General features: G+C 42.3%; 6 protein-coding genes across 25 annotated transcripts; 2 read left to right on the forward strand and 4 right to left on the reverse strand.

Annotated features, from left to right (window-relative positions):
• Positions 1 to 1,698: 1,698 nt before the first annotated feature.
• Positions 1,699 to 10,104, forward strand: tmco4 (transmembrane and coiled-coil domains 4). The gene is made up of 14 exons (XM_080470100.1): positions 1,699 to 1,796; positions 2,362 to 2,512; positions 2,612 to 2,786; positions 3,780 to 3,807; positions 3,898 to 4,027; positions 4,866 to 4,963; positions 5,101 to 5,244; positions 5,320 to 5,439; positions 6,371 to 6,535; positions 6,667 to 6,803; positions 7,477 to 7,561; positions 7,718 to 7,835; positions 7,923 to 8,040; positions 9,171 to 10,104. The coding sequence occupies exons 1-14, from the start codon at positions 1,754 to 1,756 to the stop codon at positions 9,597 to 9,599; spliced, it is 1,941 nt and encodes a 646-aa protein (XP_080326226.1). The 5' UTR covers positions 1,699 to 1,753; the 3' UTR covers positions 9,600 to 10,104.
• A 389-nt stretch (positions 10,105 to 10,493) lies between these two features.
• On the reverse strand, positions 10,494 to 18,053 carry htr6 (5-hydroxytryptamine (serotonin) receptor 6; the record flags this gene model as incomplete). Its single annotated transcript, XM_080470106.1, has 3 exons — positions 10,494 to 10,850; positions 14,902 to 15,036; positions 17,151 to 18,053. 3 exons carry the CDS (start codon positions 18,051 to 18,053, stop codon positions 10,494 to 10,496), a joined length of 1,395 nt encoding a protein of 464 aa, XP_080326232.1.
• A 2,577-nt stretch (positions 18,054 to 20,630) lies between these two features.
• micos10 (mitochondrial contact site and cristae organizing system subunit 10) lies at positions 20,631 to 24,359 on the reverse strand. Its single transcript, XM_080470109.1, has 4 exons — positions 23,998 to 24,359; positions 22,100 to 22,147; positions 20,900 to 21,006; positions 20,631 to 20,805 (listed from the first exon to the last, which is right to left on the reverse strand). The coding sequence occupies exons 1-4, from the start codon at positions 24,059 to 24,061 to the stop codon at positions 20,797 to 20,799; spliced, it is 228 nt and encodes a 75-aa protein (XP_080326235.1). The 5' UTR covers positions 24,062 to 24,359; the 3' UTR covers positions 20,631 to 20,796.
• Positions 24,360 to 25,159: 800 nt separating this feature from the next.
• Positions 25,160 to 29,338, reverse strand: sike1 (suppressor of IKBKE 1). The gene is made up of 5 exons (XM_080470107.1): positions 28,868 to 29,338; positions 28,685 to 28,790; positions 28,012 to 28,154; positions 27,817 to 27,930; positions 25,160 to 26,512 (listed from the first exon to the last, which is right to left on the reverse strand). Exons 1-5 carry the CDS (start codon positions 29,024 to 29,026, stop codon positions 26,033 to 26,035), a joined length of 1,002 nt encoding a protein of 333 aa, XP_080326233.1. The 5' UTR covers positions 29,027 to 29,338; the 3' UTR covers positions 25,160 to 26,032.
• A 3,308-nt stretch (positions 29,339 to 32,646) lies between these two features.
• On the forward strand, positions 32,647 to 48,488 carry csde1 (cold shock domain containing E1, RNA-binding). 19 transcript variants are annotated; one of them, XM_080470075.1, is made up of 22 exons: positions 32,647 to 32,714; positions 34,915 to 35,615; positions 36,429 to 36,685; positions 38,940 to 39,131; positions 39,649 to 39,847; positions 39,940 to 40,106; positions 40,736 to 40,822; positions 41,181 to 41,278; positions 41,362 to 41,443; positions 41,943 to 42,071; positions 42,164 to 42,289; positions 42,381 to 42,596; positions 43,800 to 43,970; positions 44,061 to 44,222; positions 45,795 to 45,899; positions 46,025 to 46,203; positions 46,287 to 46,399; positions 46,482 to 46,601; positions 46,689 to 46,867; positions 46,945 to 47,108; positions 48,005 to 48,137; positions 48,253 to 48,488. In XM_080470075.1, exons 3-22 carry the CDS (start codon positions 36,560 to 36,562, stop codon positions 48,298 to 48,300), a joined length of 2,796 nt encoding a protein of 931 aa, XP_080326201.1. In that variant the 5' UTR covers positions 32,647 to 32,714; positions 34,915 to 35,615; positions 36,429 to 36,559; the 3' UTR covers positions 48,301 to 48,488. The 19 variants fall into 19 exon arrangements, with proteins under 19 accessions (XP_080326201.1, XP_080326212.1, XP_080326213.1 ...); XM_080470086.1 differs by having other exon boundaries at positions 46,692 to 46,867; XM_080470087.1 differs by having other exon boundaries at positions 43,800 to 43,940.
• A 1,400-nt stretch (positions 48,489 to 49,888) lies between these two features.
• On the reverse strand, positions 49,889 to 52,234 carry rassf11 (Ras association domain family member 11). Of its 2 annotated transcripts, XM_080470103.1 has the most exons (3): positions 52,103 to 52,234; positions 51,744 to 51,907; positions 49,889 to 51,658 (listed from the first exon to the last, which is right to left on the reverse strand). In XM_080470103.1, the coding sequence occupies exons 2-3, from the start codon at positions 51,844 to 51,846 to the stop codon at positions 50,334 to 50,336; spliced, it is 1,428 nt and encodes a 475-aa protein (XP_080326229.1). In that variant the 5' UTR covers positions 51,847 to 51,907; positions 52,103 to 52,234; the 3' UTR covers positions 49,889 to 50,333. The 2 variants fall into 2 exon arrangements, with proteins under 2 accessions (XP_080326229.1, XP_080326230.1); XM_080470104.1 differs by having other exon boundaries at positions 51,744 to 52,109.
• Between the last annotated feature and the right edge of the window lie 3,907 nt (positions 52,235 to 56,141).

Below are 56,141 nucleotides of genomic sequence, written 5' to 3' on the forward strand. Positions count from 1 at the left end.
GCTCCTTTAAAATATCCCAACTGCTGAATTAAGACATTAAAATGAGACCACTGTGTATATATATATATATATATTTGAATGTATTTCAGTTTCTGGGCAATAAATTAAAAATATATAGAAGTTTTACCATGAAAATACTCTTCTCCATTGCACTGTAATTGTTTGAGATGCACTTACATTTACCAACAGATATAAACCTACATTTAAGAGAATACTACAATGTACTTTACTATGCCACAGACCATACACTACACAATGAAATAATTAGATGCTACTGGCATTTAAATATATATTGCATAGTTTTAAGTGTTTTTCAGTGCGAGGCTGGAATATATTTTTCATGAAGGGTTTGAATAAAGGAGCTGATGATTTTCACAAAATGGCATTGCTACAACTACGTGATCCATCATCTCATACTGTGATTCACTGGCCTTGTTGGTGTCCTGTTCTTCATTCGTCTTGTTTGTGACCATGGCACTATTCAGATCCAATAATTACACATCTTAGTGAATAAAAAGCAAACACCAGCATTTAGCCAGATAACTGTAATGTGCCTCTTAACCATGTCCCTGAATCGGGTTATTTTTCCTTCCAGCGGTTCAAAGACAGGGCCGCACAGTGGCACACTGGTTAGAACTTGTGCCTCAAAAGGTCTGGGTTCAAATACTGGCCAGGTCTTTCTGTGTGGAGTTTGCACGTCATCCCGGTGTGTGCATGGGTTTCCTCCAGGTACTCTGATTTCTGCTCAGAGTCCAAAAACAGACATGTAAGGCTAATTGATGACCCTAAATTGTCTCTCGCATGGTTGTTTGTCTCTGTGTTTGGCCTGTGACAGGCTGGTGACCTGTCCAGGGAATTTCCTGATCTCAGCGCTCTGCAACCTTGAACAGGATTAAGTGGTATAGAAGATGGATGGATGGGTGGATGGATGGAAGACATCCTCTTTTTATTAAATTTTTCTCAAGCATAGAAGACAAAGTATTTTTTCAAATGGGAGGCAGATAATAATAAATGGATCTAAGTGTGTATAAATATGAAAAACGTCAAATTAATGCTTAGAATTACTGGTAAATGTATATTTTTTATTCTATTAAAAGTGTGTAGGGCTGCAGGGGAAATTAATGTTACACTCACACCTGTTGGCTACAGTTGTAAAACACCACTTGGGCTTACTTTTTGCGTTGATTATCACTGGAGCAGTGTTGGTGAAGACAGGTTTTTCAGCTTATTACATTATGTATAATGTGGCAAAGAATTACTATCCAAGGCAGCCATTAAATTTTATCATTAGGAGATGAAAGGTGTCTGTTACCAGAGAGACGCTGAAATCAAAGGAGAGGCAGGCACACAAAATTCCCTCTTGAATTTTCTAGTTTATTAAATAAATGTAATTCGGAAACTTGGTCAATCGCGTAAACATCCGACTCTGGTTGAGGGCACGTGGAAGCTACGTCACTGACAAGTTTCGAATAAACGATGCCTTCATGGGTAGTCGTAAATTCAAATCTTACATTAAGGAATACATCATAAAGCACCCAAGAGACATTAAAAAGCTGAAGTTTGGATGCATATCCAAGAATCGTCTTTTATTCACGTCGTAAAAACGTAATGATATTTCAAATTGCTAATTCATTATTCCGATGTTGTTTCCATTTCGAGACATGCGACCATGCGACTGAGTTTGGTGTGACCGAGCTCAGAATGAGTCCTTGAACGCATCAAAAGTTCCGTCTGAGTCGTAACACACGGAAATATGGAGGAAAAACAAGGCGCCGCGGACACTAACTTCACCCCAGGTACCACTCAAACTGTGTTTAATAGATTCCCCAGTGCGGTGGTACAGATTACTGTTAATAACAAAGGCATTATTATTAGTAGGTGCTGTCACAATGGGCCTGTACCGTTAGCAGACACAGCCAGATGTTTAGCCACGAGCAAGAATCATATGTGACTGAAATTTACTGATTTGAGTTTAATTGATACTTTTAAAGTAAAAAAATAAAGCTGATGTAAAATGTTTAATACGAATATGTGGGACACATCGTGGCTGTATTGGTGCACTAAATCTGGATCAAATCATCTGAGAGTTTGAGAAAAGGGAGTTTGTGGCCCAGTTCTGTGTAGTTTAATAATCCCCGCAAGTCATACAAAACACGCTGTATTTTACATTAAAGTTGACATGATGGAAGAAACTGAAATCACTGTTTGCATCAGAAACCACATATTATGTCCACATAATAGTGTTTATATGCACTCACAGATCCACCCTGATGAGTGTGTTTACTGTATTCACATGTGTTTGGCTTCCTCTGTGATGTAACAGCAGTTAATCATTAATATTTGTCCTGGGTATCTATTCAGATCCAGGGGGTGCAGGATCAACACAAGACGGGGCGTCTGACCCAAGCCCAGAGAATATTATGAGCAGACAGCTGACCGAGCAGAGCCGCTTTGCCTATGCTGCACTGTGTGGTGTCTCCTTGGGCCAGCTGTTTACTGGATCTGAAAACAGGTAGGTGGAGGATAATGCCACTTTAAAGCAGTGTCCTTCACAGCAGTATCACTGCAGCATGCTGTGTTGAATATAGTGTGCGTTTCTGCCTTCTCTTAGTGTGTTTAGGGAGCAGTACCTGCGGGCCCTGGTTCGCTGGCTGGACCTGGATGAGTCGGTGATGCCCGTGATGGGGGCTTTTCTGTCAGGCCTGGGCTTTGAGGGCTCCGACACTTTCCTCTCCATCCTACAGGCTGAGCCGCTGCTTGCTGAAGGGTCGATCCCCATCGTTCAGGTGGTTAAAATGACATTCGAGTCTAAGGCTGCTTGTGTGGAATTTATGATGGCAATTCAAAAGAAAATGGAAATTGACCATACATGGATAAAACTGCAGAAATGTAGAATCAGACATATTGTAAGCACATAAAAAGATTGCTTCATGCTCTTCAGGAACACTCATGATCACATACGCACCTCTAACCACGTCTTGGTATCTCCATTACTGCTAAATATGTTTACTACAGGGGAGTGTAAAATGCATCTCTCTCATCATAACAATTTTGGATTTTTTTTAAATCCAAATCAAGGCTGTGCTTCTAAACCTCCTTCATAGTAAAACTCAGTCAATTAATTCAGATTTTCTACATACAATGCCTCATGTTAGGCCGTCGCTTTTGGATGAATGCTGCTTTTCTGATATTTTAATTGTGAAATATATTCTTAATGGCTGTTGAGAGCAAACCATAGAGAGGCTGAATGAACTGTAAAGAGCCTGCTTAAGGTTTTTCTTCTGAAAAGTTAGACATACATGTACATAAAGCCCTGCAAGTGATTGTAACTGATTGTATTTTACTTTAATTACATGACGTACCAAAAAACGTGGTGTTTTTTTCCCCCAATCTTGAGTTTATCTTATGATTTCTGCTCTAAAACAACATAAAATAAGACATGCTGGGAACCCAAACTCAACTCAACAGGGAGATTTTAGCTTCATCGTAAGTTCACTTTTGAGGTTGAAATTAATATTTTGGCCAACAACATGACCAGAATAATGGAAATGCCTCTTAATAGATTGCACACTGACACTTGTCCCTCTTGTTTCATTATCTCATTTATAATTTGCCCATGACTTGATTACTGTAATACAGAAGCTAAAACATAGTTTTAATGTCTACATTGAATGTACATGCATTATGTCTGTATTAATCAAAACGTACTGAAACTGGACAATCATATCTTCATATCTACTTGCACACTTATTTTAATCATCTCTGTCTTTGTGTTACAGGATCTGGTGTCATTTTCTGTCCAAGACGGTAGGATTCTTACAATAATCAACTAGTTACAAAGCTGGTATTAAACCTTATTCCTTCAAGTCTTTTAATATTTGTCTGTTGTGTATTCAGGTCAGTATGACTCCAGGGCACGAGTTCTCATCCGTCATGTCAGCTGTCTGCTCCGAGTCTCTCCCCATCAGCTGGAGGAGTTTGAGGATACCCTGGGAGAGAGGCTGAGGGACGTAGGAGACGAGAGCGAGTACGGACCTATATCTCACTTAAGTCCTATATCTCACTTAATTCAGAACAGATGAGAATCTGGTAGTTGAGTTGAAATATTGTCTTCAAGTCGTTGCCCTAAATGTATTGAAATACACATGTCATCAGTATTTCATGAGTAATATTTAAACTCAAACGTAGCACAATAAGTAAAAACATTTCTATTTTGTAGATCATTTCTTTGTTTTTGAAGTTCTTTTTTTTTTTTTTGTCCAAGTCAAAGTAAGCTTTATTGTCAATTCTGCTGTACAGACCAGACACACAGTGGAATTGACATATCATCCCGTTTTCCCCATTATCACCCAAAACAATACAGACAAAATAAATCACCCAAAATAAGACAAGAAAAGTACAGAACATAGGCAAGAAAATGAGTGGAACAACAATTTAAATGTAAAAGTTGAAGAAAAAAACAACCTGAAATGTTCAATATACAATACAACATACTACGAAATGTGCAATATTCAATACAGTGTAGCCACAGAATAGCTGTAATTGTCTCTGGATATGAAATGTGCATAAGAGCTCACTGAGGACAGCTGATCAGTGGGACTTGGAGCAGTGTCTACTGCAGTTCTTCATGGTAATACATCTGAAACTTTTGGAAAGCCAATTTCAAATGGTGTCACATCTGTAAGAAACTTGCATTTGTGGCCTGAGAAAACCCACATTTGTGTCTTGGTGGCACACATGGATAATTAATCAAATCCTGTGGTTCTAGGTATGCAGCAATGATAAAACAAAGAAATAACCCACCAAACACATTTCTTGACCATGTAGTTCTCTGTTTCCACGATCTGTATCTCTGCTTTCATTAGAGAGGAGTCTTCTCGGCGGCGCAGGAGAGAAAGAGGCAGGAGGTTACGACGCTACCTGCTCATTGGGCTGGCTACTGTGGGCGGAGGAACTGTGATCGGTGATTATCCCTAACACGGTTCAAAGTTTTCTCCTCCATAGACTCATTTGTTTTTGCACTCGCCCCCCTCCCAGGTATTAGCTCTGGCTTTGTGTTTTTGCGCCGTGCCCTGACTGTGCCCGTCCTGCCTCTGCCAGGTGTGACAGGTGGGCTGGCAGCCCCGCTGGTGGCTGCAGGGGCCGGCGCTGTGCTCGGGGCCGGAGGCGCTGCCGCTCTGGGCTCAGCCACTGGCATTGCAATCATGGCCTCGCTGTTTGGAGCAGCTGGAGCCGGACTGACTGGTGAGCAGAGCATCAGATGACTGGACACTAGAACATTTTCACCAAATCTTTCATTCTAACGCCTCGTTTCTCCAGGTTATAAGATGAATAAATGTGTCGGAGCGATAGAGGAATTTGAATTTCTCCCATTGAACTCTGGAAAGCATCTTCATCTCACCATTGCAGTGACTGGTTGGCTCTGCAGTGGTAAATACAGTGAGTACTCTGATGTGTCATTGATATGACTTTGAAATCAATTATAATCATAATATTATACTTTTCCACAAATCTTGAGAAGGTTTAGCAACCTTGTCACAACAGAGATCACAGCTTTTCTTACAGGAGAGATCACATCTGTAGCTACTGCCATAGTGCACCCTGTACCATCTAAATCCATCAGAAAGCTACTCTCAACTCTTTCTGAATGTCTACTGGTGCTGCTACTCCATGTTTATCAACATTAAATATGGTAGAGATTCATTGCAGGGAATTTTCTATTCTCGTATGTTTAAAAAAAAAAAAAAAAAAAACACCTTCTGGAAATAGTTTTAATTTTATCAACCAGTCGGCAAAACGTACTGTTACCTACACATGAGTCAATATATATTTTTACCTTGGGTGGTGCAGTGTGTATTTGTTGCGTTGCAGAGATCAGTGGGTTTATTATTTCCCTAAGGTGTTATTCATCAGACATAAACAATTATCCTGATCAACATACTGGAGATGTATAAAGTGTGTGCAGAAACCACAGCAAATAGTTTATGTTTTGAACGAATACCTCAGCTATGGTTGTGATTGTATGTGTGGGTGTCTCAAGGTGAATTTGGCTCAGTGCTCAAAGGAAACTAAATTCTTGTTGAATTCATTGTGAGCTTGTCTAGGTCACTTACATTGTGATTTTAATAACATCTCAGGGAAAAGAAAATGTTGCTTGAGAGCCGATCAAGATGCAGCTCACTATGTCAGAAATCCAAACCGATGACATTTCCACCCCCAAAAATATGCAAACCTCTCATGTCCGAGAGTGATGCAGATCTCTTGTACCACTAAAACGTACACTAGTTTTAGTGTTTTACTGTCTCTTCACATACAAGTGCTGTTTTGTGGTCTTGCGTGGACTGAAGCAGCACTGCTGTGTGTGTGGCAGGTTCCTTCCAGGCCCCGTGGGGCAGCCTGGGAGAGTGTGGGGAGCAGTACTGCCTGGTGTGGGAGTCCCGTTTCCTTCGGGATCTGGGCTCGGCCATGGCCTCTCTGTTGGATGGGCTGGTCAGCATGATGGCCCAGGAAGCCCTCAAGTACACAGTGCTCTCAGGTAGGAGAGGAAGGAACCACTTCTATTCAGCAGTGTTTCTATTGATCGCTTACAAAGTCTTGGTTTCTGTTTCTGTTTTGATCTTGGCGTTTCTCTGCATTCATGTATTTGTGCACACTCTCACTGTTCAGGCATTGTGACCGCTCTGACGCTGCCAGCTTCTCTGCTGGCAGCAGCCAGCGTGATTGACAACCCGTGGTGTGTTTGTCTGAACCGCTCGGCCGAGGTGGGAAAACACCTGGCGCAGGTTTTGCGAAGCAGACAGCAGGTACTTGTACTCTCTGTTAACACACTCTTAAACACTTTTAACTTTTATTTGATCGATGTGCGTTCACATCATACTGGGGATGTATTTGTGGCCCTGCATTGGAACAATTCTGTGTGCCTGCCTCTTTAAGAAGCAAGATGTAAAGATTGCTATCCTAGGAGCCCGTTTAGTTTTAATCTTATTAATCTAGTCTTCCGTCTGACTTTTGTCGGGTGATGAGCACATACACAAAAAGCACATCAAAACCTGTGGAAAATTTGGTAATCGTGTGCAATGACCTTTGTTTACGATTCGACAAACCATTTCCCCAAAATATTGGAAGCTGTTTGTAATGGATGAGAGAGTCTGTACGGACTGACTGTGAGGGCTCTGCTCTGACGTCTGATAGGGAGGGAGAGGCAGAAGAGAGAGGACGAAGGGATGGTGACAGGTGGAAAGGACGTACATGACTGTTAACAACCTTATTGAGTTGTTATTGCTTTTTTGGCGCGGCCACTGGACCGGAGTGGAAAAAAAATGCAGAAAGTACATGACAATAGTGACATCTAAGAACATTATTGCAAACATATCGCAATAAAGTGATGTGCCATTTATACTAAATTCAGTGTATGTCAAGTTCGATTATTACTTATACAAAGAAATGACAGAAATTGTAATGTTTTTGTGTTCAAAGGGGAAGCGACCAGTCAGCCTCATCGGTTTCAGTCTTGGAGCTCGAGTTATTTACTACTGTCTGCAGGAGCTCGCCAGTGACAAAGGTATGACGTCTCTTTATGTTCATCTTTAACCTGTCGCCCCCGCCCAGTCCGAAAGAGACAATACATCATTTTTACTGCGTCAGAGGTGAACTTCAGCTGATGCTGGATCATAAGTGTAAAGATATTTTGTAAATCTGTGTTGTTTGGACTCGCCAGGCAGTGAGGGAGTCGTGGAGGACGTGGTCCTCCTGGGTGCCCCCGTGGACGGCTCTGAGAAAGCCTGGGCGAGAATGACGCGAGTAGTGGCTGGAAAAATAGTGAACGGATACTGCAGGTGAAGAGAGCCCATCACTGGGTGTGTTGTGTGCGGTGGATTTGTTGCTTATGGTGAATTGTGTGTCTGAACTGTCCACATATCTAGAGGGGACTGGCTGCTGGGCTTTTTGTACCGCAGCTCGGCCGCACAGCTGTCGGTCGCTGGGCTACAGCCAATCGACATCCAAGATCGACGTATCGTCAATGTCGATCTTTCGTCAGTGGTGAGTCACGGCTCGTATTCAAAGTGTAACTTCATCTCTGGGTCTCAACCTGCCCCCATTCACATCGATTTATTTGCTCGCACACAAAGGCTGCAACTGGAGGAGGAAATCTGAATGCTCACCAGCCACTTAAGTTTAGCCTTAACTCAGTCGATGCAACTAATTCTGGCTTTACAAAGCTCATCAGGGTCAGTTTTGTTTCTAATCACAGAGGTTTTATTTTGCATTTATGTTCTGATACCAGGTTTTCATATGTAATGTTGTTGAGCTGGACGGCCTTATATTACTGAAAGATGTTTCTGATAATCTGTCAATTCCTCCAGATTATTAGTGGGGTAGCTGTGTATAATTCTAACTTATGATTTTGCAAATTAATTGATACCATAGCTTTCACTCACTCACTCACTCACCCATTCACTGGTAAATTCTTTTACTCTTACAGTTACATCCTGTCTCACACTTTCACACACACTATCATACTCATGCGCACTCACTCACTCATTTACTGATTGACTCACTCGTTACATAAATCAATCACATGTCGGCTCATTCACTCTTTCACAGACAGGTTTCATCACGTGTTCACTCACTTTCACTCACTCACACGTTTTCTGAATGTCTTTGATTTACTTGATAAGTTAATAAAAAATTAGTAATTGACTTCATTTATTCATTCATTCATTCATTCATTCATTGGTAGTGCAGGCTTGCTGAGAGGCCGGCGTACCAACCATTACTTCACTCTGCTGTCTGTAAACACATCAGTTACAATGACATGTCGACCCAGTATGTCTGCTTTTTTTTTATTATCACTTTGAAAGAAGACAGTTGTGTCATTTCAGTGACGTTAAGAAAAGAATAAGGCCCCTGCTGGTCTGTTTCAGGTCACAGCACTGCCTTTGTTTTCTGTTGAAGCAGGTGAAGCATCACAGGTTTCACATTTCACTCAACTAAACATTAAAAAAAAAAAACATTTTAGAAGATATGTGACATGTCTGCAGCACCGTGTGATATAAACCCTGGTCATGTAACAGAGGAAAGTAACGTACAAAACAACAGATTTGTATTTTTTTTTTTTAACAAGAAAAGCTGAAAATATACAATGGTAAATCTCTGTTGCTGCTTCCCAGGTGAAAGGCCACTTGGACTACATGCGTCAGATGGACACCATCCTGGTGGCAGTAGGACTTCCCACTAAAGAAGTCCCAGGAGCCGCCATTTCTCTACCTCAGTCTCTAAGTGTTGCTCAGGGAACAGAAAACCAAATGGGCGATAAACCACAGGAAACAGAGACACAAAACGCAGGCGGGGAGGAGACGGAGGAGGTGGCTGATGGTTGGGACATCCCTGATATTTCAGACCTGCTCGACTCGATAAGCATAACGGAATCAGACCAAAGCAGTTTATTAATGATCTCTGGGGAAGGGGCAGCGCGCGGGGCCGCAGCGTTGGATCTGAATGTCCAGCGTGACAGCGAAGAGGAGCCGGACCCGAACGGCGAGCAGGTTTCGTGGAGCTGGGACGATACACAGTGGACTACAGAGCCCTCACACGGGTGAAGAGCCGCTGCGTGGTGAACCCCCATCTCATCACAGCTCCCGCTGGAGGAAATATTCATTCCACTCTTGCCACACTTCAGAAGAAGAGTCGATGCTCACGTTCGGCAGCTCCTTGTGAAAATAAAACCCTGAATGAGCTGCACGGTTTACTCCAGTAGAGACCCCTTGATATGAAGGACACATTTCTTATTATGATGATTCATAAATAACTCAATACAATGTTTGTATTTTCCACTTCCTGTGGAACCGTGTCGTGCTCGTGAATGAGCGGTAAAGAAAATGTTGAATCTGTATCTCTCGAATCTCTCTTCTCAAGTGTTTTTAATGTGTAAATACATGGCACTGAAATTTCACACACAGGGCTTTTACAGTGACAACTTTAAATGTTGTAGATATTTTATTACTCTAAATTTTATAATTTATTTTCCAGACATGCTGTGAAATAAGACTGTGTGTGTGTGTGTGTGTGTGTATTTTTTTATTGTTGTAAATGCTACAAAATCGGTGAGATCTCTGCTCCCTTTTGTGCTTCTCACATTCGTCTGTCTGCGCAGTTGCTATGGATATCAACCCAATAGTTTGATGTGTATAAGGCTGGAGGCAGTTGGGTGAATGTGTGTTCTTCGAGGCCTCTCCGCTCTCCGTCCTGTTGCTGCCAGACGACTGTGGCACACACGCTGCCTCCACGGGACTTACAGTACAGTGTGTATACTGGCACTTAATCGTGGAAATACTCTTGTCAGAGGAAATTCACTTGGAAAACACACAGTCTTCAAAGGTATTTCTCCGTAACCACAGGGACTGATTTGATGTTTCTTTGAGGATTAAGCCTATTAGCTCACAGTGACGATTTTACAAATTGCAATGAGCCTTCGCGACGTTATTCAATACTCCTCAGTCCAGGTTGTCGACCTGATTGGGCAGGAGCAGAGGCAGCTCCATCCCAGCGTGCTCTGCGTCCAGCAGGTTGACGGCATCGGTGGCGGTAGCCGGGGGGTGGGTGGGGTCGGATGCCAGGGGTGAGGGGGGGCTGCTGGCGACGTTGGGCTCCCCCGAGTTGCGTAGGGAGAGGGAGAGTGCCGGTGACGGTCTCCTGGGCGAGCGCGTGGAGCAGCACGGCAGCAGCTTCCCCAGCGCGCGCTTGAAGTCCCTCATGAAGAGCGGGTAGATGATGGGGTTCATGGTGCTGTTGCAGTAGCCCAGCCAGGTGATGGCGTCAAAGAGCGCCAGCGGGACGCACTCGCACACGGCCTGTGTGAAGAGGGGGCATCATTATCATAACCCAACTGTGTGGGCATTTAATAGAGTAGATGAAATACAGCAAATTCTAATCTCCAGTGGGCCAGACTAATGAGATCTCTGTGTTAACCTTTGAATACTCCCAAGGGAGGTCATCTCATCTCTAATAGAAGTATAGATGGTATTCTGAATGCTGTCTATAAATCCACTGAAATTCTATGAGTTTAGTCAAACTTGGCTGAAGAAAAACCTTCCAAGGAATTGACACAAGATGAATTAATGTTGTTTAAAGTGCTACCTGATTGCGGGTAATTATTTACACTTTGCAGGGCTCGAATCCTCACCGGCCGGTTTCGGTTTGACACCCCTGGTTTGTGAATGCATCCAAGTATCCACTCATTCTTATGGTACAATAGTAAGCACAGTTTAGTGTCAATGCTTTACAACAGTTGTTTTCATTCTAACAAAGCGTTTTATTAAGGTAAAATCTCCTCCTGAATATTATTTTCCTTGGATGCAGGACATCCAAATAGCTAAATGTCCTTTTTTTAATGTCCTGAATTTGAATAAAGAAATATTGTGTTTCATCTGATGAATGAAGATGAACTGATGTCAAATGGAATTTGATGCTGTCGTTAGTCCGCAACCAACATTTACCGAACATGAAACTGTTGATTCATATTTGAAAGATGAATATTGCACCTCAAACATTTCTTTTTCAAATATACAAAAAAAAAGCTCTTAAAGTTTAAAGTCTTACATTTCCAAAAATAAAAATATCCTATCTTTCCATCTACTCTCCCTTCTTTTCCAACTAGCAAATGATTGAAGTCGGTGAACACGCTGGACAGGTGAATAGGAATGAATGAATTAAAGCATGCACATGGCATTTTATTCATTCAATTTTGGCTTCCAGCTTCTTTTTAGTGGTGCACCATCCTGCAAACATTTCTTTCTGCTTCACACAGACTTCAAAGACACTTTGTCGAGGGACCACAGGTAATTTTAAAAGCACTGCATGTTTGTCATGAAGGATTTGCATGCATTTGAATCTGTGTAAGGCTAAGACTGAGGGCTTGTTCCTTAACAGAGAGGAGTATTCCTGAAATCATTTGAAATGAATGTGATGTATTTTGAACAGCATCTCCTCGCTCACATCCAGATTGAACTCACTCAATCCAAACCTACACTGTGGATGTACACTACAGATACAAAGAGCAATGCAACGGACACACAAGTACTTGACTTTGTTTGCATTAAATCATTAGATTGATTACATTCATTCTCAAATGTGACGTTGTAAAGTGTCCCCATTGACTCAAAGTTACACCCTGGCTACATCTAACAAACAAAAACTGCCAATATTGTAATAATTTCTGAATGTAATAGAGCCAATATATTTCCAATAATGTATTAAGATAGTGAACGATTTTTTACAACCTTTATTGAGACTGTTGCAGTTTTTTTCCTCAATGAATGAATATTACAACCATTTCAATCACTATACCTGTTTTTTTATGCAAACTGCACAAAAAATCTTTGATATCCAAAAAATGCAGCCTTATTGATCTATTACCACATTATTGGCTGCAATTATAACGTTTTTGAAGGATTTCCTTTTATGATATTTCAATCATGAAAAATCTTATCCTATTATGGGCAAAATATTAGTATGATAATGGATCAAATATCTTATTACACTAAGTTATGTTATGGAATTTATTACATTACTTGTTGTCTTGCTACAACTAATGCAGCCCAAAGTTTACAAGCAAGCAAAGCTTCTTTTTAAGTAAATGGTTGCTGCACAGCTTTGTTGTTTTTTTTGTCAGTGGATGGAGAACTGAAGATTCACCTGCAGCTGCTCTAATCTCTTTCCAATAACTTTGATCAGATAAAACAAGACAATCACGGATTATTTGCTTTAACTGCTGCAGAAATCTGCTGCAGTTGCTGTTCACACATGATTACTGTGAGTTAAGTGTGTGTTTAGTTCTGATCAATTGATGTGAACTTATAGTTCGCTGAAACATTGCAGTCGTTGCACTTTGACTTTTGGCTTCAGCCTCGTTTGACCACGTTCCCACTGATTCGTTTTAATCATTGAGAGACCGTTTTACAAACGTCTTAGTTTTTTAATCACTTCAATTAAGCTGAGCAGTTAATGACATTCATTGTGTGTGCTGTGACAAACCCCAACCACAGTCTTATTATGGCTTCACAACAAATTAGCATTTGAAACATTTTTATATTGAAACAATAAAATCTGAATATGACAATTTTTTGTGTTTTGTTGATGTGTTTATTTGCACAAGGAGCCAAATCAATAAAGTCTGTGATCATAAATGCAGCATTTGTTATTGATATCTAGTATGCTTCCATTCATTCACACTTAATTTTTTTTTTCTCAATCTGTGAATTATTAGGTGATTATTATTGATTGGGGGACTTTAGGTAAGCTGGTAGCTGACCTTAGGAATCACCAAAAAATCTAGTGTATTGAATAGAACTGGTTCTACAAAGATGTACAAAGCAAGTAATCAATGCCGATACATTAAATCTGAATTCTGTGAATACAAACAGAACGCAATGATAGGCACATGTTTTATTCCAATGAGGACATATGGTGTCATGTGACTGTATGTGAGTGTTCCTGAGTCAATGTAGTGGTATCCTGTAGCTCAGGGGGTGTGAAACATAAGACCCGTGGACCAAAAGCCGCCCACCAGAGGCTCCAAACTGGCCCACCAGCCCATCAAACAAATTGTAGAAATTTCAAAGCAAAGTTTAACAGATTTCTGAAGAGTAGCGGACACAACTCAACTGAGATATTGGTGATGCTGCCATGAAAGCCAGAAACCCTGTTGCTCGAAGAAAGGTTGTCAGTGTGAGTTTATAAAAACATGCAGAATGCAACAGCTACGGGAGAAGTTTTTGGGGGGACATTTCGCACCACACAGTATCATTAAAATTGGCTTTATGTTGAGATAATCATAACGTAAAAAAGAATAATGAATTAAAAAACATTGATTTCAGCATCAATCACATTGTTCCCATATTAGTGCGAATAAAATATGTGTTAATGGCTTTCATGATTGCATAATTAATTACACCTCATGAAATCTCTATCGATTTATTAATTTTTTTGAGTGAATTTACTTTGTGAAAGGCCTTTTTCATTTTCTCCTTTCTTAACTAAATGGTATCTGTCCATCTTTTCTTTCATTCCCCGTGTGTTTGATCTTTGATGACACGGATCTTGAACGTTACCGCGAGGTTTAAAGTGCGGCCGTGAAGGAGGAGACAGCTGCTAGAGGAGAGCTTCCAATACTATCAAGATGAGACGGGGAGGCGGTGGGAATAGGGCAGAGGAGGTGGGGGGGGGAGTGTGTTTCACACACCACATTGAGTGTGAAAAGAAAGGAGAGCGCAGACACAGTCAAGTCTCTGTGCTCTGTGCTGTGCAGAGGAGAAGCGAGAGGGCACAGATGGGAAATCAAAATGACTGGATCATCGGGGGAAAAAAATAAATAAAAAAAACCAGGACAAGTGTCATTACCAATTTAGATTAAGCTGTTTTTTGACATTCATTTAGTCTCACTTAAGTTTTTCGCGGCCTCACTTTGTTTGTCAGCGATGACTAACGCGTGTATTCAGCCTAATAGGAATCAACAACTTTAAGAGAATAACAATTATGGATGATACTTTGGAAGGTTGTTTATGTGGCTTTGGGATGAGTCAGCCACACAAAGCTGAAATGCCAATCTATTTCCTCGTTAGATAGCTTGGCAAGTGCTGTGACGCCAAGGCTGGCCAATGCAAAAATAGATCGGTATCCAAGTGTTATTTCTCTCGTTCTTTCTTGCTTTTGCATTTACTTCACACTGTTTTTTTTTTTATTTATGCCCACCACACATATGAATTTGTGAGAAACCTCTGAATCACTGCGATATGAGAGCCGCTGCACTTGAAGGAGGACTGAGGGAGATGGCGAGGACACAGATCTTATTCCTCCACATCTCTGTGTCACTGTGTGTGTTAGCGGCAGGGCGCAGGCACTGACCTGAGCCATGTTGGTGACGAAAAAGGGGAGCCAAGCGCTGAAGAAGAGCCCCAGGAGGACGCCCAGTGTCAGACTGGCCTTCAGGGCCCTCCGGCCCTGCCTGTGAGCCAGGCGACGCTCGCTGGTCACCGACGGCTGGGAACAAAAGCAGGACCTTCACAACCCAGTGGAATAGACACAATGGAAATGCTCTACGACATCTGTTCGGTCGCCTCAACCAGACAACTGCCTCATTTTTCAAAACTAAATCTGACCTTTTCAATTGGACAATATGCTTTTCTCTACCTCTTCACCGCTCCACCTGTGAAGCAACAGGTGCTGGTAGGTGGAATCTTTGGACAAGATGAGCTAATTATCTGCTGGCTGCTTCAAAATATTCATCTTACATGAGACTGTCATCAGCTGTCTATAGCTTTATGTTCTTTGGAGAGATTACCTGCAAATAAACAAATGACAACACTGCCAAATATTAAAGACACAAATCGTCACTACTCGCAGGAGGTTCTCAACCATCTATCCTTCTTCTATGCTGCTTCTGTGAATTTAGGGACCCAATATAGAGTCACCAGTTATCATGCTTTTCTTAACTGTGAAAGGAAACATGAGGGGGGAATAAAACATGCATGCACGGGGATAACGTGCAAACTCTGCACAGAAAGATTGCGAACCTGGACACCAGGGATATTCTCTGTGTGATGAGAAGGAGTGAACCACTACAGTCCAGTGCAGCCAATTTCCGATGATTTTCAATACATGAAGTTTGTGTGAAAGATTTACACATAAATGATTTGGATTTGGTAAACCAGAAGCAATACATTTATAACATGTGACACATACACTTAAAAAAAAAATTCAATAGAATATTGATAATTATTTGTGACTGATGTTCGTAGTTGTTATTTAACGTGGAAATAATCCCCAAATTGTTGCCTATGTTGTCTCCTTTAATAACTATTCCAGAGTATTATTGATATTCCCGTCACTGTAATACTTTTCTCAGTATGTGAGTAAGTTAAATGTTTGAGTTTTACTGTGGATTTTAATCAAATGCTGTCACCTCTCCAACCAGGTCTCTGTTGTAAATAAGACTGTGTGTCTCAATGGGACTACCTGCGTTAATAAAGGCTAATGAGAAAAATAAAAAAATGGAGCTTTCCAGCCCTGACATCTTACATAAGTTATATTGAAGCAGTATCACGCTAAACTAATAGGGACGTCACAAACCAGGCTTGTTAGCCTTTAATGACTTCAAGCAGACGACGCGAAATTGTCCTTCTTGTTATGACGTTAAATATTTAACTCTGAGAACAAGAAGAAGATATCGCTTTAAAGTCAAGATCTGTGGGTTAAAGGGCCACGATGTGGAATATAAGTCATACCTCTGTTGTACACTGGGTGGCGTTGTTGAGTCATTTCAGTCTTTTTGTCAGTTTCGGCCTTGTGAGTAGGTTTGGTAGGTATAATAGGACTATTGTTTTATCTCGGTCTTTTATGGTTTCTTTTATATTCTACACAAACAATTCATAATGCACCTTCAAACTGTATCTGCTCATAAACATAACTCCTCGATTTCTATGAGTACTTGAGTATAACCTCCAGAAAGCTGAGGACGAGAACCTACTGCCATTATACTAGTCTCACTCATTGCACTCTTTTCTTTAACAATTCTACAGCTATACAATGAAAATCAATCCTTGCTACTAGAATATAAAAGGGCTGAATCGTGACGGCTCAGAACTGATCCTTAAAGATGAATCGACGTAGAAGTTACTGTGTTTGTGTTTAGTATGTGACAGACTATGTGACTTGCTTCTGACACTATATTTTCAGGGATTTCCAGGAAGACAATTTTCTTCTTTTTGTGTTTTGTTCAACATGCACTCTTCTTTTGTACGACCCCTTTTCAGTTCGATATTCTATCACATGTTTACAGGTTTTGTTCTGTGTTGTATAAATGCTTCTTCTCCACTTTCTCCTTGATGAAAATGAACAAATGTACTCACATATATGCAGCGTTTTTGTTGTTTGTATACATTCAGCTCTTTCAAGGTCAACATATAATGACATCTATTCTACTGTAAGATCACTTGTGTGATGAAAAATAAATCAATCTCTTCAATTCCAGCTGTCCTGAAGGTCGCTTATTCTTCAGCATTGAACATTTCTGTGGCGTATTCAAGCCTTTGTTTAATCTAGATGCAGTCGTGACACAGAAATCGAACCGGCGTCTGTTGTTTTGTATTTCTTACCGGTACATTCTGTGAGACCGGAGGCTCCTGGTGACTGCAGTCGTCTCCATCCGGCTGAGCCGGCCCCGGTGAAGGGGGCCGGGAGGGCTCTCCGAGAGAGGGGTGCGGGTGTGGTGGGTGGCTCAGTGCTGCCACCCTCTTCGCCTGCCTCCGTGCTGCTAACAGGATCCGGCAGTAGGTGAAGCAAATGGCACTGGAGGGTAAGAAGAAGGTGAGCACGGACGCCACCAGGGCGAAGGGCAGCGTGACCCGCAGCCGGCACTGGAAGGACAGGCCTCCTGACGGGGACAGCTGGAAGTAGGATTCTGGGTAGAGTCTGTCCAAGTACGAGCTGATGTTGCCGACGCCGACCCCAGGAACAGACGAGTGGCCGCTACCGTGGCCTAGGCTGTGCCACTTCATCTCGATGGGCAGGAACGAGGCGAGCGCCGCCAGCCCCCACGCTGCCCCGACGAGGAGCAGCGCCCGAGGAGGGGTCATCCTCTGCTTGTAGCGCAGCGGCGAGATGATGAACAGGTAACGGTCCAGGCTGATCACGCACAGGTTGAGGATGGACGCGCTGCAGCACATGACGTCAAAGCAGAGCCAGACGGGGCAGAAGGCCGGCCACAGCACCCAGGCGCCGCACAACACATTGAGCATGGCCGGTGGCATGACCACCAGGGCCACCATGAGGTCGGAGAAGAACAGAGACACCAGGAAACAGTTTGAGGTGCAGCGCAGAGAGCGATGGGCAAACACTAGGGCGATGAGCAGCATGTTGCCACAGATGGTCATGAGGATGATGGCGGTCAGCATGAACGCCAACAGCCACGGGCCGCTGCCCGTGATGTTCCAACTGCTGGTGGTGGGAGAGCTGCCACTGTTGTTTCCCACAGAGGCAGACAAGTGAGAGTCGGCCATGGCGCCCATCGGTGACTCACGATAAACCGGCTCTTGAAGGTTCTCGTCCACTAAATGCTGCTGACTTTAACTCGATCTCCTTCCCGGCGACAGCTCACAGTTAGGGGACGCTGATGAATAAAAAGATGCCGCTGAGTTCTTGAAAGGAGAATCCATCCAGCACGATGCTCCATGGAGAAATCCCTCCATTATCCTGGTCTCACTTCCACACAGTTTCTCTCATCTCTCCATGCCGGCTGCTTTGTTCCTGCCACATGCACTGCTAAGAGCCAGAATGAGGCATTCGGGTGCTGACTGAGGCTTTCGAAGCAGCATGTCACAATGACAGGCACTGGAGGAGGGCACAAAGTGAGATAAGCCTTGACTTGGCAGACGGGAGATGTGCCGGCGAGAGGACCCACTGTAGACGGAGAGAGCGATGACCAATCCTCAGAAATCCACCTTCCCTCACAGAAGTGGAGTCCTTCGCCGGGCAGGAGCTGTGCAGCCTCGCAGGAGTCCTTTCATTCTGGGAAACAGCACAAAGGAGCAGAAAACCAACACAGAACTCTGCAGCCTTCATTTGCGAGGACGGCTGTGTTCTTAAGTGCTCTACAGGTATCACTTGTCCTTGTAACGCTGCCTTTACATCCCTCGCTCCCCGCTAATCCCTGTGTCGGCCACTCCAGCGTGACTCCCAGTCCGAGCGCACGGCTACTGAGAAGGAGCGTGTCAAAGCATTGAGCTGTTAATGCATAAGCATGCACAAACACAGCCAAGATATGCTAATTCTGCATCATGGGAGCCAGTGTGGGAGGTCTTTTTTCCTTGTTTGGTCGTGGTGTTGTTAACCGCTGAGGTACAACTACTAACACGTTACAAGAAGCTCATAGAAATGAATGTTACATTATTTGATCCAAGGACTGTGTTTGATTTCTCCAGGCTGATTCATTTTTCTTAAACTTTCCTCAACGTTTCACCTCACAAATAATTCAATAAATCTTTCTTTAATACCTGAAGATATCTACTGCAGGTCAGTCTTCCGTCCTACACCATTTCACCATTTGATCCGTTTTGTTAATTTACTGTTGGCACAAGTTAGCTTGCAAATGACTTATATGAAAATCTGAATAATATATTAGATAGACAAATACATTAAAACATTGTTTTTTTAAAGCGATGTAAATATTTGAGGCCACATGTTCAACAGTCGATGTGAGGAGCAACAGTGCCAATTCATTTTCGGTGGTTCAGATATAAACTCAAATTTAACAAGTTAAACTTCAGAATTTTTACTTCAGAAACAATAGTCAGGCGATACAGCAGGCAGCAGCAAACTTTTTCTCACTTTCCACCAAATTTAATTTACTAGAAGCTACAAAATATATTTAAGGTTTAAAATAAGAAGATTGGATTTTTTGTGACAACAATTTACCTCAACTTTTAAATTGGTTTGGTTTTTTCTTTTTGCAGGAATCCATCTTTAGCTATTTTCGCTGTTATCCATGATCGCTATTGTAGCAATTTACAGTTTTGACTTTGAGTTTAAGATTTTATTATTTTTTCACTGTGTTTGTTGATTATCTTTTCAAGTGGTTTACCATGCAACTATCTGAATAATTTTACCCACTTTAGTTGTTTTGGCTCTTTTAGTCTTTTTAACTTATTTCCCCCTATTTTATGTCACTTTTCCCAGTTTAAGATGTTTTAGCATTTTAGCAATTTTTGTTTTTCTGCAATTTCTTTTATTGTAATTTTAATCCTTTTAGCTTTTCTTTGTTATTCTTTGTTGCATTTTTTTTTTTTTTTTTAGCAGTTTTGGCTTTTCAAGCTCTTTTTTGTTGTTGAATTTTTTGCCATTTTAGCTTTTTATTACAATTTTAGCTTTGCAAATTTAGTCATTTTATGTTTTTTATGCTATTTTTGTACTACAATTTCAGCTTTTTAAGTAAATTTTTTATTACAAATTTAGCCATTTTAGATTTTTACAAGCTTGTTGTTTTTTTTAAACAATTTGTCATACTATGTTTGTTGCAATTATACAATTTTACCAGTTTTAGGCTTTTCATACATTTCTTAATTGCATTTTTAACCATTTCTTTCTTGCAAATTCCGGCATTTTAGCTTTTTGGAGCTGTTTTTTCATAACAAGTTTTATCTATTTCATCTTTCAGCCATTTATAGCCGAGTGAGTCCTTTTGAAAATATAGTCTATAAAGATATTTATATACATTTTAGTCCACAGATGTACACAGTTCTTGAAGATGACTAAAGCAGCATGTTCACCTAATATTTGAGACGGTGACAGGGTAGAAAAACAGCAGCAGTCTCTTCTGTGCTGCTGCATTTCAACATGAAACATATGAAGCTGTGGATTCTAATGCCCCCTCAAACTGACTAATCTCCATCATCACTCTGCCAACCCTCTGACCCCAGCTCACCCACACTAAGCCCACCACCTTATGGGACAGCTCATAACCAAAAATAAACTTGAAGACCTCCTTTAAGTGCCTGTGTGGTCCTTCATATCCCCTTTTGTTATGCTATGCTCAATAATTCTCAGCGTTTCGAAGAATTCAAGCCGTCACTCTTCTCTTTGGTTCTTATGAGCATTTTATTAAATAAACACAGACTGTCCTGATCAGGCACATACAAACAGACTCATACATGGGAGGGATCCAAACTGTAGAACAGTGCAAATGGTGACGGGAGCAGACCGCGGCAAATCAATTAAAAATAAAGACAGTCCCTTCATGTCCCGCAGCTATTGCTCCTGTTGAAGAAAAATAAACAAAAAAAACAAGTTAGAAGAATGAATGTGATATTTAATGACATACTGGGTTTGAATTGTTCAAATCTAAGCCAACCTTTTGACTCCTGTGCTGCAGGTAATGGGCCCTCAGGTCGTTCTGACAGTTGGCGTACGCCATGCCGAGTCCCGTGCCCGCGCCCAGCGAGATGGGCCACGTGTGCCCTGCAGACGACACAGACCAGACGTCTCAGAGAAGCATTTTCGCCAATCAGACACAGTGTGTGTGAAATGCTTTTGTCACACTCGGCTTTGTTCTATTGTTTCAGAGGACAGGTGTTGTTGATGCTCCTCTGTCCACTAAAGGTGCACAATTTCTCACTTACAAAAGAAAAAGTCACACTGCATTATCTGTTCAATTAAACCAATACACAGCATCTGAATGTTACATTTCCATAAAAGACGCGTGTTAGTTTTTGTTCAGCATTAGGGATCGTTCACATTCAGGTGGTAAATGAAGTATTTGTTACGGTGGTTAAGTTGATTTTCCAGAGATTTATTCTTCAGTATTTCTTTTCCTGACTTTTCACTCTTACTTCCTACATGTAAAGACAAATATTTGTACTTTCACCTGCTGAAGTCCGATTGAAGTCTACGAATAAAGAATCAGAGCAGCATTTTAGCATTAGCTGAGGGATTAATATGGGCTTTAGGATTAATTGAAGCTGTTGTGAGAGTAAAAGAATAGGTTTTTGGTGGTTCTAGCATTAGCGCTAGCATTATCTTGGTCATTAGTTTAAACAACAGTGAAAACTGTTGCCACCAGTGAAGAGCATTTTTTTATTTTAAACAGTTTTTAACCTTAGCTTAGCGTTAGCAAACATATTTTAATGGAATTTATAACGTTTAGAATCAAGCCAGGCCACTCTCAGTTTTTTTATTTGGGAATAAAAAAATTTTACTTCTGACTTATGGTGATGGTACGAGTTGAATTATGATTGTGTGAATGCTAAAGATTAATGTGAAGTATCCACACCGATGAACAATCATTATAAAGACGAACAGTACATGTGCAGAACCAGAGCCACCAAGACATAGAGGTTCAGGATTCCTTGAAAAGACATCAAAGGTAAAAAAAGTTGAACTTGTACTTTCCCACAAGCATTCATACTTTTATTGAAGTGGAGAGTGGAAGAACTTTTTCCACCTCTATCAAACTGCAGCTCCATGTTTGGTCTACTGCTTGCAGCTCTGCTTCTCCTCTCTAGGATCTCTGAGCAACGAGCAGTACAGCAACAAATCCGATCAAAGTACTCACGTTTGAAGAACAGAACTGAAAACACCACTCCTAATCCCAACCCGGTACCTGGAAATCAAAGGGGGGGGGGGGGGGAATACAGCCACAATGAGACAGAGATGACCACAATTGTGACCTTAAAGCTATTAAAAGCACCGGAAATCTGCAAGCATTTAATACAAATAGGTACATATCGACAGTGTGAAAAAATGAGAAATGATATAATTGTAATAACTATTGTATTTCTAACACAGTAACAATCTGTGGAAATAATTTCAGTTATTTGACAAAAAAAAGAAAAAAAAGTTTTGCCTTGTGTCATAAATTGACAGACTCAAAATCATTCATTCCTCCACTAATACTTATATATTGCTCTTTATTTATAGAGTACAAACATGGTTTCATACTTCAAATCAATAAAAACTGTGGATGAAAGTAATAAAAAAAACAAAAGTAGGTTCAAACTGGGTCAAAGAAGAGGGTGTGCAGTTATTTTTGTACAACTCTCAAAAGACATCAACCTCAGGCCCGTTTACACAACAACGTTTTCTATTAAAACTCCTATTGCATTTTAGGTGTCTGTTTACATGACAACGTTCCCTAAAGCCACTGAAAACACAACTTTTTGAAAGTGGCTTCCAAGATGGAACTTAAAATGCTTTGACTCTTTGTATATGAAGGGAAACTAAACTTGCAGATGAACAATAACAACAATGTTTGCCTCCAGAGTGTCACGACTCACAGTCCATATTCTCCTGGGACTTGGTAGTTTTATAGCAGAGTCACCAGTAATAACAATACAATTCCGTCTGTATGAATGTCTGTGTCCTCATGGTTAAGGTTTATAGGGTATTGTTCCCTCTGCACGTGTGTATAGTTTCATCACAAACACAACCAACAGCGCCAACCCCTGGCCTGGCACGCTAACTACATTCCTGCTGTTTCGGTATAAACATGAAACTTTCCTGAAATGAAAATGCAAAAACACTGTGTTTTCACTTGAAACAATGTCATGTAAATGGGCCCTGTGTCTACTAATATAGTGCAGAGCTACAGCTGATTGTTTTAATGTATTTTCAGTCAGCGTACCACATACATCTTATTTTCTGATGCAGTTTGTAATCTAAGCATCAGAAACTAAGAGAATGCAAGTTTACTGAATGATTTCTTTGTTGTAACAATGCATTTTGAGCATTGGTGGATTCAGAGTCCTACTGTTTGTTACATGAACACAATATTTAAAAATGCCAATATGTCTCCTTTCTTCAGACATTTCAAGCATAAAAGGTTGGTCAGCATGGGTTTAATCCATATACCCCATACCAACTGCCCATCCCACAAATGCTTTCAAATGATTGATCTTTAATCCAAGCACTAGGATATATATTAATTGTTTCATATGACCTGAAAACTACTACGAAATCATGTTATTTCACTGTAGTGGGTATAAAAACATTGGCATCTGCCTGTTATCCAGGTTTCACTGACAGGAGAGTTTATATTCTGTCAGATTATACCAATCAAGTCGAAAATATGGCAGTTTAAGACAATTAATAAGTTTAAAAGTTTGACAGAATAACAACAGAATGTAATTTAATTAAGCCTACTTCATGTCCACCCATCAACATTTACAATGGAAAATATGAGCTTTTACAGGACAGGAGCGCATAACAAGCACATAACAGGCATTATTCATTAAGATTTTTTCTTAACAATAAAATCCGTAATGTTTGATTAATTGTAATTAAAAAGTTATAGTTTTCTTGCTGTTCATTCATGTGTCCTTTGCTAGCGGCTAGCTTGTTAGCCTCCCGTCAAGTCAATGACAGCAGTGGACTTCAGGGCAAACTGCTGCTTATTCCTTCCTCATTAATGTACAGAACCGCGTCCTTACAGGAGGAAGACTGAGGGATATTTACCGAGTTTAATGGCACCGTCTGCCAGGCACCGGTCCCACTTTTTCCCCAGCTCCTTCTCAGACATGCTAAATGTTGGTTTGAGTCCGGTGTTGCGAAATAACTCGTGTCCCTGTTTACTGTTGACCGACTTCCTTTTGCGACCGTCGTTGCTGGTGTTAAAAAGAGGTCCACAAAATGTAGGCCACCTCAAAACTTTATTGGAAATGTTCAACTGTGTCCATCAGGATGAATACGGATTTCTGCTTGGTTTATAAAATGTTCAGTTTGTCGCTGTAACAACGGACGCTAAAAGAATTCGGCCATCAGTTAACAGGGAAACCAAACAATCCAGAACACCGGCTCGAAGTGTCAACCGCAGCTCTGTTGCTGCTTTCAAGTACCCTCGTAAAATAGTAAAGTGATGAGAAAATGAAGACAGTCTGACTAATTTTGTAAGCTTTATCGGGATTATCGTGCTCCTTTCGAAACACAAAAACAGATATGATACATTATAAATTAGGTTTTTGGTTTGTATGGGTGCAATAAATCAAAATAAAGCAAATATGATTGGTACAAGCTCAAATGTGAAATGACTTGTCCCTGAAGTTTGAACTTTGTTTAGTAAACATACTTTTTGTAATCGTACAGTCACTTTTAAAAATCTCTATATGTTGTAATTGTTGTTGGGGTTTGATTGTTTTTGAAACGTACAATAAATGCAGATAGGAATACTATTTTACGGCTTGTGAACGCAACATTATGTCAAACCTCGCGATGAATGGCACAAAACGCTCAAATGCCGCCCCCTTGTGGTTAATAAATTACACTGCCCCAAATACCTTGACGCATACGTGCACATATGAGATGAACACAATATTATTTTAACATATAAGGCACATAACTACCAGACTCTATCACTAAACTAGGTTATTGTTTTGTTGCTTACTGAAGGTTCCTACATTTCCTAAAAGCAAAAATTGGATTCAGAGCTTTTGCTTAGAGGCTCATAGTTTCAGTCATTGAGGTTAACATAATCTCGACTTTGTAGATCAGGCCGAAAACCTTCATAACTCAGTTAAGAGCTGGTTCACTCCACCTTGGAATGTTTTCTAGTTGAGCTACTTTTGCTAAGCAATCTTTATTATTTATACCATCACATGTCAAAAATATTCAATCCCTCTGTGCACAAAATTGAGTCACACATTGTTTTTTTATTGCAAAGATTCTGAATTAAATTTCATTTGACACAAATCAGTACACTGTGAAGTCATTACAGCACGTTCACCTTATTAACACTGATTTCCTGAGATGACACTTTACAGTTTCTGACAACAAACACACGGTGCGATTCACACTAAAACGTTGGCATGTCTTGATATTGTCACAACTGATTGGTGCGGCGTGCCGTCGGCTGGTACACGTCACTGAAAACTAGAAAAATGCACAGAATCAAGGTGCTACATGAGAAAAATCACGTGATCTCTACAGAGTGACGAAACGCATCAAGTCCAGAAAACGAGAAACAGCCACTTACAAAAGGTTTCACTGTCACCCCTCAGCAGGCAAACTGTGTGACACAGCCAGAGTCATCCTCTCAGCAGCGAGCAAGACTTCCAGTGGACTCACAGGAGGAGGAGGAGTGTTAGTGACTGTTTTACTCATCGTGACTGTGCGTGTGTGAACAGCAAAGGGACGCCGAGGAGGTAGAAACGGTGTCCGAGTCGAGTGAACATATCTTTGGACAAAAAAACTAAACCGCTCCCCTTTGCCTTTACTCCGGTGAAATGATAAGCGTGAGAACCAAAGCTCCTGTTCCCTCCAGCACGCGTTAACCAACGTGAACAAGCACATCGTCCAGATGCGATGGTGTGGTCAGGTGGACGTCACTGGCAACAGTGTGCGAGATGTGCTATTTGACTGCATATGTGTTTTTAGAAAAATAAGAATATTCAGAATGTGGCGGTGAACACATGAGGACACCATCGACCCTGTCGCCTGGTCCTCAGAGGACTTCTTTTATTTGCCCCACCCACAGTTCAGTCTGAAGCTGCTCGGATCACTCCTGGGACGATGGCTGAGAGTGTTCTCCTTGGTCTGACGCTGGTTCACTTGTTGCTGCTGCTCCATCTGTGGCTTCTGCTGCTCCATCTGTGGCTTCTGCTGCTCCATCTCTTGCTGCTGCTGCTGCTGCTCCATCTGTGGCTTCTGCTCCACCTGTGGCTTCTGCATCTTTTGCTGCTGCTGCTGCATCTCTTGTGGCTTCTGCTGCTCCATCTGTGGCTTCTGCTCCATCTCTTGCTGCTGCTGCTCCATCTCTTGCTGCTGCTGCTCCATCTGTGGCTTCTGCTGCTCCATCTGTGGCTTCGGCATCTCTTGCTGCTGCGGCATCTCTTGCTGCTGCGGCATCTCTTGCTGCTGTGGCATCTCTTGCTGCTGCGATGGTTACTGCAAAGTCCGGCTGGCTGGATTCGTCTCTTTCTGTCTTCACAGAGCTCTTACTGATGGTCAAAAGGTCTCTCAGCTCCTTGTTCTCAATCTGAAAGAGACCAGGGATATTGTAATAATTGATATTGTATAACTGTATTGCAGGTTTTAAGCTTTAGAAGCTCTATAATCAGTCATATTCCACCAAGTCGCACACAGACACACACTGGGATGACAATTTTCAACGTCCCATTGTTCAGTTATTTTCTTTACCACACCGGTGAGGCAGGAGTGAACAGACAGACTCAAACACTGAATTTCCAGTCAATCTACTAGCAGTTTATTGATGGTTTATCTGAATCAAGCAAAATAATAATATACCAGGGTTTCGCTTTAGAGTTCCTTTGTCCTAGTCGTCCGTTTGCTTCCTACTTCCTGTCACCTACGCCCACTAACCTGTGTCTAATTACCACCACCATGTCTCTCTCAATTTATGTTAATATTATGTGGCTAATCTTTGAGAGAAACAGTTTCACGCAAAGCTGAAAGGACGTTATAAAAATAGTCTTTGAATTTAAATATAGTCTCTGTGTGTTGAGTTGTCATTAATTCTGTGGTTTTCCCTGAATAAATATCCATTACAAGCTTCAGTGTTCAGTAGAAAAAACAATGCGATTAATTGCAATTAATTACAGAAAATTGTGCAATTAATTAGTTACATTTCTTTTAATCGATTGGCGGCACTTAGTTTTGTTATATTATCTCTGTTAGTGGACATAAGGAAGATGTGGTTTTTTTTGCTAAACGTGGAGAGAAACTGTTCACCCAAAGCTGAAAGAAAGTTATAAAAATTGACCTAGAATTTGGATATACTTGTATATAAGTATTTTAAACACTAAATTTACTTATACGTGGGTTGAGTCTACATTAGCTTTGGGCTGAAGAAGTTATTTAGGTTGTTGTTGTTATAAATATCAGATTTTTGGGCATTCATGTGAAAAGCTTACAGAGAAAACTCATTGTTTCGTGAAACAGTGAACTCAGACATCTGATTTGCTCTTGAAAGATTTCAGAGGATTTGATGCTCAGGACACTGCCACCGAAGCTGAGCAGTGAACACCGAAGCCGTCAAAAACACGCGTTCCAACAGAATATGGCACAACTTTCCCTGGATTAATTGCAGTGGCTATATAACGTAGCACCAGGTGGAAACGCTCTGGTCTCCTACAGGTGCCATGAAATCATGTTTCTGTTAAGCGCATGAATAAATAAATACTTCATTAGTGGAAACAAATACACATGTTAGGTGATGTTTTGCGCAGCAAGTCGGTGTGGAGCAGTGTTCTGAATGTGTTAATCAAATGAGCTGAAGCTGTAAGTATGAGTGTCGTCGATGACGTGCTCCGCCGAGCTCACCTCGAGCTGAGCCAGCCTCTCCCGAACAGAGCAGTAGTGCTGATCGTCCACCTGCACCGCTCTCCTCATCACCTGGCCCATCTCGCATATCCGCTCCACCTGGCTCTGCACCTCCTGCACCACAACCACACAGCAAATTCTTTCAAAGACCTAAAAAGGCTGAGAGTCGCATCAAGGCAAATCCATCCTGCATACTTTGGCGTGGTCCTCATGGAGACTGAGAACAGGTTTGGTGTCCAGCTCCTTCTTGGCCATCATCAGCTGGAGCATCTGTTTGCGGTAGCGACCCATGATCAGCTCTAACGTGTACTGGTGTTCCTCAAGAGACAGCCACAGCTCTGCAGGGGCAATCAATAACAGATTAAAGAATCAATAACGCAGCAAACATTTCGCGTGACTTCAGTGTACTTTGTACTTGACTCGTCTTTCCTGATCCTACTATTTACTAAATAAAGAGGAAAAACCTCTTTTTAAGGGTGCGCCATATTAAGATTAATAAACTATCAATCGATCTCCTAGGAGGGGAAGGAAAGTCTTAAGTCAGGATAAAAGGGATTTGTAGGGTTTTTTTGTTTTTGTTTTTTGAATATGACGTATCTATCAGACGAAATGTCATCAACTTGAACAAAGACCACACATTTTGTCATGATTCTCCAAACTTGATCATTTACTAATTTTGCCAGCTCACAGATACACGCCGGCTACAAAAAAGAAATTTTACAGCAAATAATACAAATTTCTAGAATTACTAAGAAGTTCATTTCCAATGGCAGTGAGCAGAAAGAAGAATGATCATACTATATCTGCCTCTTGTAAACACATTCAAGACAAGAAGAGCGTCCTTCACTGATCTCAGGTGAATGTTTACCTTTGTTTTCCTGCTGGAGCTCTTTGATTTGAGTGTTTTCCTGAGTCAAGAGGACGTGAGGCTTGTATTTCGTGAGCTCCTGGATCTCCGAGTTGTCTTCAGTGTGCTGGTGGGTTATAGAAAATCTCGTGTTATTGTGATTCCTGACTTCAGTTCATGAGTTTCTGGGAGTCTCGTCCTTACCTTGTCGGGGAGAGCATTCCCCACCTCTCTCATGCTCTGCACTCTCTGGCTCAGGGCCCCGGACTGCTCGATCAGGCCCTCTGCGGCCGTGTCGTGCTCCTTTAGCCGGTCGAGGAGCGTCCGAGCATCGCCCAACACTTTCTCCAAAGTGCAGGCCATTTACTGGATGCTCTGCTCCGGTGTGTTTGTGTGTGTGTCAGGTATCTGAACACAGAGAGCTCGGCTTGGATTAAAAAAAAAAAAAAACCCTCGTAGCGGCAGATTACAGCCACTATACAGCTTCAGGGAGCCGACAGCAGACTTCCGACAGACGAGCACATACGCCGGCTGGACTTTTATAATAGTCTGCGGATTGAAAAAAGCTGGTAAGAAAGACACAAACAACACAAATCCACTTTTTGTTGTCAAGTCTGTGGTTTCCGCATAAAACAAGATCCTAACACGTCACTTCCGCTTCTTCTTCTTTTTTATGGCGGTTGGCCAACAATGAATTGATGCGTTACCGCCACCTACTGGTATGGAGTGTGGATCAAACTGACTTATCCTTCCCTTTCAAAAAAATAAAATAAAATAAAAAAATATATTATATCCTGCCCACAAACTTACTCTGCCGAGGAAACTCAGACATAAACTGATATACCTTACTCCCTGAGTGCTGCTATAGTATACTTGTGAGATTTAAAGGTTCCTTATTATTTCCCAACTTCCTGATCCACCTGTGTCTTGCTGTTTCGTATCCCTGACAATGTATCATGACATGTTCCACTATTTCCGGTTGCCTCCACTTCCCACATTCCCCTGTATTATGTTTCCCTATTCTGGCTAGTGTATAGTATAGTTCAGTGCAGTGTGTCCAAACCTGAGTCTTGATATTATTGTTTCTTCTCTTCTGTTCCGTCCTGTGCTTCACATTTCCCCCACTTTCCTTTGTATTGTGTAGTACCACCGTCCCGACTTCTCTTCCTCGCACTGCTTTTGCCACTTACTCCTCAATCTTTGTTTGATTATGCTCTTGATTTCCGATTTACTAATGTCAACTGCCAAATCAATTGCCTCTGTTGTTTGCTGCCTCCTTCACTGCCTTATCTGCTGCCTCATTCCCTTTCAGCCCAATGTGTGCCGGTACCCATAAAAACACCACTGTGATCCCCATCATTTTAATTCTGTATAATGTTTGTTGCACCTCTATCAAAATGTCTGGCCTGCTGTTTGAGTGACTATACGGTAGACTTTTGAGTGCCGCACTTGAATCAGAACAAATCACTGCTCTTAATGGTCTTGTCTCTTCCACCCACTGTGCTGCCAATACAACTGCCACCATTTCTCCAGTATACACAGACTTCCCCACTGATCCTTTTTTCCTACTGTGACCTGAAATTCTGGAACAATAAAAGCTACCTCTGACTTGGATGAGTTCTTTGATGTGTCTGTATATATCTGGATGTAACTGTTGTATCCATCGATGTATGCTAGTACTCTCTCAGGATTATAAACAAATTCTTTATCCTTACTCTTCTTTGCTAATAGTGTGAGGTCGACTGTGGTACTTGGCAGTATCCAAGGTGATATAAATGGCGGTGGCACTGTTGGACTGATACATACATGTGCTATTTCATCTTCTTTTGTTTTCTTTGTGATTGTCCATCCAAAACCTTTTGTGTCCCTTTTCCCTTTTTCCCAACACGGTCCTAAACTGCATTTTGTTGGATGATGTTGACTTTGCCCCTGAAGCTTGACCCAAAACACCAGTGATAACTGCGACCTCCTGATCTCTAATGGCATTTCTCCCATTTCCACCCGTAGTGCTGCGGTTGGAGTTGTTTAAAATGCCCCTGGACATATCCTCAGAGCTTGATACTGAATCTTGTCCAGCTTTTCCAGAAGAGTGCTTGCTGCTGATCCATATACTACTCACCCATATCACATTTAAAACTTTTTTACATTTGTCCACCACCTTTTGAATACGTACTCCCCATGTGACTTCCTCATCAAACCAAATTCCTAAACACTTACAGTGCTTCACCCTCTCCAATTCTTGATTGTATAAATTTGATTTAACTGTGTTCCCAATTCTTTTCCTTGTAAAAACTACCACTTGTCACTTTGTCTTGTCCACTGAGAATTTATAATCCCATTTATAGGACCACTCCACCATTTTTGTGAATGCGCTTTGTATGCTTTTAACAATAACTCCCAGATTCCTTCCCCTCTTCCAAATAGTCCCATCATCTGCAAAGAATGATTCCCCCATTTCATTTTCTATCCCCATAACTATTTCATTTATCATTATAGGTAACAACAGTGGACTCACTATGCTCCCTTGAGGTGTTCCATTTTCAACACTAATTTTCCTTGAATATTTATTTCCTATTGTCACTTGTATAAATCTCCCCCTTAAAAAATCCCACCTGTACATATGCCCTTTAATCCCTAATTTCCAACGTTTTATTATTAAGCCCTCCACCCATATCATATCATATCCCTTCTCTACCTTCAAGAATACTGCTGCCACACTTTCTCGGTTTATCTGTACCTTTCTCACCTCATGCTCTCAACTGGATCCAAAATACTTCTCCCTCTTCTAAAACCACCCTGAAATTTGGATATGTCCCCTTTCTTTTCTACATAATATGTTATGTTCTACATAATATGTAAATGTGATTATTAAAGCCTTTTTGGGCTGCCCTCACAGTCAAAAAGCGCTACATAAGTGAAGTCCATTTATCATTTACATATTTTGTCAAAAATGTACATGAGTGAAAAAGCAAACCAACCAGTATTAACTAAATACTTGGTTTAGTTACTCCTGGTTTACTTCCATATGGTTGTATTGTGTATACGTGTGGTGAAACAGATAATGACTCTTCAAGTACAATAAAGAAAGAAACAAGAAACAGTGTTTTCAAAAACTAAAGAGGGAGATGTGATTTTTGTGTACTTTTACTATGTGTTTTTTGGGGTTACTCTTCCAAGTAATTGTTGATCAGTGATTGTTTGGAAGATTTATTGATTGTCTGTGCACTTTAAGGTGACTGATGGCTCAAACATTCATAGGTTTATAATGTCATATTAGATAATTTTGGAAGATGACAATAGCAAGCAAAAAGACGGATTAATTCAAACCTGGAATCCCTTTATGCAATTTAGATATAAACCTAGATCTTATTTGACAACGCCATAACCTCATATGGAATGGCCTTAAGGGTGTTATGCCTTCCATATGAAATCATACGGGTTTATTTTGTTTGTTTTTTTACTTTGCATAAATACTAACTTTGCTCCTGTGTATATGAGTACATCTGCATAGGGTGACCTTGAACATGCAGGTGTACAAATCAGGTCTGATATGGTGGGAGTGGGTGGGTTCTGATTTCGTCTTGTTTGTATGTTAATAAAAAAAACAATAAATAAAGTTCTTAAAGGTAACTAACATTTCTGAGGTTAAATAATTTTACATTGCGGTGCATCTCAAAAACACACCCCAAAGTTGCAACGTGTGGCGCCAGACACTCTGCAGTGGGGGAAGAGGAGTCCCTGTCAAGAAATTAAATGCGCGAAACGTCTTGATTTATGCTGCACGCCTGTGACAAGTCACAAAAAGAGTCACAGAGCAACACAACTTGAATTGTTGAAAATATCCTCAGCGTTAATGTGACTTTTTCGCGAACCAAACTTCCCAACAAGCCTTGAGGGTTAATGTGGCTGAGCTCTACTTGACGCTCTTTCTCCCATAGGCTCTCTGGCTCCTCGAGCGTCTTCAAATATCGCGGTAGTCGCCTCCCTGATCACTACGTAATGTGCCGTGCTGCTTCTAGCGGCGCTGGTGACAGTGCTGAAAGCTGTTGGGGTGAGTTTTTTTAACCAGTTTATCAAACACCAAAACCTTCCGGAATGTATTCCTGTGGTGTGGGGAATGCCGCGGCTTCCTCTCGCCTTTTTGGTGTTGTACTGTGAGCGGGTTTTGTAGCGTTTTGTCGCGGGCAGGACTCGGGCCTGGGTGGGGGCGGCCGTGTTTTTCCTCCACATAAATCAGCCGCACGCAGCAGGGCCGGGGAGCACGAGCTAACGTAGCCGCGGCCGGCTAGCCGCATCGACTCCGGCCCGACGGTCCAATATCGCCCACACTGTCTTGCCTCAAACGCGCCTCCCTTAGCCGCAGACTTTTACATTTAATTTCATTCGTGTGTTTTACTTCACACACAAACGCCACGAAAAGCGAAAATTGACCGCGAGCGTCTGACCGCTCGTACGTAGCTTCTTTGTTGTCCCGTCCTCGTGCCGCGAACCGCTACAACGCACAAATAAATGCTTTCACTTCAGATAACGGAGCCAATTCTCTTTATCCTCACGTTTTATGTTTACTTGTTTCCTGCCATATCTGTAGTAATGGAGTGTCTTGTAGCCGCTTCGATATTAACTGTCAAACTCCGCAGGTCGGTGTTTACTTCCAATTAAATATGCAATTTAAAATGATCGCAATTGAACTTGGACGAGGTTTTTAAATTCAGTTCATTATTATATGTTGTCCTTCTATCGCCATAACATCTAGCGTTTTCTTTTTTACGTAAAGTCCGACAAAGACAACAATAATAAGTGGTTGGACTATCTTTAGACAAAAAAATGTGGAGTTTTAGTAATAACTTGACGCGAACTTTTCGAGACTGGATGCACCTACTTTGGGGTAAAACAGCCCAGAATGAGAGGACATGTTGCTGTGTTGTGATCAGGGATGTCATGAGTCTGATGTCCCCGTCACAGTGAAGTAACCCCCCGCCACCCTCCCCCCCGCCTTTAAAGCACCCGATCAGCCCAGGGGAGCTGGCTGTTTACGGCTGGAGCGTTAGCCACATGCTAATCTGCAGGTTCCGCTTGTCCACACAAGGTCACAAAGACAAAGAGAACCTCGCTTATGGGCCATCGTGTGCGTTTTATTTCAATTCGGGAGCACGTTTGATCTGAGAAATATCAGATGAGTCTCCCTCTCGGAGCTTGTGTTGTGAGCGGAGCTGGTTAGCCTGGATGCGAGGTAATGGCGCTGCGTGCCGCAGCGTGTTGGATCAGGCCTGATATCCGCTGCTCCAGCTGAGGGGAGCGGATTGACTGGAAGTCACATGCTCCTTGTTGTTCGGGCCCTGAGAACCATTGTGCTGGTTGCATATCGTCATACTTCTATTATTTGTTTTCCACGAAAAGGCAGTTTTGTTTTAACTGCTTCTCAACCGCCACCCGTTTAATAATCTCTAGAAGGTGTTAAAATATGGCCAATCGCAGTTTGAGGCCTTGTGGGTGGACTGTTTTATGTTTTTTTTCCCTCCCGTCATTTTTGCATCACTAAATGCGGTGTTTGGGGGGAGGGGGGCAGGTGAGTGAAAATAGTCTCCCTGTTTACCCAGTATAACCTTTAACACATTTCGACCCAATCCATCCGGTGACTTCTTCCTTTAAAATGCTACCAAGGTGTTAATTCTCTGGATTTTAACGTTCAATCAATAGTGATCTTAATCTCATGTGTGTAAATTATTGCTGAATCTCACCATACTCCTGTTGGAATTGGCCTTGTGGGATGTGTTGCGACACAGTTGCAGCAGAATACATATCATGTGTCCTGGGTTGGCTCGACCAGCTTGTTTTCAAAGCAGAGTATTTAGGTCAACAACACTTGCCTCTAACCTGCTAAGGAAGGTCACTTTCAAAGAAAATATGTTGCAATGCTCTCTATTCATGCCAATCACAGTCATGACTTTAAAGGATGGATAAGAGTAAAGAAATGCCTTGGCCCAAGTTGTTGCTGTAAATATCATGGCTTGAACTGATGGTATGCATGCAGACTTGTTGATCCGCGGCTCTTGCCCGCTTGTCAGCTGTCAAGCATTGTGCAGAAAACTTATTTTTATACTTGTGGAGTGACCTTAAATAATCTAGGCTTCTTCCTAAACTTTAGCCTGCTGGTGCTCTGGTTTCAATTTTTTTTAATTATTATTATCAGGCAGGTGATTAATGTCTGTGATTTCAACCCTCACACAAGTTTGCTTTTTATCCTCCAACAGTATGAAGTGAAACAGACCTGAATTTTTGTACCATCCGCAACTGCTTCAAGTTCAGATCACCACAAAGAAACTGAAGACAAACCTCCCAAAACCAAGTTGCAACACTGAAGACACGCGAGGAAAACCATCGGCTCACTTCCAGGATTTTAAAACGGCAAGAAGTAACCAAATCCTGAAACGACCAAAGAATACGCACATCAGCCCAACTGAAACGCAGAAGAAGAAACTCCTGTGCCCAAGCATATTCTGAGAAGACCCTAGCTGATCTGAAACCAGAAGTTTGTGCCTACTCAACAGCTTTGACAAAGCACACGTCCCAACGCTGCTCCTAGCCCTCCTCATCCTCACTACACCACCGACTCACCACCGGGGTGTGGAGTGGGCTGCTATCTGCTAGTTTTCCCCTCCAAAGTCCCCCATCTCTCCCTCCCTCCTCTCCTCCCTCTCTTTTTCATTGTATTTTTTTCTAAGCAGTGTTATTGCACCTGCGTATTGCCTTTTTTTTTTTTTTTTTTTTTTTCTTTGGCACTAGAGTCCCCCCTTCTTTTTTTTTTTTTTTTTACTTTATGCAACCATCTAGAATTTGTGCCAGAAACCTGTAACAAGTGTGTGTGTGTTCAACTGTATGCGTGAAGAGGTCTGCAAAAACTGCAAAGTCCTCTGGATCCTAAGAAATACAAAAAACAAGACGACGATTAAAGGTAGGTTTAGATTACAGTCCCCTTTAAAGCAAACCATGTCTGTGTCAACTGCACTTGAACTTTTTTTTTTGTTTTGTTTGTTTGTCATAGTTTGACACACAATGCAAATACTTCCCCTTTTTAAACCCGTTTAAGAACACTGATCAAATTGATGGTGGGAACCACAAGTTGTGATTGGCATTCACATCTTCCAAAGCACATTGCGTAACAATTCTGATTCATATTGGCCACATACAGTGATTTGTAGCAGCAATGAAGTGGTTGTTTTATTAGTCTGTCCTTGTTTTCTGGAGCATCCAACTGTGACAAAGTTTGGTCGCTTTCTTTTACCACCCCTTAAAACTACATCAGGATTCAAGGCATCATTTGCTTTTAAAAGGTAGCCTCTCCAGTCCAGATTACCACACTTTCAAGCTGCTGCTGTGCTTGGTAAGAAACGAACCTTGCGCTTTTGTTGCTCTTTGTACGTCGCTGCACATCTCTCCTGTGTGGAGTCAGTGCAATCCTGGGTTTAACACTTTTTATCCAGTCATTTGTAAAACTTCACCTACGCCAGCTGATCTGAACGCCTCCAGTTTAACTCGTTATACAGTTTAGTTGAATAATTAGATTTACTCCCCACACCCAACCTGCACCCTTTTCCTACTCTGTCGTTAAGTCATATCCTCGTCTTTTTTACTTTTTGCCTTTTCAACCTCCCTCCTCCGGGGGATTGAGCCCACAGCTACTTTCCTTTTTTATTTGTGACACTTGGCACACTGGCTGACCTATCTGCCTTACCCGTTATGTTTGTTCCTCTCTTCACCCTTGCAGACATCCAGCGGTGTATCATTGGGTGGTTACTTAAGAGTAGTACTTAAGAGTCAAGCAAAAAGAGGAAAGAAAAAAAAAAAAAAAACGTAATCAAGTGCTCAAGCAAGTGTGGTCCGAGTTTATGGGAAAATATGGGCAGCCCCTGGAAAGGCTTTGTTGAGTTTACCTTGCCTGCGTCGCCACCCACTGCGTTTGTTAGCGCTGACCTGAGCAGCACCTCCCCTGTCGGACTCAGCCTGTCGCCATATGGCCGATCCGTAAGTCTCACCTTCCCACCTCTTTTTCTACGTGCCCCACCCCATCGAGCACCCATCCACTCCTGCATCTCTGCTGTGAATGGCCTAACCTTTCATCCTTTCCAGGCTCCCGAGTAAAGCCTCTACCTACTTGTGTCGTTGCGAGGTGAAGGGTGCGTACTGCTGATTGGGTCAGAAATGTTTTTTGGTTTCCCCCCTTAGCTGTTGCATTTAAAAGTGCAAATACCTTAGAGAAACAAGTTGGGCCAAACCTGATCGACGATATCATTTTCTTAATTTAACTACATAACGGCTGATTTTGACACTGTCTGTCTTCAGCACTGATCTAAAATCCTCCGTTTTGTGGTGGCCGCACTGGCAGCCAAACCAAACATTCGCACACCCTGCCTGTGTCTGCGGGTGTTCGACATCCTGTTAAATCGAAGGGAACGTCAAGACTTCCTCATATGTTTTTGTGTGACGAGCTGAACACAAGAGGCTGCTCTGGGACCCCCCTCCCCCCTCATAACCCATAATCCATCATCACCCACTCTGTCCACTGTCGACGCTCCACTGTCTTTACCTGTCATTTGCACTTTTAATTTTCTTTTTAATTTTTCCATCTTCAGTAGTTCTAATGAACTTGAGTAACGTACTGCACCTAAACTTCTTCAAATTAACTGGCTCTGCTACGACGTTGATGGATGTCTTTAGTTGTTTTGCTTTCTCCGTAGCAATTCCGGTTTGAATGCTTTGTTTTCACTCGGTAGCTGCTCAGATTGCTCTGGTGGTTGTTGGGTTAAAGAGCCAATTCTAAAGGTTTTCTCTGGTATTTCTGAGGCTCGTTACAGGGTTTGGTGGTGGTGGTTGTTCTAACAAAATATCAGATTTTAATGGACCTCAAAGGACGCACATACAAATATCGAGTATTAAAACCCCGTTTACACAACAAAGTTTTCAAGTAAAAAGGCAAAGCTTTCGTCACGTTTGGGTGTCATTTTACACAACGGTGCCCAGAGCCACTGAAAACTTTTTGAGAATGACTCCCTATGTGGAACTTTTTGAAAAAAGGTGTCTCCGTGCGAATGGGGGGGAAATCGCAACCCCCTGAAAAAGCTCCAGTAATGCTGCTACTGCGCACCATGGCCAAAGTATACCGTTGTTCTGCACATGCGAATGGAGGAAATTATTGTTATCCATCTAGAGTGGCATGACTTCTAGCCCATAATTCTCCTGGGACTTGAGCGTTGTAGTTGCGTGTAGGGCTGTAACTATTGTTTTGCTAATCGATTAATCCAATTACTTTTACAATTCACTTGTTTAACAAACATTTTTGTTTAGCCTTTATTCACCCAGGTAAGTTCAGAACATATTTTCCTTAAAAAGAAATGCGGTTGTGACTTATTTAGAAAATGTCTGTAAAATTGTCCAAAAGGAACATGATTAGCTTAATGAGCAATAATTGGATACAAATATAAATTGCTGTCTCCACCATGTCTCACTTTGCAGGTCATGCATCTTTTTCTTGTGGATTCAGTATGAAATGCTCCAACACTTTAAATGACTTTCTGTAAAGTTTTAGCTCCATTTCTTAGAGTTTTCGCCAGCCACCTCTGCCATCTTGCTGAAAGCGTTGACTGTTGTGGCGCACGTGATGCAAAGCAAGGCCAACTGTTTATTGTCTGTTCTCTGCTTCTCCTGCTGTGCTGGTCAACTACAGCCACAGGTGGCTCATGACTGCCACACTGTGGTGGCTGCTAGAACAGATTGGTTGAACGTTTGAAGAAAAACCAGAAAACTGGGCTCTTAGGATTAAAAAAATTGACAATTAGTTTACAGCTATTTTAATAATCGATTAAATCAATTAGTTTCAGCCCTAGTTGAGTTACCCATAATGGCATTCCAACTTCAGTCTGCCCATGCAAATGTCCACGTACTCGCCAGTGTTGATTTTTATTGCGTGTTGTTACTGCGTATGTGAGTGGTTAAATTAAAGACAAGACAAACCAACAACACTCACTAGTAGCCCTACATGAGAACTACAGTTTTCAGCGTTTCTGCCGTGTAAACGTGAAACTTTTCTGAAACAAAAACACAATTGATGCGTTTTCACCTGTCAACATTGTCGTGTAAACGGGGCCTCAAAGAATCTGGTTCGTGACGTCAATGGGATGGTGTTTTTTTTCTTTTTAATGTAGAACAGTGCTAAAAATTATTGATACGGAAGTTATCTCAACGCTGGTCCCTTTCAAAGCTGTTGCCTCCCTCCCAACAGCACATCCCAGTCTTAGCCCCACTGTCAGAAATGGAAAGAGGCTCATCTGAACCTCCGGTGGCTCGAAACACTGGCTCCGCCACGCGGTCCACCTCCACTGGTCCCGTGGCCATCCCCCGTTCTTCCTCCATGTCTTCCCATCCCCATCCCGGGAGCAAAAAGCACAAGCGGACTCCCTTGTATCAGAGATCTGTAAGCGGGCATGTCGGATGGTGCCCTCTCTGACGGAGAGCTGTTGTTGTCATGACTTGCGCTAACAGCATGGTGTGTAGTCTGATGGGTGATGAGTTTTAACCAGTTTTTTTTCCAGTATATTTACTCGTTGGTTGGTTGAAGTGATTGGACATTTGTCTATCTGGGATCACATGATGAATCTTAAAACTCATCAGGTATTTTTGTGCCAGATCTCTTCAGTAAGTGAACTGCGACTTTTAATGCATGATGTGAAGCAGGAAGTGCTTCATGGTGTTGATCTCAAATTGTGTGTTCCCCTCTGATGAGCAGAAGGAAGGCGCTAACATAGCTTTACCTTTTTGTTTTTCCTCCAACTCCTCTGAAGTGTGCCGTACCTGCATGTTTGATGATTTATTTATTTATTTTTATTTCAAGGTTGGCATTGACACTGCATCAAACTGCTTTACAATATATTTAGTTTAGTGTTAAGCCCCTACTTGACACTAAGGTCTCTAATGCCTCCGTTCTTCCTCAGATGAGTTTTGACCCAGGCATGCTCCACAACAATGGGCACACTGCTTATGCCAACGGCACGGGGCCGGGCATCAGAGAAACTGGTGTAGTGGAGAAGCTGTTGACCTCTTATGGGTTCATCCAGTGCTCTGAACGTCAGGCCCGTCTCTTCTTCCATTGTTCCCAATACAATGGCAACCTGCAGGAGCTTAAAATAGGAGGTGAGTGGCTTTTGCACTGGTGTGAGAATAGCTGTTTGTTGTCCTTTTGCTCGCCTCGTGCTCATCTTCGTTTCTCTTTCTCTCTCTTACAGATGATGTAGAGTTTGAGGTGTCCTCTGACAGGCGCACTGGCAAACCCATAGCAGTGAAGCTGCTTAAGATAAAGCCAGAGGTGCTGCCAGAGGAGCGGATCTCGGGCCAGGTGGGGCCAGACCTGCACGCCTATCCCTTTACTGTGCTGCATGGTTATATTCATCCAGTTAAGGAACACCATTTTATTTTTGGTCATGTCGTTGTCTGTCTGCTTAACATGTATATGGCCTATTGTGTTTGTTTGGCCCGAGAACTCTTCTCAGTGCAGTGTAAACGGTGTCTGTCCCTCCCTCCCCCCCCCTATTCCTGCAACTTTCATTGGAAGTACAGTTGAAATTCAAATCGGCTTAAATTCGCTGGCATGCGTCTTTGTTGGAGGTGTTAAATGTTTGAGTAAATAGGGGCAGTATTTAGTTTTGCAGATGGCCAACTTGAATATTTCTTACATACAGCTGTTAGGAGTCGGAGCTTGTCTGCTGCACCATTAATCCAGGATAGTATAGCACATTCTATTCACTCACTGTAAATAAAATAATGTGATTCTACATGCAGCACACAGTGTGACTCCATGCTAGACACTCCTATCATGCATCAGTGGAAAGTCTTAAGTCTGTCATGCCAAAGCAACTCCAAAACCCCCAAACTCTTGATGACTAACATCGTCCCATCAGATTCCACTCATCACATGTCCACCAGTGTTTTAGTTGCGCTGTGTATTTGTAGCAAACATTCTGCCACAGACTTAAGCAGTGTGCTAATGGCATCCACCTGGAATCTCCCGCCCCTTTACTGCAGGTTGTCTCATCAATCCCATTGCACTTGGATGGAAAGTCTGCTCCTGGCCAGGTGCCCACCGGCAGTGTTTGTTATGAAAGAAATGGGGTAAGATAAGTGGCATGGATTACAGCACGCTCGCTCAACAAAATGCCAAATGTTGCTGTAATTAGAATACCCATCATCCCACATCTGAATGCTGCCTGTGCAAAATTGTCCCAATTAATCGTTCCATGCTTTGCCTGAATGAATAATCGCATCTGCTTCCGCATTATGACTCATGATAGTGTATGTCGATCACATACAACCATATGCTGCATTAAAAACTAGTGTCTGCACGTGTTAATTTTTAGTCATTTGCTGCCTCAACACGGCTAAAATGATCCATAATAGAGCCAAACAAGAGGATGCACATACATGAAGTACAGATTTCCACAAGATGTGACTGTGGTGCATTTCTCCACAGGAAGTGTTCTACCTTACCTACACCCCCGACGACGTGGAGGGCAACATGCACCTGGATACAGGAGACAAAGTCAGCTTTTATGTGGAGACCAACAAGCAGTAAGTTTTGATAGACTGCGAGTCGCATCCTAATAATGATTGCACTTGATTCTTAGGTTTGTTTTTTCCTGCTCTGATTTTAGTACTGGTGCAGTCAGCGCTCGTAATATTCAGCTGGTGAATAAAAAGCAGATGAGGTGCCAGGGCGTGGTGTGCGCTACGAAGGTAAGGTTCACCTGGAAATCATCACATCGACATTAAAGCCTTTTAAATGGTCATTTCAAATATCCGTTTGGTAAGCTACATCACAAAACGCTTTGCAGTCTTTGCAAAAATGTATAAGTTTAAATAGTCCAATTATTCTGATTTGCTGGACTTAGTGTTTCAAAAAACAAACCTTTGTTTTCCTTGCACCATCGACTTTTGACTAATATCCTTAAACAATGTAAAGGCATATCTTTTTTTATAAGTACTTATATGTGATGCATCACGTGAAGTGTAGAAACAAAAAGTAGAGATCAACTGCAATTTATTAAACCACTTGTAGCTCGCATGCTGTTTGTAGCAAGTCACAGAATCAGGGCTGTTGACTGATGTCATTTATTCAACAAGATAGTTGTTGAATGCAACAACTTTTTTACATTTCAAGGCTTTTCTGTAGTGTACAGTCTTTATCCATTAACTGTATTTAAGAGGTGTCTGATGTGTTGATGTTTTCTTGTAGGAGGCCTTTGGATTCATTGAGAGAGCAGATGTGGTGAAGGAGATCTTTTTTCACTATAGTGAGTACAAGGGTGATCTGGAGGCGCTTCAGGCCGGAGACGACGTCGAGTTCACCATCAAAGACCGAAATGTAAGTGTTCAGCTTACACCTGAACAGTCCGCACTTGTCTGGCTTTGGTAACTTCATTTTTGATGACTTTGCAATAATTAACCCTTTTTCAGGGAAAGGAGGTGGCTACTGATGTGAGGCTGCTCCCCCAAGGAACTGTCATTTTCGAAGATATTAGCATTGAGCAGTTTGAAGGGACTGTTGTCAAGGTCATCCCCAAGGTTCCCACCAAAAACCAAGCAAGTGCAACACAAACTCGGAACGACGACAAAAAAAATGTTGACAGGTTCGATATCAAGAATTTAACATCTTTTTGTCCCGTTTTCACAGAACGACCCTCTGCCTGGTCGCATCACCGCACGGATCGGTTTCGCCGATAAGGAGCTTCCGTTTGGTGAAAAGGACACAAAGTCCAAGGTGACCCTTCTGGAGGGAGACCACATCCAATTCAACATTTCCACAGATCGCAGAGATAAGCTGGAGAGGGCTACAAACATTGACATTCTCCCAGATACCTTCAACTTCACCAAGGAGACTCGTGAAATGGTGAGTTCTGCAAGTCAATTCAGGGCCTAAATTTCACTTGCGGGATTGTGGGGATTGTGCATGTTTTCGTCAATTCCCACAAATCTGTCTTTCATAGTGTAGGAACTTCCCGTGTGCTCACCCTGTAAGCGCTGTACAAAACAGTCCGTAACTCCACATTTGGTGGCAGATCTGACACAGATTTTTTTATTTTTATTTTTTAATGAAAAAACTCATTTTAAACATGGCTTCTGTGGTGGGGCAGCAGGCGAGCGTGAGGAGAGAGCACAGCAGGTCGCGTCACTGAGGGCTGTCAGCTTCTGGCGTTAAGACCGGACCACATCTTTTTATTTCTCTTCTGTGTGATTAATGACCTCTACAAATGAAGAATGCAGTTTTAAAAGCCATTGTATAATTAATTACATAGAGTGATAAAACAACTGATATTATTTTTGTATTAATAAAAAAAATCAGTTTTTGCAGATTTTGCCGTTTCATTTCATAGAAAATGTCATGTGTATAACTTGTGTAATGAAAGCTGCGTGTCATGCACACCTGGTGTAACGCGTACAACACGTAATGTACATACACGTTCAGCCCAACCCCTAAAAAAATCATGGCAACAGCCTTGAAGTGGAAGGAGATGAATAGGAGAGGGAGACAACACAGAACAAACAAAGCACGGAGAATCTCAGCAATGTATAGCAAAGTATAATGCATGGAGACAAGAAGGGACTGCCTAAAGTGAAGCTATTAAGAACACTGATGCCGCATAAGAGACAACAAAAATAAAGTTATGTATATACTTCAGAGAATGCAGAAATAAGAAACACCATTTGCCGTTTCCATCTGAGATACATTTAATAACGACACTGTTAATATCGTATCCTGCAAAACTTCAGCCTCACAAATATGTTGCTGCTTTAATTGCTGGAAAGAAGTGAAGCAGAGGAGACAAGACAGGGAGAGACTAGAGCATGAAAGTGGGAGCCACTGATGCAGCTGAGAGAGATCAACAGATCTGAGTGATCTGTTGCTCACTCGTATGAATGAGACAATGCAGAAAGTATAGTTAGGCTCATGCATAACCCCCCCCCCCCCCCCCACACACACACACACACTTTGGAAAATTAAATGCAAGCTCTGCAATTCAACCAATTTGATTTCTGTTTGTTTGATCAATTCTTGGTAAAGCAAAATGTATTTTTTTTTTTGTCTCTCCAGGGAGTGATAGCTGCAATTCGCGATGGCTTTGGTTTCATTAAGTGTGTGGACCGGGATGCCCGGATGTTCTTTCACTTCAGTGAAGTTCTGGAGGAGAGTCAGCTGCACATCTCAGATGAAGTGGAATTCACTGTTGTGCCTGTAGGTCCCGTTTATAAACCTTTCACAAAAGTATGTATTATGTTATTACTCAAGCTGGCATAGTCGTCTAAATGGTATTCCCGGAGCCGACACTAAACGGAAGATCCCCGTTGTTCCCAGGACATGCTGTCTGCTCAGAGGAACCACGCAGTGCGCATCAAGAAGCTTCCCAAAGGCACCGTGTCCTTCCACACCCAGTCTGAGCAGCGATTCATAGGAGTGATAGAGAAAGAAGTTATTTCAGCCTCCAAGAACGTCAGTCCCACCAAGGGCAAGGAAAAGGTACCACCATGCACACATTTAAAAAAATAAAAAATAAAATCTGCCAGTGCTTTTTAACCGGTAGATTTCCAGGCCAGCTCTCCTCACCGATCTCTCCGTCTACTGTTTTAGTTCTAATGTTGGTCTTTGCTTTTTCCTTCAATGACCTCCACCTGTTCATGCTCCTTGTTGGTTAGAAAAAAGACAAGGTAGGCCTGAGACCCTCTGCATGAAGCCACGAGTCCTATCTCGCATACAGCGATCCCTGGCAAACGGCAGACATGCCGTGCACCACTACTCTGTTTAACTAACAGTCTCAATAACATCGAGTTCATTTGTACATGTTAGAGGACAAATCTAAAGGTCACGAGTTGACGAATTGTTGGCAAGCCTTGCCATCTAATCAGTTTGTTTTGTCTTATCTTCCAAGGGTAAAGTTGTAGAAAAGGTCAGTGTTTGCAAGCCTCGGGGCCACCGACTGCCTTTTTAACTCTTTAGGTGCCAGCATGGTATTTGATCATCAATTGACATAGAAATAAAATCAAACTCATAACTGATAAACGGTAGGGCTGCACAATTAAACTCCCAGCCGGCCCCTTGCTTGTGGGGAAGATCCCTTTAAAGGCTGCAGGATATATTGTAGGAGCATCGTGACAATTCCTTGTACAATAGTCTCATTGCTGCAGATGTGTTGTGAACTGAAGCGAATCGGCTCGGTGTCACAGCCGAGATGCGACTCCTCAAAGCAAGTTCACACAGGACGAGGGATCGTCTTCACAAAGCAGAACAGGCAGATTTATAAGACATCGTGCAGGTATGAGCTCAGTCTGTCACTGCTCACCTGTGGCAGCCAGTAGAAAAGACCACTTTTAATTTAAACAGTGATCAGACTGACAGCAGTAGACTTATTCAGCCATATTCTACAAAAGTTCTTCCACAACATTACCACAGTATTTTAAAAAACTTTTGGGGGTGGAGGCGGGGGTCGTTTAATTTTCCTCATCTGACAAAATATTTAACGTTTTTTAATTATATCTATCTATCTCTCTATCTGCCCTTCTTTAAATCCTAGTTTGTCTTCAGCCATTTTTTCCCTCTCTTGCTTCATGGTCTCTAAATTGTTGAATATTTTGCTGTTATGATTTGGCCTTACTGAAGGGTCCCGACAGGTTGTTATGCATAACTCGCTCACTCATTTCTCATTTGTACGGTTTTTCCCGGTTGACATGTCGATAGTGATCAGAATCGAGCGTTGAAATGAGCTCAAACCAACAATAGTTTCCAGTTGTGATGTTTTGTAGGGTAATTATGCAGCCCTATGTTGTAAGCTGTTGCAGTAGATTAGCGTAACGCTAACCAACTCGGCTGCTTCAGATTGATGCATTGTGCACACTGATGCTTGTTGGTCGATTGCTCACCATCTTCTAATACACTACACTCTCATCAGGTTGAGTTTAAGCTCTTAAGCGTGATTTCCAGACAGTTTTAACACTGCGCCGCTTGCCTTCTGTTTATGCTCCGCTGGATGAAGAACCTGTAATATTAAAAAAAAAAAGATAATAATTCAGATCTGTTTTGTTTGTGCCTCTTTAGGAAGCTGAGGAAGGTGTAATTGCATATGAAGACTGTGGTGTGAAGCTCACCGTGCCGTACCATGCCAAAGACCTGGAGTCAGGGCACCCACAGGTCGGAGACAAGGTAACGACTGGAATTATACTACATAGATACTCTTTGTGAGCAGTAAGGCAAAATAATGTAACATGGAATTAAATTCTCGGAGTGTTTGAGTTGCATGTGCACTCAGTAATCTCTTCGGCCTCTAGGTTGAGTTCTCAATCAACGAAGTGAAGCGAACCGGCCTGCAGAGCGCCGTGTCCATCCGGGTTGTCAACCGCAATGCCTCTAACGCCAAGAGACTGCATGGATTCATCGCCACGCTGAAGGATAACTTTGGCTTCATCGAGACGGCAAATCACGACCAGGAAATTTTCTTTCATTACAGGTAGAGGATTAACGTTTGATTTCAAGCCTTGTTCGAAGCTCTGTGGTGTCCAGGCTGAAATGCGTTTCTGTTTCTGTCGTCAGTGAAATGTGTGGAGACCTGGACAACCTAGAGCTGGGCGACACAGTGGAGTACACACTCTCCAAGGGAAAAGGAAATAAAGTCAGCGCTGAAAAAGTGACCAAGGTGGCTGCAGGTATGAGAAGTTTTAATCCAGCCTCTGTGACGACTGTCGACACGTGGCAGACGTTTTAAACCGAGCCGTGTTCCACTTTCAGTCAACGGCATCGGTGAAGATGTCAGCACGTCAGCGATGATGGGGAAAGTCATCCGTCCCATACGCAGCGTGGATCCCTCCCAGACAGAATATCAAGGTCTCATTGAAGTCTCGGAGGAAGGTGGGTGTGACGGGGCTTTGAGCTTAAACTTTCAAATAGGCCCTTTGATTTTGAAAAAATTGTAATCTTCTCTGCTTCCTCTTGCAGCAGGAACTAAAGGAAAAACGTATCCCTTTGGGATCATGGGCATGTCGAACAAGGGAGACTGTCTGCAGAAAGGTGAACTGGTGAAGTTCCAGATTTGCACAATAACCCAGACTGGACAGAAGATGGCCTGTAACGTCGTCCCTCAGCGTCGAGCCTTGGTGGAATGTGTCAAAGACCAGGTAGCGTTGGGTTACATAAACCTTACTCGCTGCAGCCGTGAACTGTGGTTTAATCCGGACATTTGTCCCCCCTTCAGTTCGGCTTCATCACATACGAAGTGGGAGAGAGCAAGAAGCTGTTCTTCCACGTCAAAGAGGTGCAGGACGGCCTGGAGCTTCAGACCGGGGATGAGGTGGAGTTCTCGGTTGTCCTCAATCAACGCACAGGAAAATGCAGTGCCTGCAACGTACGCCGAGTCAGGTGAGATCGAAATCCGTGGAGCGAATTTCTCTGATTTTAAATCCCCCGAGAAGCTAAGAGCAAAAACGGTTTCCTAAACCTGGGAAAGGTTATGAATATATTTTTTTATTCTTACTGACTCAACTACCCAATTGTTCATAAATATTGATGCTTTTTAGTGGTTTAAATTTCCCTTTGCCCCCATAATATCTAATAGGAATACAGTGATACTTGCTGCTCATTTTAGTAAGCAAATAACTAAAAGCTCATTGTTTTATAACATTTCTGTAAAATACTTTGCATCTTTCTGCATCACATTTTGAAGTGAAAACTCTAAACCGTGTGTTTTGTGTCCGTTTACACGACATCGGTGGTCGGAGCTACTGAAAATGCAACTTTATGAAAACTGATTCCAGGGGGGAACTTTTCGAAAAACTCTGTGGAAACGGAAAGCGTATCTTTCTGAAAACTTCACTTCGGTGTAGACTACAGAAATACACACCACGGCCTTAACAAACAGTTGTTCTGCACATATGTGAGTAGGTGGACCATAACAGCGTTTGGCTCCAGAGAGTCGTGGCTCTCTGTCTATAGTCTCATAAGACTTGGTAGTTTTATAATTCAGTCAGCGTAATGGAGATCCAACCTCGTCATCTGTTCCCACGGATGTCCGTGTATTCGCCATTGTTAATGTTTAGAGCATATTATTCTCTCCGCACGTGTGTGGTTTCATTGCAAAAACAAACGGCGCCAGCTTGTGGACCAACATGCTCACTACAGTTTTCAAGTTCTCTGCCGTTTCCATTTAATGAATTAGAAGTTTCTCTTGAAATGCTGTCCTGTGTGAAATAACCACTGGTTCTGTACGAGGCATCGCAGAGGGATGGAAAGCTGATGTTTTTACTGGTGTGTCACAGCGAGGGGCCTAAACCCGTGGCGACGCCGCGCCCGGACCGCCTGGTGAACCGGCTGAAGAGCATCACTCTTGATGACTCCAGCGCTCCTCGCCTGGTCATCGTGAGGCAGCCTCGTGGTCCTGACAATTCAAAGGTACCATGAACATATGAAGTGCCACACTTCTGTCATTGGTTTTTCAAAATGTGGGAAGCATTGCAATCTTGTATAACGTTTGAGCATCCAGTAATATTGGCGCTCTCCTCTGCAGGGCTTTAACGTGGAGCGCAAGACCCGCCAGCCTGGTGTCATCGACTGAGCAATACGGCGCCTGCCCCATGTGGTGTTGTGGGATGCTGTCCCCAAGAGCAACAGCAGGGGGGGATAAGGGAATTTGATTTGACACATGCTTGTACACAAACTCATCCACACAAAAGCCCCCCCCCCCCTTAACAAATAAAACATACGCACACATACAGTAATCGGCATGTGTAATCTTTGTCCCCATCGATACCAGGGAACATTTCTTATTGCGCAGTTCCCTGCCTCCCGTGTATGCTGTACTTGACGCGGCGCTCCACCCTGCAGCGCATATGGGGGTCTCTGAGTGTGTGCGTGATGTATCTTAGAAGTGATTAGTGTGTAACGGAGGTGTTTGTCTGAGGGCGTGCTCCCTCCAAATCAGAGTGACGGCTGTGTGGCTGTCCGTGTCCTGACCTGTTTTGTTTTTGTTGTTTGTTTTTTTTGTTTTTTTTCCCCAATTTGCTTCGTCTGGAATTCTGCACCTGTACTCTGTCCCGTAGTCAGACTGGGTGAATGAGTGCGACTCTTGGCATGTCTTGAAACCTCCTGCTTCGGTTTTCTTTTCCTTCCTCATACTTTTGCTCCCTTTACACCCCCCCCTCTGGAAACTTAAGTGTTTTCATTACAGTTTCCTCTACTGTATGCTTTCCTACAAAACGCATAAAGCAAAGTTCCCTCCATAAGGAGGATCATATTTCTCATATGTGCGAGCTTAAACTGAGGATTCTTCTCTGCTCGGTTTTTTTGAGCAGTTTTAAAATGCTTTATTGAAGAGCTGAAGTGAAAGCATGGTGTGTGTGTGTGTCTCGGTGTGTGTGTGTGTGTGTGTGTGTGTGAGAGATGTATGTGTATGTCAAAGTGGTTGGTCTAATGGGGATTTACATTTACCAATATGGAGCCTTTAGATGCCTTTTCGGTATTCACATGCTCCACTTAAGCAATTATTTTTCCAGGTGCAGAATTCCTTGTGGCATCTTATATCTGCAGTTCTTTTATACTATTCGTTTTGTTTTATTTTTTCTTGCACATATTGCTTTTTTTTTGTTCATCAAAACTCAATCTGCTAATATTGAATTAAGAATAAGGTGCCTAAAAATGAAAAGGAAATAAAAAAAATATAAAAAATAAAAAATTAGATGTATCCTCTGTTCCCAGCCTACCGCCAAAATATTCAGAACAATCTTAGGGTGGCTTTCTTTTTTTAGTAGAAATAATACTGATATGCATCCCAAACCTGTGGGTTGAACTATACTGTATGTAATGTGTGCTTTTTTTTTTTCTTAGTGAAAGTTCAAACTTCAGATTATAAAAAAGAAAAAAAAAATTTAACTTAAAGGAGAAGAGGAAAGTATTAAATTGAGTTTAAAATAATGATAAAAAAAGAAAAAATAAACCGCATAAAGAAGTTCGGGCTCAATTCTTGTGCTCTGGAGAGGAGGTGGGTGGGCTGTCGTGCCTCTGCACATTAAGTTACAGTCAAATGTTAATTTCTTTGGAGATCACCGGGTTTCAGTTGAACCACCTACAGAGGTTCTCATGTACTTTTGTTAATGGTCTTGAATGAAACAATTAAAGTTTTATGAAAATTACAAACAAGTCGTTGCCTCATTTCAAAGTTTGCTTTATTTACAGTTTAACTGAGAATTGCTGGACAGGAGCAGTGGTTATAAGCAACAGCTGTTTTTTTTTTTCTTTTTTTTTTTTTAAATGAGTTTCATACAAAGCAAGGACCGTTCTTTCAAGAGATTTTTACAGGATTAATGAAAAGTATCCCGCAACGTCTGCTTAAATTGCAAAGTTGAATCATTGAAGTTTTATAAGGGGAGAGAGACTTGGAAAACATTTTTTTGTTCTTCTCATATATGTTCTGTATCCATTCATCCATCTTATTCGGTAATTGCAGCTGTCGGGCAGCTCTACAGGTAACTTTCGGTGAAGCACAGGGATAACATACGAACTCCACAGGGAAAGGAAAGGCATAGGAGGGCTTCCCACCATGCCACTATGTGGCACCATATTTCCAATCGGTATCGGTGAGTCCTACTCGTTCTAAACTTTGGTACTTCCCAGATATATAGTGAGTTCAGAGCGATGAACGACCTTCTTAGCCTGCGACTGAGCGCTCTGGGCCTCTGACCAGCGCGTCCACCACTCCCTCAGCTCCGTGGGTCCCGTGGGCCGTCGCTCCTTTGTCTGGCTGGGAGTTCCTAGAGCGTGAGGAGCGCTGAAATCCCCTCTGGGCAGGAATGTCCTGTTTACATTTGCGCCCCCCTCGGGATCCGATTGTTGCAGGTTTTTATCCTCGGGTGAAACAGCCGAAATCTCAGCCGGAATGTTTGCACCATCTTCCGAATCCATCTCGAAATCGTCCCGGGTAACATTTAGACCAGCAAAGAGATCGAACCCTTGTATCTTGTGCTTGTACTCCTCCACTTTCATCTTGCACGCCACGGCCTTCGCTCTCATCTCGAGGAACTGACACTGCAAATCGTTCTCATAACCTTCCTCCGCCTTGACTTCGTTTTCCCAAAACTGTATCTGCTCCGTCTCCTCCGCTGCCCTCTCCCCAGCTTCTTGCTCGCCTCGCCTCGCCCTCTGGTTTTCCTCCAGTTCTGAGATCTCTCTGTCGACTTGTGCGATCTGAGACTGTAAGTTCTGCAAACACATGAGCTGACATATTATAGTCTCTCGAAGTTGATTCTTCTCCGCTTCGGTCGCATCGCTGCTGAAACTGTGAAGCTCAGATGTTGTCTCCGGACTTTTCCGGGAGTGTTTGGTCTCTTTGCTCCGGGTTTGACTGCCAATGCAACAAGACGTCTGATGGTCCAAGTCTGACTTCGCACTCTTCTGACCCCTGGTTTTGCCCCTGCTGCTTCGGCCTGCATTGTCCTTGCCTGCGGTGAGATGAACGTCCAGAGAGATGCGATTCTTTTTGTCCGCCTTCTTACCGCTGTCCTTATCGGAGGCAGTACTGTAAACCTTGCCTTTACCAAGACTCTCCAGCCACTCCCAGGCCTCCTCCATCAGCGTCAGAGATTTCCTTTTAGGCCTTTTCAGGTCCTCCTGCTTCTGCTCAACCTCTCTTGTGCAGGACAACGGCGGCAAGCTTTGCCGATGCAAACTTAGTGAACCGCTGCTACGCCGCATCCTACCACCAGCGTCTTTTCTCCTCAGCGGCGGGCAGGCTTGGTATCTTCCAACTTTGGCTCTGCTCATTTCTTCCCAGGCAGAAGGGCCATTGTGGAACAGGATGAGCTGGACCTCCTTGGCCTGCTCACCGTATCTCTCCAGGGTCTCCAGAAGGCGTTCATCGGGCGTCATGCAACGCTCAAAGTCCTTAAATTTCTCCCGTAGGTTGTAGCGTCCAGGTTGACCTAGAGAGCAGGGTCACAGTACAGTTTTTCCCTGTTCAACATGTGATAATACCTCAACTGTATTACTTAGAACATGCGTACGTACCCAGGGCTTGAGCCAATGCCAGAACCACCTCTTGGCACGTTGTTTCCTGCGTCACACCACAAACCACACGAGGAATACCGTCCACTGACACCTTCACCTCCATCGTGCTCCGTCCCTGCTCACATTCAAATGCTGTGGAGCTGCTGCTGCTTCTGCTGCTGCTGCTGTGAGGGGAAGTGGTGGAGACAGCTAAATGAGCCTCATTAACATTCACCGTAATCTGTCTGCCCATCATGTGCTGGTCAAGCTTCAGGGCAAGAAAAGTGAGTCACAACATACATGATGAAAGAATGACTGAAAAGACACTTTTACAGACATCTACTGTTAAAGAAACGGCAAAGATGATGTGAAGAGCCTACCTTAGTGGACGTGTTGTCCGTATTACGGATGAGTGGATGTGTCGGGGCGGTGAATGTTGTGTTTGGGAGGGACAGTCGAGCAATTATGACCAATTAAAATTCCTGAAAGCCCGTACCACTGCAGCCACTGGTCTTGTGTAATTTCCATATAAAACACACACAGAAAGTCACATATTTTGGATGTTCAGTTTTTTGGACAGTGAAGTGTGACTGTCTAAAGTTATACTTATTATACAAGTACAAAAAAAGGTAGATAACAAGTAAGCGGATTTTGTTGTCTTAATGTGGTGGTTGAATTTGAGGTCTGAGTCCATAATTACGTCCACATTTCTGGCTTGATTTGACATCCTGAATGACATGGAATCAAGATGAGTGCTGACTTTTAACTTTTCCTCTTTGAGGCCAAAAACAATGACCTCAATTTTTTCTGGATTAAGTTGTAAACAGTTCAGACTCATCCACTCGTTAATTTCATTTATGAACTTACTCAGCAGGTATCCGGAGCTGTAATCGTTCACTGACACCAAGTATTGAGCTGCGTGTCATCTGCACACTTCTGATAGATGTAATGTTCCATGATCTGAGCAATCGGAGCATGTGGACGTTAAATTAAAGAGGCCCAAGGATGAAGCCTTGAGGAACCCCACAAGTGATTTTCATAAGCTCAGTTTCATAATGATTTATCAACACAGAATAGTTGCACTCTTGGAAGTACGACTCAGAACAAACTTAGTGCAGTGCCAGAAATTTCCAATCATTTTTCATGTCTGTCCAGCGGGATGTTGTGGTCAAATGTGTCGAAAGCAGCACAAAGATCCAGCAACACTAAAACTGAAACTGCAGGTGCTACTTATGACCTAAATCCAGACTGGAAAACATTAAAGTAATTGTTTTGTGGCTTCAAAGCATTACGTTGCCTTTTCAATAATGTTTCTCAGGAAAAGAAAGTTTGATATGAACATGTAAATATTAATTACTGATGTGTCCAAATTGCTCTTTTTATAATTAGGTTTGATGACTGCTGTCTTTAGAGCTTTTGGAAATATACCTGTGTAAAAAAGCTGTTGTTGGTTAGAGCTGCACAGTCTAAGCGGTGACGATGTGCCTGAATAGATAGAATATTTCTGTGCGGAGGCGCAGAAGTTTCAGTCTAATAATGCCTGAAGTCCACAGGCTCACTGACACTGACTCTCACTCTGAACTGTGTCATTTTTTTGGGGTGAAATGGGATGAAAATCATTGCAAGCTGAGTCAGATAACAGCTCGGCAGGGACTGATGCTGAGGGATTAGTCGGTCTGTCCACAACACTAAACAAAGTACGAGCATTATTACTGTGCTTGGTGATCATCTCAGAGAAGAAAGATTGTCTGGCCCTTTTTACTTCTAAGTTATACATGTGAAGCGTTTTCTTTAGAGATGTAATAATGAACCTGGAGCTTAGATTTTACCCGCCTGCACTCTGCCTGCATGAACCTTTGTTAGAGCTTTTACCAGTATATCCTCCTTCCAGGGGTTTTTTCTCTTACTACAAACTCTTTCAGCTCTGACTGGAGCTGTGGCATCAATGATGTTTATAATTTTAGAGCTGAAGTTATCTACAACGTTGTTGACAGGAGCTGCTGGCAGAGCTGGCGCGTGAATGAACGTCCAGGTTAAAGACTCGACATGTGTTTTCATCAATGTCACATTTTCTGATCAAATGTGTTCTGCTTCTGCTGCAGTCAAGCTGAGATGGAGACTTGGAATGAAACAGAGTAATGATGAGAAACAGACACATTTTTCACTACTGAAATGTTTACACAGTTGAAAATAACCAAGTCGAAGATGTTTCCCTTGTGTGTGGAATTTCTTACATGCTGAAAAAGTCAAAAATGTTCTTTAACACTGTTGGCTATTATCACAGTAAATAACGAATCACCCGTTATCACAAGAGACATAATCAATACATACAGCAGACAGCAGTTTACTAAAGCCATGAAAGAGGTTTGCATTGTATTTGGGTGGTCTGTAGATGGTTACTAATATTGCCCGACAAAGAGTTCACCTGAAGCACAACATGTTCAAAAGAGTCAAACTGCACTATTTTAGTCATTTCACCAAGTTTCTGTTCAAATGAATTAAAAGTGACTTCCCCGACAGAGACCTAACATTTATTAAACCAAAATGTAGTGTATTATGAATATTACTGGATTCACACTGAGGCTGTTGCACAACTGCAGTTAGATTAGACAGAGTAACGGTATGTTTGTTCTCACTGATAGGCAGAGTAACGGCATGTTGGTTACTGATAGGCTTTTGTACATGCTGCCAACTGTTTGAAATCGCCGATATGTTAAACAAAGGAGCCTGGGGTCTTTCTCATCTCTGGTGCACTTCTGATGGAGGCTGCCTATGACCTCTGGTGTTTGATAACTCCTTCTTCAGTGACGCTGCTCTAAGAAGCTCCTTCAAAGGTGAGGTTGGGGAAGGCGGGATGGGGCTGGTGGTGGTGGTGAACTTTATCCCACTGGAGAAGCATGTTGAAGTCAGTCATGTATTCAGAGGCGAGAGAAAGGGTTGGAATGGGGCCTGGAATGAAAACTTTTCGTGAATTTGCCTCTGTTATACAGAACAGGTCCACAGACCAGGTTCAGGCTGGAGTTTTTCTATTACAAATATTTCCTCCACCTCTGCTGTGCCTCAGACAATATGGTTCCACTTTATACCATAATCTTGTAATTGCTTCTTTTGCTTGTTGGTATGTAAAATCTTGACCAGGTATTTGTCAATTTTTCCAGAGCAGCTTTCACAGTGGTGTAATAGTGAACTTCATTTAGGTTGCACCATCCGTTTTCAGCAAGTCCAGATCAGATTGAACTCTTTTCGGATAAAAAGATCACGGCAACTGGAACCCATCCCAGCTCTCAGACTGTGGGTGGAATCTGGTGGTTTGGACCAGGTATATTCTTGCTGTAGAGCAGAGTTCCCCAATTCTGGGCCTTGAGGGCCGGTGTCCACCATGTTTTAGGTTTCGCCCACTTTCAACACACCTGAATGCAATAAGAGCCTTCTTACTTGGCTTTTTTACAAGCTTGACGATGACATCAAACATCAGATTGAGTGTGCTGAAGCTGGGAGAGAGATAAAACGTATATATATATATATATATATATATATATCGTCAGGAGAATTTCCTAGTAAAAAAAAACCTCAGGATGACAGGAATCAGACTGAGAGCGATTTGAAAAAGTTTAAGACGATTTCATTACAGTATTTTGGAAGAAGAGACAATGTCACAGTACAACCTCTGTGTGACTGTTCAGGAGTTTAACTATGAAGTCAGAAAGTGCCTTCTTAAAAGCTGAATTGTTTTGAGACAGCATTGAAGGACACCAAAAGCAGCACAGAGGTTCCAAAAGTGCTGACACAGGTCATCCTTGAAACTCAGACTGCAAAATTACACATCATTAGACAAAACAAGATTATTTTTATATGTACCTTTATTTAACCTCATCAAGATTAAAAAATCATTTTTTCAAGTGTGTCCTGGCCAAGACAGGCAGCAGTTCATTAAAAAAGTGTCAGTATGTTCAGTCTGCCAATCATTGTCCCAGTTGCACTGCAAAATATTGAAGTTCTTCAATCCTCTGGTTTGCACCAGTTGATCTGTTTCGACTGGTTTTCAGAGCTGCCTTAACAAACCTTAATGCACCTGTGGGTGTCTTTTTTTTGGCTCAAAGACCTTTGGAAGTGAGGTTCTGGAGTCATCGTTCAGCTCAAGGGTGTTGGGTGTTGTGCTGAAGAGTATACATGATGAAATACCAATATTTTTGCAAAACCAAACAATTACTAGGGGAAAAAAAACTACAATGACACCGTCTGGTGCAAAATACAGTCAAATTAAATTTAGGAAACGTCTTTAAAAGAAACAATGTTTTCTTGGAAATATTCACAGTTTGGTGATTTGGTGGGCCAGATTGGAGCCTTGTGCGGGCTGGTTTTAGCCCATGGGACTTAATGTTTGTCACCCCTGGTTCAGCTACTTGATGCAGAATCAAA

Source organism: Lipophrys pholis (genome assembly GCF_963383615.2).
Source record: "Lipophrys pholis genome assembly, chromosome: 8".
NCBI classification, from domain to species: domain Eukaryota; kingdom Metazoa; phylum Chordata; class Actinopteri; order Blenniiformes; family Blenniidae; genus Lipophrys; species Lipophrys pholis.

Bases quoted from the DNA above. Each gene is read 5' to 3' on its own strand.
- micos10 (XM_080470109.1), bottom strand. From the start codon at position 24,061: ATGTCTGAGAAGGAGCTGGGGAAAAAGTGGGACCGGTGCCTGGCAGAC. The intron at 22,148-23,997 runs GTAAATATCCCT...TTTGATTTCCAG, and splicing joins AGACGGTGCCATTAAACTCG to GTACCGGGTTGGGATTAGGA. The intron at 21,007-22,099 runs GTGAGTACTTTG...TGTCGTCTGCAG, and splicing joins TTCAGTTCTGTTCTTCAAAC to GGCACACGTGGCCCATCTCG.
- sike1 (XM_080470107.1), bottom strand. From the start codon at position 29,026: ATGGCCTGCACTTTGGAGAAAGTGTTGGGCGATGCTCGGACGCTCCTC. The intron at 28,155-28,684 runs GTAAACATTCAC...TTGCCCCTGCAG, and splicing joins GCTCCAGCAGGAAAACAAAG to AGCTGTGGCTGTCTCTTGAG. The intron at 27,931-28,011 runs GTATGCAGGATG...GTTGTGGTGCAG, and splicing joins TCCATGAGGACCACGCCAAA to GAGGTGCAGAGCCAGGTGGA.
- rassf11 (XM_080470104.1), bottom strand. From the start codon at position 51,978: ATGATGGGCAGACAGATTACGGTGAATGTTAATGAGGCTCATTTAGCT. The intron at 51,659-51,743 runs GTACGTACGCAT...CCTGCTCTCTAG, and splicing joins GGCATTGGCTCAAGCCCTGG to GTCAACCTGGACGCTACAAC.
- tmco4 (XM_080470100.1), top strand. From the start codon at position 1,754: ATGGAGGAAAAACAAGGCGCCGCGGACACTAACTTCACCCCAG. The intron at 3,808-3,897 runs GTAGGATTCTTA...TTGTGTATTCAG, and splicing joins GTCATTTTCTGTCCAAGACG to GTCAGTATGACTCCAGGGCA. The intron at 6,804-7,476 runs GTACTTGTACTC...TTGTGTTCAAAG, and splicing joins TTTTGCGAAGCAGACAGCAG to GGGAAGCGACCAGTCAGCCT.
- csde1 (XM_080470075.1), top strand. From the start codon at position 36,560: ATGGGCAGCCCCTGGAAAGGCTTTGTTGAGTTTACCTTGCCTGCGTCG. The intron at 41,444-41,942 runs GTAAGGTTCACC...GTTTTCTTGTAG, and splicing joins GCGTGGTGTGCGCTACGAAG to GAGGCCTTTGGATTCATTGA. The intron at 43,971-44,060 runs GTATGTATTATG...CGTTGTTCCCAG, and splicing joins TTTATAAACCTTTCACAAAA to GACATGCTGTCTGCTCAGAG.